Genomic DNA, 70,300 nt, shown 5'->3' with positions numbered 1-70,300 from the left:
TCTCTGTCCCACTAACTGATACAAGCTTAGCTGGTTTTTATTCTAACACAGACACATAAAGTTTTCATATAATACAGTCACTCTTACATAAGCTCTGATTCACCAAAGCATTGGATAATATTTAGACTCTATCAATTATTGAGTAGATGGATTTGTGGGTATGTCAGTCTTCCAAAAAAAAAAAAAAAAAAAATCAAATGATTTAGATAAAAAGGACGACTGGAAACTCTTATTGGTAGACGTACGCATTACCAGAGATAGATATGCAATTTAATTAATCTTTTTTTCTTTTTTCTTTTGCATAATGCTTATATATTAGTATCTACAACTGCTTGAGAAGAATAATGCTGTAGTAAAGGAGATACAAATTTAAAAAGTAAATAATAATAATAATAATAATAAAAAGTGTGAGGTTGGAAGTTCTTATTTGTCATTTTGTCATCATTTAAGTGGCTACCTGTACGAACTCATCTCATATAGTATATTGAATAATTTAATATATGCATACTTACCATATAAAAAGCACTTGCTCGATAGATTATATGTAATCCCACTGTTAAATTTGATAGATTACATATAATCTTATTATTTATTCCTTATAATCGGCTGCTTACGTGTAATTAACTAAACATTTAATATTAAGGATTTATATATATTTTATAACAAAATTATATACATATATACATATATACATTTATACATATATTTACAAGCATATAACATACATATAATTCTATTATCAGACGCAGACAATGCCCAAACAATACATTCCTACCATAATGTGGGCATCCTTTCATATTTTAACAATTTTCTTATTTTAAGGGAGCATATTGTAGCAAAAATAAGTATACATATGTTTACAAATTTTTAAAAGCCGCAAGTTCAAGAGATGTGCCCTTCGAAACTATTATAATACCGTTTGGATTTTGCTAATTCCATGTGTGATTTGTTTTGTATTGCGCTTTTTCAAAAAGATTTAATCGTATGAATCAAAAATATATATACATTAAAAAAATTTCCTCTAAAACCTGAGCACGCATTTGGTTTCCAGGGTATACCCAGTGGTTATGATGGATTACATCTAATCATATTGCTATAGTGTGTTAAATGTATTTTACCTTACATACCTTCGATACCAAACGTACTTGCTAGTCTATAGCAAAACCGATATATTAAGTTGTATACTTTATTTCTGATATATTTTGCCCTTCAAGTTTGCACAAATTAACTACATCCACGACTTTCACTGTCATTTTGAGAGGGAACAAAAAAGGATTTTACTTTTTTCCCTTTTTTTTTTTTTTTTTATCTTTTTCTCCAAAAAGAGCGTTTTACATTAAAAATGTTTTACCTTCGAAGCTGCTGCTAGCTCTTTTTCCGATCTTATAACCATTCAAGCGTTCCCTGATCTCCGTTCAATTTGGGTGTTCGTGGGTTCTTGGCCCATTCAGGCATTCCTGTATTCTGCACCCTTTTGGGCTCTCACAGATCCCTGGCCTGTTTAGTATTTCCAGGCCCCCAACCCATTTGAGCAATCTTGACCACTAATCCAGTTCAGGTATTTTTCAAATTCTAGGCCTGTTCAGGCATTCACCGGTTTCAGGCTCGTTCATGAGAAATCCCAGATCCCAGTCCAGTTCTGGGGATTCGAAATACCCATCCAATTCAAGCGTTCCCTGAACTAGATCCCGTTCAGTTGTTCTTGGATCCTGGACCCCGTTTAGGCGTTATGGGACCCCATCAAGTTTGGTTGTTTCAAATTCAGGTACTGCGTGGGCAATCCTGACTTCCAAACCCCTCTTGACGTTTTCAACTAGAAATTAAAAATTACATAGAAAACTAACAAAATGGACAATGAGAAGGAAAAAATAATAATAATAATAAAAAAAATTCCTTGTGTTCCAGTAAGCCTTGTTAACCAAACAAAGGAAAAAATTTAGTAACGAAAACCTTTTTTTTTTTTTTTTTTTTTTTGGGTCTCCTTGTTCAATTTCTCATCTAACCAAACGTGAGAAAACATTTGTTTTCTTTTCTTTCCTTTTTCCATTCACTCTTTGTTTATCCTTGCATTTCCCTAAAAGAGAAAAACCCTCTGCCGGGTGAAATTCTGAACTTTGTAGCTTTAATGGTTTCAGGTGTAAGAATTGTAAATTGCTATAGGTCCGATATTCCGATGAATGGATGGGGGCCATGTCTGAACCAATTCCTAAAACAAGCTTCTCCATTGGCTTGGCTACCGATTAATTGCTATTGGTGAGCCTTGTAAAAAATTTTTTTTTTTCCTTTTTTTTTGGTAATAGTGAGGCTTTTAATTTTGCATGGTTTGCGGTTCCCAAACGGATAATATTTTATCGTTAAAAGATTCTGTGCAAACCGTTTCTCTTCTTGATGTTCGCATGAGTCACACTAGTGGCAGAATGTGACATTGTAGACTCTGTTAATAAAACAAGATTGAGAAATTACTCGTCTTTCACCTGCAGCTTCTCTCCGCGTAAGACTAATTATGTGGCCCATTCTTTGGCGCGTTTTGCTTTAAATTTAGTGATTAGTTGTACCCCTTATCTTTCGTTAGAAAAACATCATGCTTAGCTTAAGTCCAGGTGACGTTTAGATGCTGATGTATTTTCTCTCTCTCATTAATACAAGTGAACTTTTTTATTTTTTATTTTAAAAAATAAAAAATAAAAAATAAAAAAATAAAAAAAATAAAACAGCATGCAATTTGGTAAGTTTTTAACTTGCAAGCCTTTTGACACTGTTACTGGTACTCCAGGAGACGAGTTTTTTTTTTTTTTTTTTTGAGTGTCGAAATTCAAAGAATCATTATATAAGGAAATGGTGATCGTCCAAGCAGAGATTTTGGAAAAGAGATGTTTGAGAATATCATTTACTCCAAATAACCTTCACTCATATGCTCAATACCATATCCCATGACTCAAATATACAGCCACTAGAAACTTTATTATGATTATATTTTATTTAATTTAAATATTCATAATATTCTACAGAGAGTTTCCTATCCTCCTTGAACTTTAACATAAAAAACACTTTAACTAAACAGTAGTACTGCTCATACAAATTTCTACATAAATAATGACCTCAGAAAAGCATCAAATAGCATAACCCTTTGAAAGATGAAAATCTTCATCATGCAGCATCGTATTCATGGAGGAGTTTCTGATCAAAGTGCCACACACCTGCAATCAACAAAATTCACCCTTAAAAGAGTCAACAAGTTGAAGTACAAGAACCAAGAACAGTGACAGAGTAGCAAGAAGCCTTTAATGGAAAAAAATAAAATGGATTTGGGAGGTGAAATTTGATTGAAATCGGATTCATACCATGGCCTTTACCAACAAGCCTCAATTGAGATACATATTCTGCTATCTTCTTGATTGCCTCCACCTGTTTAAAATAAATGAATTAATTAAAAATAATTATTTATGTACTTCAAAAAGAGTTTTATTGACTTATAAGAACCAATCAATTGTCTTTATAAAATGCTTTTGCTTTGAAAAAAAAAAAAAAAATACTGTGTTTTTATCTTGTTCTTGATCTCTTTCTTTTTATTCGTATTTTTTCAATTTGAAAACATCATTGATAGAATAGAAATGGATAAAACAATAGGGAGCATAAATAGGATGTGCTTTAAGAACGAAGACAAATTAAGGAAAAAAAAAAAAAAACTAATTTGTATATCATTCTGCTTTTCCTATTAAATAAACATGACCTATAGATAAATTGTCTAACAATTTTAATGTATCTTCACAATGAGTCTTTGAGTTCACCTGCTCAGTTAGGAACTCCCTCTCAATAAACTCTGCCAACTGGGGATCACTGTTCCTCTCTGCCACCTGATGTTACTCAAAAATACAGCAAGTATGATTCAAAATGAGTACAATCATAAATTAAGCAACAAATCAAAAAAGGACCATCAAAGAGGCAAACCACCATTAGCTTCACTAATATGGGTTTCCTACATAAAAATAAGATAAAATAAACCCAAACAGAATTCAGAAGGTAATGATGTATTACTCTATGCAAGTTCAGAAGTTTTTTGTTCGTTAACTTTTCCAATGACAATGCTAGTTCCATAGCTGCATCAAGAGATTACTAACGGTTAGTTTGCTTTAAAAGATAGAAGTTTCAGATACTGCTCAAAGCGGGACTACATATAGCTTAAGGTCAATTAAGACCAAAGAAGTTGTTTTTCTTCAAAATGGAAAAGCTGAATTCAGCATAGCAATCATACTACAAAAGCATGAAAATGTTTAATTCAGCTTAACTTCACTGAAATAAACCAGAGGACATGTTTAATATTTAGGAAATAAGATTGCACAGATATTGCCTTTAAAAATAAAAAAATAAAAAAAAATCCTATGGTACATAAAGTTAACAAACTAACCAAATAATGCATCTCCCTTCTCTGCATGCTCGAATTCAGATTGAGGACATACAAGAGGGTGGAGTTTTACTTTTCCTCCGCGAATATTCTATATCATAAAGTGACAACTATATGTTAGAAACCTCCACTTAAAACTCCAAAACGACATCCTTATAAAATTCATGTTTTATGATGAGTAAATCATTTCAATGAAAAAAAAAAAAAAGGAAAAAGGGGTTAAAAGAAATAAATGCCTGATATTTGATAAGCTTTTCAGCATGTTCTCTTTCTTCTTCACTCGACTCCTCAAAGAACCTTATTTCAACAAAACCAACAATTATATTACTGTACCCACCAAAAAAAAAAAAAAACTATGTTGAGGGGGGTCAAAAATTGGGATTCTGGTGGGTTACTTGGCAAGGCCCTTAAGAGCAATGTTGTCTCTGTCAAAGTAAGCAAACAAGGCGTGGTACACATATGACGCGTTGTATTCCACACTGTAACACAATATAGATAAAATATATATATATATGAAATTAGAACAAACAAATTTTGTAATTTCCAAAAAAAAAAAAAAAAGATCTTGATATATATAGAGATCAGAAGCAAACTAAAAACCATATTATAAGAAAATTCAGAAAAAAAAAAAAAAAAAAAGGAAAATTAATGTACAAATAAGTAAAGAAAACTTAGGACCATAACATAGAAACATATACATATATATACGAACACAAACAGAGCAAGTCTAACCGATATAAAGTTTGGAAATACAGACTTAATCTGCTCGTTGACTGCAGCTTCACATTCTTCAGAATAAAACTGGCGAGCGAGTGAAAGATGAGGGTTCACCGGAACAACAAGATCATCTTTCTTGAGCTCTTCAAATGGCCGGAATATCACACTCTCCAGGGACAAAGTCTCTGGTTCTTTGGAAACAGAGGCCAGAAACTTTGTGCTTCTAATTCCCTGTTGGGAAGTCAAACCAAAGAAGGGGAGGCCAAAACCATCCCTTTGCATGGTTGAGAATGAAAACGAAGAATTGGGTTTCACAAACATTTTGCTTCGAACGAAGATTTCTATGGGAAAACACAGAAGAGAAGAGATTGAAGAAACAAGGTAGGCGGTTGAAGAAGCTTGAGAGACAAAAATGGGCATTAAGTCACGGATGAGGATGACTACATAAAGGAAAAATGGAGGAAATCCAGCTGGCTCGTCTTTTAATATGAAGCGTTGGATCAGTGTGGTTTTGAACGGTCAAAATCTGAACACGTGTAGAAGCGTGTGGTGAGCTCGTGGCCTTATCTATTACTATTTTCCTGGAAAGTCTTTGCCAGAAGTTTCGGTTCCACGTTGCAAACTTAGTATCCCAAAATGTTTTGTCTTCCTCCGAATTGTTTTCTCAGTCGCTCGACTATTCAAGCCTTGGCTACTCTCTTGCATCTATTGACAACTGTACAAAAGTTTTATTTTGTGGGTTTTTAATTTTATTAGTCCCTAAATTTTATCTATACATACAAAAATGTTATTCGTATTATTATGGTGGATGAAATTATTCATCATTTTGTGGATGTCAATCATATATGATTATCAAATTGTAAAAATTTTATTGACAATTATGAATGATTGTAGTTATCTATATGTTACACAATTTTGCCCACAATAGTAGTTTATCTATTTATATTTACACTTTAATATTTTGGTTTCTAAACTTTAATTTTTATATTCATTTTCATTATTAAGACTATTTTTAATTTAATTTTGAACATTTTTAAAAATACAATGCACCTAGATCAGAAAACAACTAGATTACATAATCAAATAATTATATGAAACTTTTGTATATTGCATCAAGTGTATTGTATGTTCAAAATTGCTAAAATATTAAAACATAATAATAATAATAATAATTGGAGGGTCATAGCTTACCAGTAGCTGGAAAAAAAAAAATCAAAAACCAAAGTGGAAATATAAACTTACTTCAAGAGTTAACACAGCAAATAAACTTTATTTTATATTTATTTTATTTTTGAGAAGTAAAGATAGAGAAGGCATATTGAGCAAACAGCGAAACTGAAACCTTTTTTTTCTTTTCCTTTTTTTATTTTGGCTGAGGGCTCGAACGCAGCTCAGAGGCTTGGGTTGGTGGTACTCTGACCATCAGAGCTACCACGCGGCCTCCAGCGAAACTGAAGCCTCTCTGTTGTGGATGTGGATTTTGTTATTCAACACAACTTGTGCAAAATACTTTCCCGTATGTAGGCTAGTTTGTCAATCAAGTGCACGTGAAATTGAATTATTACTTTTTATTTTTAAAATTCTATGTGTTAAATTAATTGTATTTAGAGCTAACTCTTGGGGCTTTTTTTTATTTATTTTTTATTTTTTCTTTTCCACTTTCTTTTGTTCCAACATGATGTCAAAATTAAAGCCCATAAACTTAATTCCTCTTAAAAAGCTCCATGAACTATCACAAAATTTTGTTTTTTATCGTTAAAATACACAAACTTTTACATTTGTAATTTTTTTTTAATCCATTTATAGCAATTATTCAATTTTGTGTTATGATTTATAGATATAGATAGAGGTGCATGAGATTTTTGCATTGTTAATTTCATCAAATTTATCAATTCAAGTGTATAAATACATTGAAATTGCATGGGGAGCAATGTAAAATAGGAATAGGTTGAGACATAAAAGTATTTTCAAAGGAACTTTTAAAAATAAAAAGCATTTTTCATATAATAAAAAGCTTCTTTAAATATAAAAAGTAGAACTTTTAAAACTTCTTCAACAATGCTCTTTATATCATTTTTTTTTTATTTTATCAATAAACATTTATTGTTATGTATATTTCCTTCCTTTTTGTTTTTTGCTTTTTGATAATAAATAGTAATTAAAATATATTAATATAATATAATGACTTTGGCATTTGATAAGCATGAAATGATATTAATATAATATTATATATAAAGAATGTGTCTAGCTTTCTAAATTTGAAAAGTCAAACTCATTCTGTATTTTAAAAAGTTAAAATACAGAATAAGTTTGAACTTATTTTTAGAAATTGACTCTTCAAAATAAAAAATTTATGAAGAATAAAGAATCCCTCGATGATGCTCTAAAGTGCAAAAAATGTAATACAGTCTAAGAGTTAAAATACAGAATGAGTTTGACCTTATTTTTAGAAATTGACTCTTCAAAATAAAAAATTTATGAAGAATAAAGAATCCCTCGATGATGCTCTAAAGTGCAAAAAATGTAATACAGTCTAAGAGTGTAAAATTGTATCAACTATAAGTGTTGTAATTAATTAAAACTTATTATTTTATATTTATGGTGAAGGAAATTTGCTCTCAAAACTGTTGTGTGGGAAATCAATAATTTTACCATATTGATATCCCCAAGAAATGTCTTCAATAATTATTATTATTATTATTATTATTATTATTATTATTATTATTATTATTATTATTACTACCAAATTGGTAATAAGAGACGTCTTCAATTATTAAAACGATATTTTTGCTAATCTAAATGCAAGAAAAGGATCGAGCTTTAGTTACCTTGCCCTTTTGGAAAATCACAAAATTAAAGCCTATAGGCTTTTGACTCTTTTTTTTCCCCACTATTTTTTGTTCCAACATGATGTCAAAATTAAAGCCTATAAACTTAATTCCTTTTAAACACTTTGCCCGATGAGCTATCATAAGTTTTGTTTTTGTCATTAAAATACACAAACGTTTACATTTGTAATTTTTTTTATCCATTTAGAGCAATTATTCAATTTTGTGTTATGATTTATAGATAGAGATAGAGGTGCATAAGGTTTTTGCATTGTTAATTTCATCACATTAATCTAATAAAGTGTATAATTACATCGAAATCGCATGGGGGAGCAATGTAAAATAGAAACATGTTGAGATAAAGTGCAACGAATGTGATATGATCCAAGGGTGTAAATTTGGTATCAACCATAACCGTAAGTGTTGTAATTAATAAAAAATTATTATTTTATATTTATGGTGAAGGAATTTGCCCTCAAATCTTTTGTAAGGAAAATCAATAATTTTACCATATTGACATCCCCCAAGAAATGTCTTCGATTATTTTTATTATTATTATTATTGGTAATAAGAGATGTCTTGAATTATTAAAACGATATTTGTTCTAATCTAAATGCAAACAAAAGGATTGAGCTTTCGTTGCCCTTTTGGAAAATCACAAAAATATTAATAATATATATATATATATAGAGAGAGAGAGAGAGAGAGAGAGAAATATAAACGACAAGGACAGCACTTCAAGTACTGAAGTATAAAAGCTACGAAATAGAGTTACTTTTTGTTTTTGTAAGCCGGTGGGTGAATTCCTCAACCTTCGAGGACTGAAAATTTGATACATTGGGCCCAGAAAAAGATAAATATATATATACTATATATGCATCTAAGGTTTAAAAATTCAGCTACCAAAAATAAAATAAAAAGTTAGGTATAAAATACATTTTGAATCACAGCCATTATCATCACCGTAAATTTGCTGGTGGATGTGGACAAACTATTATTAATCAAATAATCTATATGCAAAGATGTCATTTGACAGCCAAAAAGAACAATAATAACAATAAATAAATTAATAAATATCTGTGGAAGATTGTGTCGTTAGAGTGTGTCTTGCGGGTAAAATCCAATCTTCAAACCGTTGATGTCGTTGATAAAGGTGGAGTAACGACAGTGAAGATGATAAGAGGCAAACGGCAAGGTAAAAAGTGCCGTTTCTAAGTCAACAGCAATTGTATTTGTTATTACGAATTTATTTATTTGGAGAGCATATTAAAATGGTGAAGGCTTCTAGAAACACCCCCACCCCCACCCCCAATACATAAAAACTGAAATGTACAATAGAAATTTCATATTGATCAAACATATGTACTCTAAAAAATATATAAGAGATTTATTTAGATTACTCGGTGAACCTTTTAAGACATAAAAACCAAACAATGTTTCATTGTTTTTCCTTATTATTAATTTTTTTATTACTGTTTTCCTGGACAATTAATGTTTTCTAGGGTTTATATATTTTTATTCAAAATTTGACTATAAAAAAAAACACAAAAAAAACTAGAGTAATAAATACCTAATCAATATTGTTCAAATTGTTGTGCTTTACTGCAAGAGATCAAAGCTGCATATTAAAACTATTGAAAACCGAAGTTCTCTGTAATTTGCATCTATTGCAGAGAGAATATAGAGGAAGAGGCCTGTAAGTGCGTTGAGTGAGAAAACAGAGGAAATGAGGACCCTCAGCGGTGTCTCTTGCTGCCACTGCAAGAATATCAGCAAACAGACATTCACTTTAAATAAAAATTATATTTTCGCAATGTTATTCAAATATAAATTAAAATACTGATTTTCAAAATTTTTTTATCTTTTAATTATTAAAATTAATTTATAAAAATTAACAGATATATTTGTTTTAATAGAAATAGAAAATTAAAGAAAAATTAATTATAATTTTTTTAAAATATAAATTTAAATATAATTATAATAAAATTGAATAGATATAAATGAAATTTATCCCCTTTTTTCTATCATTGAATTTAAATTGTAAAGATGAAAACATGGTTGTGAGAAAATACAAATAAAATGCCACGCCACTAGAAAATTTAAAGAAAATCCTCCATATAATCTAAATAGAATACTTCATTTATTGAAATTTCACTTCCATCAGATCCACGGAATGCAATAGTATATCACTTTAAATTCTATGCCTTATACCACCATCTGCTCAAACTTATAGAAAGAATACTCGTAAAATTATTCTCAGGTTACCATCTCGCCCCTTTCTGTTTGACTTTAACGCTTCTTCATCCCACTGCTCAAACTTGTAAAATCCCACACTCGTAAAATCCCACAACAGGTCACCATCTCAAACTTATAGAAAGAACTTCTTTCAACAGGTCAACATCTCAAACTTATCCCACTGCTCCAACTTGTAAAATCCCGCACTCGTAAAAAACAACACTCGTAAAATTCCACAAGAGGCCATCTCAAACTTATAGAAAGAAAAATTCCACAAGAGGTCACCATCTCAAACTTAAAGAAAGAACTGCATTCAACAGGTCACCATCTCAGACTTATCCCCCTGCTCAAACTTGTAAAATCCCACACTCGTAGAATCCCACAAAAGGTCACCATCTCAAACTCATAGGAAGAACTTCTTTCAACAGGTCACCATCTCAGACTTATAGAAAGAACTTCTTTCCATCTCATACCATCTACGTTCATCCCATTTTCTGTTTGATTTTAATTCTTCTTCTTACCACTGCTCAAACTTGTAAAATTCCACAACAGACTTGCAAAATCCCACAACAGCTCACCATCTTCTGCTTGTAAAATCCCACAACAGACTTGTAAAATACCACAAAAGGTCACCATTCCAACTTCTGCTCAAACTTATAGAAAGAACAGGTCAAATCCCACAACAGGTCACCATCTTCTGCTTATAAAATCCTACAACAGACTTGTAAAATCCCACAACAGGTCACCATCTTCTTTCCTTGTAAAATCCCACAACAGGTCACCATATTCTTTCCTTCTTTCCATCTTATACCATCTACTCCTTTGAGCATCTTCTGCTCAAACTTTTAGAAAGAACAGGTCACCATCTTCTTTCAATCTTATACCATCTACTTCTTCTGCTCAAACTTATAGAAAGAACAGCTCACTATCTTCTTTCCATCTTAAACTATATCTTTTACCATCTACTCCTTCATACTACATCTTATACCACCATCTGCTCATTCTCAGATCACCATTTTCTTTCCATCTTAAACTATATCTGGTACCATCTACTCCTTCATACTGCATATTATACCACCATCTGCTCAACCTTATAGAAAAAATACTTGTAAAATTATTCTCAGATTTATTTCGCAGGGAGAGCAAAAGACGTGAATCTTTACAAACTACATCTTATACCACCATCTTCTTTACATCTTAAACTACAACTTATACCACCTTCTTCTTTCCATCTTTCCCATAGCTTTTCATGGCTCAAACTTATGGAAAGAATACTTGTAAAGTTACTATTTCTATTCTCAGATTCATTTCCATCATTTGCGGAATCGTTTTTCTGTACAAGAGCTCTTTTTGCGCTGAGCAGTTGGAGGATGCTCCTAAAGAGGAAGTAGTCCTCATGTTTTTTACTGTTTTTCTTGTTTTTGTTTTTGCATTTGTAATAACTGTAACACCCCGTCCCGAAGTACACCGGAAATTTCTCAAATTTGACCAAGGTTGACCGAGTTTGACCGTCGTTGACCGAGAACGGATCAAATGTTGACTTTTTGCTTGTGATGGAATCTCACATTGGCTGAGGTACCGTTACGAAGTACATGTTGTCACGAGTCCATAGACTAGTAGCACGTCGAAAACAGAGCTACGGTTCGAAAGTTATGAGCAAAACAAGTTGAGTTCCAAACTGTTCAAGGGGTGCCTGAGTTGACTTTTTATTCATGCAAAATTGAGTTTTGACTCATGCATAGTTGTGAAGTACTCGTCGATACGAGTTCATAGACTAGCGGCACGTCCGATTTGGACACGTGGTTTGAAAGTTATGGACCTATAGAGTTTTTCAATTACAGTATTATTTTAATATTATTTTTTAATATGTGAACAGTGTACCACATGTGACTTAATAAAGGGCATGTGTCACAATAGTGAGATGTCACATGTCAACTATGGTTAAATACCATATTATTTTATTATTATTCTATACAATAATATTATTTTAATATTATTTAATTATTTTATTTTATTTTCTTTTTATTTCTTTTTCTTTTTTCTTTTTTCTTTTTTCTTTTTTTTCCTTCCCCCACGTGGGAAAAAGCCCACCCCCCCCCCCCCCGGGGATCCTTTCTCCTTCCTTCTTCTTCTTCTTTCTTTTCCTTTCCTTTTTCTTCCTCTCGAGTCCTTGCCGTTTCTTAAATTCTGGCCATTGGATGGCCACACGCTCCGGCCACCGGTGAAGCCCAGCTGTCGGCGAGCTCAGGCGCCAAGTTTGGCGGCCGGCCAGTCGACGACGCGCCCAGATCGGCGGTTAAAGCCGGCAGCGGCTCATTTTGTTTTTCCGGCAATTCTCGCCGTTTCCGGCCAGCCCTGTCCAAATTGCCATCCCTTTTCCCCTATTTTGGGTCCTCTGAGTTCAAATATGGTCTCCAATTGTTTAAATTCGAAGTGGTTCGTGAGTTATGAGGAGGTGAAATTCGGCCGGTACTTCTCGGGCAAATTCCGACCACCACCGGCGGAATTGGGGTCAATGGAGTCTGGTAATGCGATCCTCGTTCCATAAGCTTCGATTCGGTATATTACTCATCAATTTTGGTTAATGATTGTGTTAAATCCCCCTGGTACCAGATATTATTTATCCGAATAAAATATTAATTTATTTCAGTGGTGTAATATTGTTGTTCTAGGAGCACGTGTGCGTCGTAGAATTGATCCCATGGAGGATCTTGGGTTAATTGCGTGCTCAAGGTGAGTGACCCACCTTCAAATTAATTTCGGGAATTAAATTTGTGAATATTTTGTGTGAATTGAATATTTGAAATTGATATTTTATGTGCCAAATATTGAGTGGATTTATTTGTGGAAATTTGATGCCCAATTGAGTGAATCAAAATATTTATATATTAAGAAATATTTTGATTTAAAGAATTTTATGAAATTGAAATTGAAATTGAAATTATTAATTATCAAATTAATTTGTTCGAATATTTCATAATTGAATATTTCAAAAATATGTTTGTGTGTTCAATATTATGAGAATTTCTATCTAGAATTGTATTGCCAATTTATAATGTTTTTAATATATGTTTTGGTGCCAAAAGAATATATTTGGGAATTTAAAGAAATTGTAGTTTTGATTTATTTTAATTATTGCTATGGTTATTATTCAATTATTGTGCACAATTATATGAATTAATTATATATGGAACTTATATGGTTTTCATATTATTGTTTTAAATTGATTTTTGAGAATTTAAGAAAAATATCGATTTAAATATTATGTTTTAAAAATATTTATGCATTGAAATATTAATGGCTTGATCTTATGCCATTGAAAAAATGGTATATTCAAATTGATGGATTTGAACTGGATGGATTTTAAAGTGATGGATCTATGATGAAGATTAAAGGAAAAATGTGGGAATGTGAGTTTGAAAAAGGGTATAATTCCCATGGTGAATTTTGGAAAATTTGGTATTTTAATGATAAATTTAATAATTGGTGTTAGACACACTCATACAGTACTGGTGTTCTGTACTGTGTATGTGGATGAGCACGTAAGTTTTAATGTCTCCCGTGAATTGTCATTGGACCGATGGTAGGCAAGTTTGATATTGGTCATAAGCTGCCCCCCTCCATGGCCGAGATGACGGTTTAAGCAGCGACGCTGTCGGAACGCCGAAGCGACCGTATGCAAGTTTCTCTCTTTAACTTCTCGTTACACGATGCTCAGGACGCTGAGTATCGTGGGACATTACTGGTATATAGTGTGGTGCGTCAAATAATTATTTTTCTGATATAAATTTCAATTCCTAAAGTTTTAAAGCAGTATTTAAATTAGAATATATTTAATGTTGTTTTTATTATTTATTTAAATTTAAAGCTTTACACAAATTTGATGAAATTGATATCATGATTCTATTACCTATTCTTATTAATGTTAAAAAGTTATTTGCCTTGATTTTATCATTTAAATCGATTGGTATTTTAAAATAAATTCTATTATATTTTTATCATTTGTTTTATATCGATGTTTAAATTGATTTAAAATGTTTCTTTGATTATTTCATTGATTTAATTAATAAATTTTATAATTTATATATTGGGTTTATTTTTGTTCTTATGCCAAATTTCTTTAATATAAGTTTATTTATGATTTTATTTATTGTATCCAATGATGTCTTATTCTATATTTCCATTATAAATTTTGGATCTTTAAATTCTTGTATATTATTTGTTTATGACATTTATTAATCATTTAGTAATTGTTACGAAATTATTTTTATTTCTATTCCTATTTTATTTTCATTATAAATTTTGGATGCTTGATTTATTATATTTTATTTGATATTTAGTTAACTTATTGTTTCCTTGGTTTTCGGGGAACACAAATAATGGGTTTTGCGAAAATGTTTTAAAAGGAGAACTTTTCCAAAGGAGTGAATGGTGAGGGTTTTGAGAGAAAATATTATTTTCAATTAATTATTATTTATGTTTTGAGAGAATATTATTTTCAATTAATTATTATTTATTCTTAATTAATCAAATTTACTATAATTATCATTGCTATTATAATTGTACAGTAGATAGGGTCACTCACTGAGATAATTAGCATCTCATATTTCTAAATTTCGTTCCCCTAGGTACAAGGATTAGGAGACATTGATCGTCCGGGACGAGTCCGACGTTTCAGTTCATTGCCAAAAGTCCAAAAAGCATTTCTTCCATTTTTCCTCTCCATCTTGTATTGCTTCCTTATCTGACATTGAATAAATTTTATATTTACTTGTATAATGTCCTGTATACTGTATTGGACATATTTTATTAAATACTACATTAATTCCCTGTTATTATTTTGAAGTGCTGCAAATTTGTGGAATTAAATTGTAGTAATGTGGGAGAAATAAGGGGATATATATATAGAAGTGTGTTTTCAGTTCAGAAAATTTGTGGTAAGTCCAACCCTTAGGGGAGGTTTTGCCGGATTTTCCATTGGAAGGTCCGGTAGAATTTTCCTGGGATCAGAGCTTGTCTAGGGTTCCGGTAAGGAATTTTGGACGGGTCCTGACATAACTCCTTAGATATGTGTTGGTTCTTGAATGCGTTTGCCGCTCACATTTCTTGCTAAAAGTGGCGGTGAACATTTTTGCTTTGACGTTGGCTTCTCTTGAGATTTGCCTTTCCAAATACCCGAGGTTCAATACCCAGTCAGAGGTCTGGAAATCTTCTATTGAAGGAGGAGAAACCCGACAAAGACAAATATTCAGTATGTGCTCCTTTGGAATGTTCTTTTTTGGCGCTGCTTCTATCAAGGAAAGGTTAAGAAGCTCTGGAGTTTGGCGTTTTCAACCTGCTCCTTGAGCTCACAATCAAGGCCTCTATGGAAATCCTAGGAGAAAACCATGGGCCAAATCTCTGGTACCTGCTTGGTGCTTCCATGTAGTGTGCTGTGCTAGTAGTCATTAGGAGCTATCTGGGCTCTCCCTCTAGAGCGAGAGCCAGAGAAGAAGATGTTGAGGAAGGAGGTGCAATTACTAGATCAACAGCAGATGAAGGTAGTGTTGTGGTTCTCTGACCACTTTAAAGAAGAAATATGAGAAGAAAAATAAAAAGAATTCTATTACTCTCTTGGAAATAGAATACAAAAATAAAAACTTCTCTCGTGGAGAATTCTCAAGTGGAACCTCTCTCTACACTGTCAAATTTTCTCTGGAATTGCTCACTCTTCTCTCAAGCTCTCTCTGGAACTTAAACACTCTCTCTCTCGAAGTTTACTCTCAATACTCCTCATTTGGGATGATATTGAGCTTGCTCTCTTGGCTTGGCTTGCACGCAACGGGATGGAGCCTATTTATAGGCTTACAAATTCGATGCATGTCCTCCATTTTCAACTTCTTCTGACAGGTGCCCACAATTATTGAGCAAACCATTTTCGATGTTAATTACAGCAACCATTGTCAACAATGGTGGCTGAGCAGTCTTCACACTGTCGGTGCAGTGGTGGTGCCGTTGGACTTCACAATTCTCTCCCTTCAGCCGCATTTAAAAACTGATGATCATCTGCCATCCATTCCAGCTATGTCTCTGCACAGCTTTAGCTTCTCTTAAGCAACAACTTTTGTTAACATGTCTGCTGGATTCTCTTTTGTGTGGATTTTCATCAGTTTCAGAACTGTTGATCTATTACTTCGAGTATCCAATGATAGCGGATGTCAATGTACTTTGTACGGGAATGATACATTGAGTTTTTGCTCAAATCCATGGCACTTTGGTTATCACAATGTATCTTGTAGTCTTCTTGCTTGATGCCAAATTCTGTGAAAAAACACTTTAACTACAACATTTCCTTACCCGCTTCCGCTGGGGTAATGTACTCTACTTCAGTAGTGGATAAAGCAACACACTTCTACAATCGTGACTGCCACGACACAGCTCCCCCCGCAAAAGTGTAGAGATAACCTGATGTAGACTTTCTATTATTAGGGTCTCTGGCCATATCTGCATCTATATAGCCTTCTAAGATTGGATCACCTCCCCCGTAGCACAAGCACAACTTTGATGTACCTTTAAGATACCTGAGAATCCATTTGACTGCTTCCCAGTGTTTCTTTCCAGAATTTGTAAGAAATCTGCTCACAACACCTACTGCGTGAGCAATGTCTGGTCTGGTACACACCATTGCATACATCAGACTTCCTACCACTGAAGAATATGGTACTGAAGCCATCTCCTCTATCTCTTCTTTGGATGAGGGGCACAATCTCATGCTCAACTTGAAATGATTTGCAAGTGGAATGCTGACCGGTTTGGCCTTATCCATGTTGAATCTCTTTATCACCCGTTCAACATACTTCTCTTAAGATAGCTATAACTTCTATTTTTCCTGTCTCATATTATTATCATTCCCAAAATTTGTTGAGCTGGTCCTAAGTCTTTCATATCAAATGACTTAGACATTCTTTCTTCAGCTAACTAATCTTCATTGCATCTTGTCCAACGATCAACATGTCGTCCACATATAGCAAAAGTGCCATGAAGTTTCCACCTGAAAGTTTTTGAATATAAACACACTGGTCTGCTGCAGTCCTTTTATAGCCTTGACTCACCATAAACGAGTCAAACTTCTTGTACCATTGTCTTGGTGCTTGCTTGAGGCCATACAACCTCTTCTTTAGCTTGCATATGAGGTTTTCTTTCCCTAAAACCTCAAATTCTTCTGGCTGCTCCATGTAGATTTCCTCATGTAAATCACCGTGAAGAAATGCTGTCTTCACATCCATCTGTTCAAGCTCTAGGTTTAGACTTGCTACTAAACCAAAAATGACTCGAATTGAAGTCATTTTTACCACTGGTGAAAAAATCTCATCAAAGTCAATTCCTTTCTTCTGAAGAAATCCTTTTACCACCAATCGAGCTTTGTGTTTCACCACCTTTTCGCTGCCATCTTTCTTGAGCTTGAACACCCATTTATTCTTTAGTGCCTTCTTTTCTGTTAGAAGCTCAACCAACTCATAAGTATAATTTTTCTGCAAGGATTCCATCTCATCTTGCATTGCTTGCAGCCACTTCCTTCTCTTGATGAGAAATAGCTTCCTGGAAACTCTCTGGCTCCCCATCTTCAGTAAGCAGAATATACTCAGATTCTGGAAATCTCTTTGATGGAATTCGGCCTCGCTCAGATCTCCGAATTTGTAAACCACTGGTTTCAGGAGGTGTACCATCATCTGACCGCTGTGATGGCCCTGCAGCTGCTTGAGAGGATTGAGTCTCCCCCTGCTCAATATCCCCTTCTTCCTCTTGGTCTGCTTCTGGTATATCTTCATGCACCTCATTATCTTCTGTGGCTATTTCTGCTGCTGCTGGATTAGGATTAAAATTCTCAGCACTAGAACTACAATTAGGAGACATTCTGGGCTTTTCAATGTCTTCCATTGTCTGGTTTTCATGGAATACTACATCCCTGCTTCTAATAACCTTCTTTGTTTTCGGATCCCATAACTTGTATCCGAATTCTTCATCTCCATATCCTATAAAGATGCATGGAGTAGATCTTGCATCGAGCTTCTGTCTGAGCTCCTTGGATACATGTACATAAGCTAAACAACCAAACACTCTTAAATGATAGTAGGAGGGAATCTTACCCGACTATATTTTCTCCGGAATTTCAAAATTCAACGGTACTGACGGTGATCTGTTGATTAAATAGCAGGCAGCATGAACAGCTTCTCCCCAGAATGGCTTTGGCAGCTTAGCCATACTGATCATACTTCTGACCTTTTCCATAATGGTTCGGTTCATTCTTTCATTTATTCCATTATGTTGTGGGGTGCGAGGGACCGTCTTCTCATATCGAATGCCGTATCTTCTGAGTAGGCATCGAACTCCTTGGAAGTATACTCGCATCTATTATCTGAGCGGAGACATTTTAGCTTCTTTCCTGCTTCACACTCTACCATGGTATGAAACAGTTCGAAAGTAATCCAATACCTGGTCCTTTGTCTTCAAGAAATATACCCATACCTTCCGAGAAGCATCATCAATGAAGGTCAGGAAATACTTGTTGCCACCTAATGATTCCACCTCCATGGGACCACAAACATCAGAGTGCACCAGACTAAGCAACTCTAATATTCTCGATGCAGAGGAACTGAAGGAGACTCTATGTTGCTTACCAAACAAGCAGTGATTACAAAGATCTAGCGTAGCATCCTTTCAAACAGTGATAAGCTTCTTCCTTGCTAAAGTGGACAATCCTTTTTCATTCATGTGACAGAGTCTCTGGTGCCACAGATTTTCAGACGCCTCTCCTTCTGCAATATTGAGGCTATCTGCACATATCTTCACATGAGTTCTGTACAATGTTCCACAAATATGTCCTCCGGCAACAACTATGGCACCTTTCGTCATTTTCCATGTACCTTTGCTGAAGTAGTTGTCATAGCCTTGCTTGTCTAAGGCTGCTCTCGAAAGTAGATTAAGCCGAAGATCTGGAACATGATGGACATCCTTCAAAGTGATTGTAAAGAAACATTTGTTTTTACCTGAATATCACCAGTTCCCATAATTTTTGCAAAACTGGAATTTCCCATCTTTACCGTACCAAAGTCTCCTGCTTTGTACGTTTTGAAGAAATCTCTGTGTGGAGTGACATGGTAGGATGCTGCAGTATCGACTACCCACTCAACATCTTAGGTTGATATATGAAGGCATGTCTCTTTTTCGGTGGAGCAGAGCGCCACTTCTCCTGTAACAGTGACTAGTGTCTCTCCATCCTTCTTCGGCTGATTACCTTGGAGTCTCTACTCTCTCTACAACTTTCTGTAGTTCTTCTTCATGTGACCCTCCAGGCCACAATGATAGCACTTATATGATGATTTTCTGTCGTCTGTATATCTGCCTCTGCTGTAACACCCCGTCCCGAACCATGTCGGAATTTTTGCACGTTGATCGAGGTTGACCGTTGACCGTTGACCAAAGGGGTCAAAAGTTGACCTTTTGACTCGATTGGAATTCTAGGTTGACTGAGGTACCGTTACGAAGTATACGTTGGCACGAGTTCGTAGACTGGTAGCACGTTGAAAACGGAGCTACGGTTTGAAAGTTATGAGCAAAACAAGTTGAGGTCCAAACTGTCCAAGGGGTGCCGGAGTTGACTTTTTATTCATGCAAGGTTGAGCTTTGACTCATGCATGGTTGTGAAGTGCTCGTCAATACGAGTCCGTAGACTAGCGGCACGTTCGATTTGGACATGTGGTTTGAAAGTTATGGACCTGTAGAGTTTTTCAAATACCGTATTATTTTAATATTATTTTTAAACGCGTAACGATGTGCCACGTGTGACTTAATGAAGGTGACCATGTGTCACCATGTTGAGAAGCCACATGTCAACCATGTGTAAAATCAAATTATTTTTATTATTATTTCAAATAATAATATTATTATTTAATTATTTAATCATTTTTATTTTTCCTTTTTCCTTTTTCTTTTTCTTTTTCTTTCTTTTCCCCACGTGAGAAAACACCTTTTTTTTTTCTTTCTTTTCCTTTTCTTTTCTTTTTTCCCTTCTTCTTCCCTGAGCCATCAACAAAACACGCAGACTTTTTTTCTCCCACCGGCCGTCCCTCTATCTCACCGTGTTTTCTTTTTCCGGCCACCAGAACCACGCACGGGCCGGCCACCGTCCAAGCCCACACGCCGGCGAGCTCACCAGCCAAATTTGGCTGCCGGCCGGCCGGCGACGCGCCCAGATCGGGCCGGCGAAGTCGAGGCGGCCGATTATGTTTTTCCGGCGATTTCGCCGTATTCCGGCCAGCCCAGTCCGAATTAAACCTCCTCTCCCCCTATTTTGGGTCCTCTGAGTCCAAATATGGCCTCCAATTTCAAAAAATTCGAAGCGGTTTGCGAGATACGAGGAATTGAAAACCGACCGAAGCTTTCCGGCCAAATTCCGGCCACCTCCGGCGGAATTGGGGTCGATGGAGACCGAATTTGTAATCCTCATCGCTCAAGCTTCGATTCGGTATATTATTCGCCTATTTTGGTTAACGTTTGTGTTTGACCCCCCGGGTACCGGGTATTATTTACCCGATTAAAATATTAATTTATTTGACTGTCTGTGAATTTTGTTCTAGGAGCACCGGTGAGTCATGAAATTGATCCCATGGTGGATCATGATTTAATTGCGTGCTCCAGGTGAGTGACCCACCTTCAAAAATTATTTTGGGCAATTAATTATGTTTAATTGGTATTTAAATTATGCTCATGTGGTGTGATTTAATTATGAATTATATTGTGGTTTAATTTATTATGCATGAGCAAGGTGTATTTCGGTAGTATTTGTACGTGGTTTTCAGTATTAATTTTTCGGACATAATTGGGTTAAATATTTTATGAAAAAATTCGTTTAAGTTGGTGGTTTAATTTTATAAATTATGCCCGCGGTATTTTTATGGTTGCATCTCGTACTTCGAGAAAATTGTGGTTTGCTGGTTATCAATGTTTCGTATCGGTTTATTTAATAAAAATGTGTGGGATGGTAAGTGTGAGAATTTAATGTATTTCCCACGGTAAATTTTGGAAAACGGTACGGTTGGTTAATAATGTTTATTTTTAGACGCACTCATACAGTATTGGTGTTCTGGTGCATGGTGTATGGACACGTGGTAGCGCGCGGTTATTATGTGGTTTAGCGCGTGGTTATTACTTCACCCGTGAGTTGCCATTGGACCGTGGGCAAGCAAGTTTGTTGTTGTGCAGCCGCCCCCCTCCTTGGCCGGGTTAATGGTTTTAGCAGCGGTACTGTCGGGACGCCGAAGTGCCGTTGCAGGTTTCTCTCTTTAACCCCCCGCCAGTCGGTGCTCGGGACGCTGGGTATCGGAGGGTATCACCGGTATATGGTGTGGTGCGTCGGTGTAAATTGCAAATAATGTTTTAAACCCCAAAGGTGTTCAAAATTATTTACTATAATTTATTACATTTTAATTATATATTGGGGTATGTATTTATTTAATTGTTGTTTATTAAATGGTTTAACCCCTTGGTTTTCGGGAGGTATGTACACTGGGTTTTGCGAAAAGGTTTTAAAAAGGGAACATTTCAAACGGAGCGATTGGTAAGGGTTTTGAGGGAAATTATTATTTTCCAACAGTTATTATTATTTATTTATTTATTGTTGGTATTTATTCAATTCCCTTAATTGTTATTATTATTATTATTTTATTATCATTAAAAAGTGTTTAGTAGTTAGGGTCACTCACTGAGATGATTAGCATCTCACACTCTTAAATTTCGTTCCCTTAGGTGCAAGTGGTGGTAGACGTTCTTCCGGAGCGAACCAAGTTTTCCGCTGCTGTCGTGTTTCGAGAAGTATCTTTGTACTCTTTCATTTTAGTGTATTATTTATTTCAGCCTTGTTGTATTTCTGTTGTTTAGCACTTCTTAAAGCTCTGTATACTATTGGGATACTTATGTTTTATTTATGCACTAGACTGTTGTTGTTTTTTTTTAGAAGTGCTGAAATTTGTGGAACAACTTGTAGTTTGTGGGAGGAATAAGGGGATGAGTATAGAAGTGTGTTTTCAGTGCAGGTAATTTGTGGTAAGTCAATCCCTTAGGGGAGGCTCTGCCGGATTTTCCATTGGAGGGTCCGGTAGGGTTTCCCTGGGATCAGGGCTTGTCTAGGGTTCCGGGGAAAGGAATTCTGGACGGGTCCTGACATCTACTCTTGCTCCTGCCTCTCCCCCTATCTCGACCATCTCTTTGCTGTCTTCCTCTCTCTGTGATGAGGGCATGTGACTGATCCATGCCAATGTCCTTTCTCCTGGCCTCTTCATTAAATAGGGCATCTTTAACCATAGACATAGTAAGTTTGCCATTTGGGGCCGAATTGCTGAGAGAGACTACCAATATCTCCCAACTGTTTGGAAGAGAGCTTAGAAGTAGGAAGGCCTGGTCCTCATCCCCTAGTTGGTAATCCACAGCAAATAGTTGATTTACCAAGCTCTGAAACTCACTGGTATGCTCGGCTACAGAACTTCCACTCTGTAATTTTTGATTTACCAATCGCTTAAGCAACAGGGCTTTGTTTCGAGCAGTCTTAGCCTAGTACATGTCCTCCAATTTTGTCCAAAGGGCATATGCATCTGTTTCCTTTGCTACATGATGGAAGACACTGTGGTCGATCCATTGCCTGATCTGACCAATCGTTTTCTTGTTTAATTTCTTCCATTCTACTTCTTTGCTGGGATCGGGGTTTTCTCCTTTAGCTTCTATAGGATCAAACAGATCCTTACAATTGAGGAGATCTTCCATTCGAGGTCTCCAAAATGTATAATTTGTGGCAGTGAGCTTAACCATAGCTTCCGAAAATGATTCTTCCATTGACATTATGGCTTGACCGAAAATGGAGCCGAATTTGGCAAAATGAAGTTAACCGTTGTGTCCAGAACGGCCAAAAATGGTGGACTTGACTCTTCCAGGGTCAAAATATAATTACTAGAATTTTGGGGCAAAAATATAATTTCACAAAAATTATGGGTCAACCTGTAAATACAGAAACTACATGGGTCAATCTGTAATTTCCAATAATTCAGGGGCTGTTCTGTAATTTCAAAAACTTCTGATGACGTGGCAGATTGTGTTGACGTGTCAACACGTGGCAGATGATGTGGCGATTGCCTGACTGACAACGTGTCGGGTCGCGTGGCAGATGACGTGGCTGAGTGCGATGATGTGTCTGTTGACGTGGTCGTCTTCAACCTCCAGATGGCGCGTGGTGCGCGTGAGGCGCGTCATCTTCTGCAGCAAAATTTCAAATGGCGCGTGTGGGCGCGTTATGCTCTGCGTTTCTCTCCGACGAACTTGGTTGTTCTCGTCTCGTCAAGTACTTTCACCTGGTATTGTCAAATTAATTATTTGAGCAACTTTTTGAAACACCAATTTGAAGAACAGAGGCTCTGTTTCTTCAAATTTTGAACCCAAGCTTTCGACCTGGAGCTCTGATACCACTTGTTGTGGTTCTCTGACCACTTTAGAGAAGAAATATGAGAAGAAAAATAAAAAGAATTCTATTACTCTCTTGGAAATAGAATACAAAAATAAAAACTTCTCCCGTAGAGAATTCTCACGTGGAACCTCTCTCTACACTGTCAAATTCTCTTTGGAATTACTCACTCTTCTCTTAAGCTCTCTCTGGAACTTAAACACTCTCTCTCTCGGAGTTTACTCTCAATACTCCTCACTTGGGATGATATTGAGCTTGCTCCCTTGGCTTGGCTTGCATGCAACGAGATGGAGCCTATTTATAGGCTTACAAATTCGGAGCATGTCCTCCATTTCAACTTCTTCTGACAGGTGCCCACAATTGTTGAACAAACCATTTTCGGTGTTAATTGCAGCAACCATTGTCAACAATGGTGGCTGAGCAGTCTTCACACTGTCGGTGCAGTGGTGGTGCGGTTGGACTTCACAGGTAGGCATGGGTCTGGAACCGAAGGAAGAGAAGTAGAAAACAGTGGACGTATTTAGAGTAAGGTGTATTTCTCACCCTCCCTATCTCTCTGCATCTAAATTCATATCTTCCATAATTTCAAAGTGAGGACCCTTTAATGGCAACTTTTCATGCACTTTATATTAGACCATAAATTATCACAGGTACAGGGCATGGTCGTTTCTGTACTTGATTGCCTAAATCAATTTCGTCACTAACTACTTCGTACTTTGCCAGATATGATGATCTCAAGTTTTCTGGAAAGCTATCGGATAGCAGATTTGGTCTTGGACATTTTGATTTACACTGTGATATTAGACGCGGGAATTGATATCTGTATGAAATAGAAATCAAATGCTTTCCAACTGTATATTATATGTTAGATTTCATCATGAAATGATAAAGATATGAGTGTGGTTTATGAAACGGACTTTGGTTATGAAAAAATGGGTTTCAATGGAAAATTTTAATAATTCTCATATAAATTTTCACATGTATATTCTTTTATGCTTCTATAACAATTTCGTGATTAAATACGTCGTTTTCTGCAAGATATGATGATATCGAATTTTCTGGAAAGCTTAACAAACAGCAAATTTGGCGATCGATATTTTCATTTACACTGAATTATTAGATGTGGAAATTGATATATCATTGAAGTAGAAATCGAGAGCTTTTTAACAGTATATATTCCATGTTAAATTTCGTCAAAAAATGATGCACATATATGAGTGTCAAAAGTAGGGTTCATGAAATGTGGTTTTAGAGTGAATTGTACGCGCCGTCTGAGAATCTGGGTGGTCGGAGGATTGAAATCCGGGATCGAGCCGTCGAAGAGAAGTAGATAGGGATATTGTTGATTACATTATAATAAGAAATCTAGAAGACGATGCTAAGTAACGGATGTATATAATTTTATTTTATTTTCCCCTTTTCTGCAGCATCATTTTTTTTTTCTGGCGAATAGATGTTCTAATTAATTGGTAAACCCTTTTTTATGCTCAACCATTTTATGTCCAAAATCATTAATTTCTTTATCCACAAAACTCAATTGTGGGATACCAAGTGATCTCTTGCATGAATTTTTTTTTTTTTTTTTTTGGGGATAAAATTGAGTAAGGCAATGAATTTTTATTTCTCAAAACTAGAAAAGGAAATTACGGAAAAAATAAAAAATATACATTTCAATTTTCTAGTAATTACAAAATTGAAAGTATATTAGAAGCTAAAAATTAAAAATTAACAAAAGGATATAAAAGACGCCTAATGTTCGAGTCATTGTTCTCCCGCAAACGACAAAGATACGTAATGTTTAAGTTAATTATTAAATATATTCTGCCTGTGGGGTCCGCCAGTCCTAGTCCCAGCCGGTTGTTGTTTTTCCTGGCTCAGATATCTCTTTCTTTTCGCTTTTTGCTGAAATCCTGTCTCAGATATCCTTTTTGCTGAATAAAAAAACATGCCTCCGGTTAATATCAGTTAATATCATAGGCATTATGCTGTAAACATTCATTTATATTTTTTTCCACATTTTTCCCACGCGTCCACCTGCATTTTTATTTTTCTTTGGTAAATATCTATATGTATATAAATAAAGAACCACCACACGGAAAAATCTTACTGCAATTTATTCAAGCATATAAATATATATAGTGGCAGATCTAGAAAATATTTTCAGGGACGGCATGAGGTAATTTTTTTCATTACAAAAAGCTGAAATCTTAAGCATCAAAGATAAAATATATGTTCTTATGCATATAGTACTTCTTCCAACAATGATTTTGAGGTTAAATTCTTTTTTAATATAAAAAATGATAAAATATAAAAATTAAAAATAACTAACAATTTTTTTATCCAATGTAATAGAAATCGAATGCTTTCCAACATTATATTATATGTTAGATTTCGTCAAAAAATGATAAAGATATGAGATTAATGGTGTAAGAGTATATTATACCGTATCTATTTCACATGTATATTCTTCTCACTTTTTTTAATTGTATTAATAGTTGTGGATATTTGTCTTCCCAATTTATTTATTTATTTATTTATTTTTTTGCTAACACATGCTCACGTGACTTGTAGACCCACACAGGGAGGTAAATGCATGCAATTTTTTCTGCTAGGTGTTTGAATCCAAGTACGCACAAGATGACAAAGCAATTTTTTTCCTGTGAACTTCCACTAATGGGACCGTTCCATTCCTGTTTTGACCTTTGTAACATCCCCAAATCCTGACCCTTTTTTCTTTTTTGGGGGGTGGGATTTAGAGTCTTTGAGTAAGAAGTTGTGGTCCTTTCGGATGGTACTTTTTATTTTTTATTTTTATTCATAAATCACTCAATAAAATCTATTAGGTTGAGCTACAATCGATTCCATTCCTGTTTTCGGTGGAATAAATTCAAGTATCGCAACAAGATGACAATGCAACTTTATATATATATATATATATATGAGTGTGTGTGTGTGTGCGCGCGCTCGAACAAATTGCAGTAAAAATTTTCATGGATTGGTTTTTGGTGGAATAAATCCAAGTATCCCAACAAGATTACAAAGCAATATTTTCTGCTAGGTGTTTGAATCAAGTACGCAACAAGATGACAAAGCAACTTTTTTTCTGTCTAGGTCAATTTGCTGGCCAAAAAGGAAACAAAAAAAAAAAAAAAAAAAAAAGGCAGAAAAATGAGTGCATACACATGCATGGATGAAATACAAATGAATGTGCGCACGGTGTGTGATATTTTTAAGAAGAAATTTGGTCCAAGCTTACCTAGCCCATTTTTTTTACACATATATGGAACAAAATATATTTTAATAACCAGTTACCATAACGGCCAATTTAAAAGAACAGAAAAATGTTGATCGAAAAAAATATGAGTATGCATGTATTTATATACGTTGAACACGTTCATTTGTATTTCTTCCAAGCGTCTACATGCATTTTTATTTTTCTTTGGCAAATATCTCTATGTATATAAATATAGAACCACCACCAGGAAAAATCTTACTGCAACTTATTCAAGCCAATATATAGTGGTAGATCTAGAAAATATTTTCAGGGACGGCATTAGGTAATTTTTTTAATTAAAGAAAGCGGAAATCTTAAACATCAATGATAAAATATAAGTTCTTATGCATGTACTATTTCTTCCAACAATGATTTTGAGTTTAAATTTTCTTTTCTAATATAAAAATAATAAAATATAAAAATAACTTAAAGTAACTAACAAATTTTTTTATCCAATGTATTTAAATTTTATCCACAATGAAATTTCATATTGATTTTCTCTTGAAGTATATCTCCAAAATGCTTTAAATTTAATTAGCATATATTTTCAACGAAAATAATTATAGTAATTTACTAATTTTATATATGATATTACATAAGTTATAAATTAAAAATAATGCTTATAATTTCACTAAACAATAAATTAAAGAGATAATTCTACACTCATCAAATTCGCCAATTAAAATTTTAGTAATTGATGAATTGATATTATTTCATTGGATTGTTTTATTAAAAAAGAAGAAGAAAGGAATATGTGCAATAGGACCGTACCTAAGTCTGGCTATATATATATATATATACATACATATAGAATATATATAATTCGAGTATATATATATACATACATGCATATAGAATATATATAATTCTATTATCATACGTGGACACATTACGGTGGACAATGCCCAATAAATACACTACTACCATAATGTGGGCATGTTGGCATGTTGTAGCAAATTTTCTTATTTTGAAAGAGCATATTGTAGCAAAATTAAGTATACCTATATTTATAAAGTTTTAAAAGCTGCAATGTTCAAGAGATGTGCCCTTCGAAACTATTAATACCGTTTGGATTTTGCAAATTTCACATGTGATTTGTTTTGTATTGAGTTTTTCTAGTAGGATTTAACTGTATGAATCAAATATATCTATATATATATATATACACATATACATATTAAAAAAATTTCCTATAAAACCTGAGCACGACTTCGGTATCGAGGGTATATTAAATGGATTACATCGGATAACATCTAATCATATTGCTATGGTTTGTTAAATGTATTTTACCTGACATACCTACGATACCAAACGTACTTGCATTTATAGCAAAAATGAAATATTAAGTTGTATAATTTATATCTGATATATTTTGCCCTTTAAGTTTGTACAAATTAACTACATCTACTACTTTCACTGTCATTTTGAGAAGAAAACAAAGTATTTTACCTTTTTTTTTTTTTTTTTTCAAAAAAAGTGTATTTTAAATTAAAAATGCTTTACCTTCAAACCTAGTGGTGGTTGATTTTTAGGATTTTCATCAGCCTGCGTGGTAGTGCTCTGATTCGCAGGTAATTTTGGCTGATTGAGGCACTTCATTCTTTGTTTTTTTTTTTCTCTTTTTTTTTTTTTTTTTGGGTCAAACACTCTATTTTCTTTGTTTTCATTCTTTATTTTTTTGGTACACCTCTGCATATCATCCTATTATCATTCATCTTTTTTTTTTTTTTAAATTTGTTTCCCTTTTTATTCTAAATCTTTGTTCTTGCCTTCAATTGCATTTTGGCCTTTTACCTTATTTCAAATTTGGCTTATTATGCAGATAGGAAGAGAGGTCTTTTATATTTATTTTTTTATTTTGTGTGTGTATGTACACGCGATGCCCTCACCACTATGGGCACCAGTACTTAACTTGGAAGGTCCAAGATCCTCTTCCAATGGAGCCGCTATTGGTAAAGGCAGCGCCTTCTGTCTTTTACTCATGCACCGGGATAATCTCTTTTTTTATTATCTTGCATTGTTGTTTTTGGATTTAAAAATGAAAATTTTGGTATTGTTGATTATTTTGTGGCTTTGAGTTTTGAACATATGTAGAATCAAATCTAATGGTGAGCCGCCAACCTCCAATATGGTTATGATCGTTTTACAGATTGATGTATGTGAATGTTATGCTAATTTTATTAGTTTGTAAAAGTCTGCTCTAATAGACAAAATATTTATTACTATTTAACTTGTACAAGAAAGTCTCCCCACCAGCAACTGGGATCCACATTTTTTTGTCCGTTCTAATAATTTTTAGTCTAAAAAAAGAGAAAAGGTTTATAAATGTGAAGGGCACATATATATATATATATATATATATACACACACACGCACGCACACAAATCCATTAAGCTAAACTTGTCTGATAAGAAAAGAAAAAGAAAAAAGTAAAAAAAAAAAAAAAAAAAAACAATTGGGTTAGAGAACCACCATAAGGATGGGTAGCCTTAACCAAACATGTATGGTCAGATAAGGCCCTAAGGCTGCTCCCGTCTCTGCCATGGAAGATGCCAGCCGTCCACATCTATTTCTATTTCACCCAGCTAACCCTTCTTTCCTTCTCTTCGTCTTCTTCTTCTTTATTGGATATATATATATATATATATATATTGGCTGGATGTTCACGAACTCCAGCACATTTTTTATTTTTTTATTTATTTTTTGTTTTTATTTATTTTTTTTTTCATTTTCTCATTTTATTTCTCACTTTCTCTTTTTAGCCCAAAGAAACACTTTTATTTCTTTAACCTTTTCTTCTTTATTTTTTTTTTCTGCTGACTAATTATATTTTTATTTATTTTTTCCCAAATTTATTTGTAGCAATTGATTTTTTTTCTAAATTTTAATTTTATATCAAAAGGTATCAATAACAAGCTATTGTTATTTTCTCATGTATGAAGTTTTTGTTCTAATGACGAAGTGGATAGCTTCATTATCCATGAGAACATGAAATCCATGAGAACATGAATTCAAATACACGGAATATTGAAGGATTTTGAATAGATTATAAGTTAGATAATTTATTCATTTAAAAAAAAAAGTCTTCATTCTAATATATTACCCAAGTTTTAAAATAGTTTATGTTATAAATATTGCATTTACAAAATATTTTTTGTTGTACTAAAATTTTAAAATATAGTATTTGATTAAATATTATTTGTTTGTTTTCTTCATATAATTTAATTTTGGATAATTTATTTAATATAGTAAAAAAAAAATGCATACATAATAATACCGATTCGCTTAGTTTGATTTTTTGAACAATAAAAAAATACTACAATAGAGTGATATCCTTTACCAAAATGTTATATAATATTAACACAATACATTACCGTTCAATTCAGTACAACAGATTTAATTTAATATAGTATAGTCCTGCAATACCAAATAAGCTCTTTTTGCGAACTTGTTTGACCATTTTCATATCCCCGGGCCGAAATTGTTCTGGCGTTTGTGGGTCCCATACAACCATTCGAGCGTTACCTGATCTCGGTTCAATTTGGGTGTTCCTGGGTTCTTGGCCCATTCAGGAGTTCCAGTATTCTATGCTCGTTTGGTCTCTCACAGATCCCTGGCCTGTTTCGATATTCCCATGTCCCCAACCCATTTGAGCAATCCTGGACCTTAATCCAGCTCAGGCAATCTCAAATCCTAAGCCCGTTTTGTGGTACCTAATTCCAGGCCAGTTCAGGCATTTCCCTGTATCAGGCTCGTTCATGTAAAATTCCAGATCCCAGTCCAGTTCTGGCGATTCCAAATCCACATCCAGTTTAAGCGGTCCCTGAACTAGATCCCGCCCAGCTGTTCTTGGATCCAGGTCCCCGTTTAGGCATTCTGGGCCCCGATCAAGTTCGTTTGTTTCAAATTCAGGTACTGTGTGGCTGAATTCCAAACCCCTCTTAACGTTTTTAAATCCCAAACCCATCTGGGCATATCCCGCATCATAAACCTATTCAGGCGTTCCTAAGTCTCGACCAGGAACATTAGAAATTAAAAGCTATATAGAAAACTAACAAACTGGACAATGAGAGAGAGAAAAAAAAAAAAAAAAAAAATTCCTTGTGTTTCTGTCAGCCTCAACAACCAAACAAAAGAAAAAATTTAGTAACAAAAACCATTTTTTCCCTGTTCATTTCCTCATCTAACCAAACATAAGAAAACTTTTTTTTTTTTTTCCTTTTCTTTTTCCATTCACTCTTCTTTTTATCCCTGCGTTTCCCTAATACCAGTCCAAAAAAGAAAAACCCCCTGCCGGGTGAAATTTTGAACTTTGTAGCTTAATGGTTTCAGGTGTCAGAATTGTAATTGCTATACATCCGATACTCCGATGAATGGATGGTGGGCATGTCTGAACCAATTCCTAAAGCAAGCTTTTCCATTGGCTACGGATTAATTGCTATTGGTGAGGCTTGTAACATTTTTTTTTTTTTTTTTGGGGGATAATAGTGAGGCTTTTAATTTTGCATGGTTTGTGGTTTTCAAACGGATAATATTTTATCAAAAAAGATTCTGTGCAAGCGGTTTCTCTGCTTCATGTTCGCATGAGTCACACTAGTGGCAGAATAATGAAACAAGACTGAGAAATCACTCGTCTTTCACCTGCAGCTTCTCTCGGCGTAAGGCTAATTTTGTGGCCCATTCTTAGGTGCGTTTTGCTTTAAATAGTGAGTACTTGTACCCCTTATATTTGGTTAGAAGAACATCATGCTTGGCTCAAGTCCAAGTGACGTTTAGATGCTGATGTATTTTTTCTCTCTCATTAATACAAGTGAACTTTTTTATTTTTTGAAAAAAAATAATAATAAAACTATGCAAATTTAGTAAGTTTTTAAAGTGCAAGAATTTTGACACTGTTGCTAGTACTCTAGGAGAAGAGTTTCTTGTTTTTTCTTTTTCGTTTTTTTAGTTTGAAATTCGAAGAATCATTGTATAAGAAAAGAGTGATCGTCCAAGAAGAAAAGAGTGATCGTCCAAGCAGAGACTGTGGAAAAGAGTTGTTTGAGAATATCATTTACTCCAAAAAAACCTTCACTTATATGCTCAAGACCACTGTCCCATGATTCAAATATACACCCAAAAGAAACTTTATTATGATTATATTTTTTTTTAATTTAAATATTCATAATATTCTACAGAGACAGTTTCCTAACCTCCATGAATTTCAACATAAAAAACACTTTAACTGCACGGTAGTACTGCTAATACAAATTTCTACATATATATTGACGTTAGAAAAGCATGAAATAGCATACGCTTTGAAAGATGAAAATCTTCATCATGCAGCATTTTCTTCCTGGAGGAGCTTCTGATCAAAGTGCCACACTCCTGCAATCAACAAAATTCACCCTTAAGAGTCAACAAGTTGAAGTGCGAGAACGAAGAACAGGTACAGAATAGCAAGAAGCCTTCAATGGTAAAAATCAAATGAATTTGAGAGCTGAAATTTGATTGAAATCTGATTCATACCATGGCCTTTTCCAACGAGCCTCAATTGAGATACATATTCCGCTATCTTCTTGATTGCCTCAACCTGCTCAAAAAAATTTTCAAAAATTAAAAAAAAAAAAAAAAAAGGGAATTATTTTGTACTTCAAAAAGGGTTTTCCTGTCAAATTTCACTATTGACTTAGAAGAAGCAATCCAATTGTCTTTATAAAATGCATTTTCTTAAAAAAACAAAAAAAAAAAATGTTGTATTTTTTATCTTGTTCTTGTTCTTGTTCTCTTTGTTTTTATTCGTATTTGTTCAATTTGAAAACATCACTGATAGAATAAAAATGGATAAAACAATAGGGGGCATAAATAGGATGTGCTTTAGAAACTAAGACAAATTAAGGGAAAAAAAAAAAAAAAAAAAAAAACTGATTTGTGTGTCATTCTGCTTTTCCTATTAAATAAACATGACCTATAGGCAAATTGTCTAACAATTCTAATGGTTCTTCAAACAAGTCTTTGAGTTCACCTGCTCAGTTAGGAACTCGCTCTCAATAAAGTCTGCCAATTGGGGATCACTGTTCCTCTCTGCCACCTGATGTTACTCAAAAATACAGCAAGTATTATTCAAAATGAGTACAATCATAAATTAAGCAACAAATCAAAAAAGGACCATCAAAGAGTCAAACCACCATTAGCTTCACTAATATGGGTTTCCTACATTCAAAAATAAATAAATAAATAAAAGGTACTCAAAACGGAATTCAGAAGGTAAAGATGTATTACGCTATGCAAGTTCAGTAGTTTTTCGTTCGTTAACTTCTCCAGTGACAATGCTAGCTCCATAGCTGCATCAAGAAACTAATAGTTAGTTTGCTTTAAAAGATAGAAGTTTTAGATACTGCTCAAAGCAGGACAGTATATAACTTAAGGTTAATTAAGCCCAAAGAAGCTGTTTTTCTTCAAAAATGGAAAAGCTGAATTCGGCATCGTAATGATACTACAAAAGCATGAAAATATATAATTCAGCTTAACTTCACTGAAATAAACCGAGGACATGCGTAATATTTAGGAAAAAAGACTGCACAGATATTGCCTTGAATAAATAAATAAATAAATCCTAAGGCACACAAAGTTAACACACTAACCAAATAATGCATCCCCCTTCTCTGCATGCTCGAATTCAGATTGAGGACTTATAAGAGGGTGGAGTTTTACTTTTCCTCCGCGAATATTCTATATCACAAAGTAACAACTATATATTAGAAATCTCCACTTAAAACTCCAAAACGACTTAACTTATAAAATTCATGTTTTATGATGAGTATTTCATTTCAATGAAAAAAAAAAAAAAAGGGTTAAAAGAAATAAAATGCCTGATATTTGATAAGCTTTTCAGCATGTTCTCTTTCTTCTTCACTCGACTCCTTAAAGAACCTGATTTCAACAATACCAACAATTATGTTACTGTACCGCCAAAAAAAAAATAACCATGTTGAGGAGGTGAAAAATTGGGGTTCTGGTGGGTTACTTGGCAAGGCCCTTAAGAGCAATGTTGTCTCTGTCAAAGTATGCAAACAAGGCGTGGTACACATATGACACGTTATATTCCACACTGTAACACAAGAAAGGTAAAAAAGAAATTAGAACAACAAATTTTGTAATTTCCAAAAAAAAAAAACAAAAAAAACAAACCATATTATAAGATCTTGATATATATATATATATATATATAGAGACATCAGAAGCAAACTAAAAACCATATTATGAGAAAATTCAGGAAAAAAAAAAATGGGGACCATAACATAGAAACATATACATATATGTAACACAAACACAAACAGAGCAAGTCTAACTGATATAAAGAATGGAAATACAGACTTAATCTGCTCGTTGACTGCGGCTTCACAGTCTTCAGAATAAAACTGGCGAGCGAGTGAAAGATGAGGGTTCACCGGAACAACAAGATCGTCTTTCTTGAGCTCTTCAAATGGCCGGAATATTACACTCTCCAGTGACAAGGTCTCTGGTTCCTTGGAAGCAGAGGCCAGAAACTTTGTGCTTCTAGTTCCCTGTTGGGAAGTCAAGCCAAAGAAGGGGATGCCAAAACCATCCCTTTGCATGGTTGAGAATGAAAACGAAGAATTGGGTTTCACAAACATTTTGCTTCAAACGAAGATTTCTGTGGGAAAACGCAGAAGAGAATAGATTTGAAGAAACAAGGTAAGCGATGGAAAAAGTTTGAGAGACAAAAATGGGCATGAAGTTATGGATGACCATATAAAGGAAAAAGGAAGAAATCCAGCTGGGTCGTCTTTTAATAAGAAGCGTTGGATCAGTGTAGTTTTGAACGGTCGAAATCGGAACACGTGTATAAGCGTGTGGTGAGCTCGTGGGCTTATCTATTACTATTTTCCTGAAAAGTCTTTGCCAGAAGTTTCGGTTCCACGTTGCAATCTTAGTGTCCCAAAATGTTTGTCTTCCTCCAAAATTATTTTCTCAATCGCTCGACTATTGAAATCATTGCCTACTCTCTTGTATCTATTGACAATTGTATAAAAGTTTTATTTTATTGGTTTTGAACTCTATTGGTCCCTAAATTTTATCTATACAAAATGCTATGGTGTATAAAATTGTTTCTCATTTGGTGGGTGAGTATAATTGTGAAATCGTAAAAATCATATAAGTTTGAGAATTGTAAATGATAGCACAATTTTGCCCATAATAGTAATTTAATCTATTTATATTTACACTTCAACAGTTTGGTTTTTAAACTTTTAATTTTTAATTTTTGTTATTTTTGGAACATACAATGCACCTAAACCGAAAAACAACTGCTTTACAAAATCAAATAATTCTATAAAACTTTTGTATAGTACAGGTGTATTATTGTAGGATCAAAGTTGCTAAAAGGTTAAAATAATAATAATAATAATAATAATAATAATTGGAGGGTCAAAGTGCACCAATAGCTGAAAAAAAAAAAATCAAAAACCAAAGTGGAAACATAGACTAAGTACAATAGTTAACAGAGTAAATAAACTTTATTTTATATTTATTTTATTTTTGAGCAGTAAAGATAGAGAAGGCATATTTTTATTTTTATTTTTTTTTATTATTATTTTTTTTTTTTTGAAAAGAGAAGGCATATTGAACAAACAACGAAACTGAAACCTTTACGTGTTGTGGATGTGGGTTTCGTTATTCAACCCAACTTGCGCAAAACGCCTTGCCGTATGATAGACTAGTTTGCCAATCAAGTGCACGCGAAATTGAATTAGCTTTTATTTTTAAAATTCTCTTTTTATTTTTAAAATTCTCTGTATTAAATTAATTGTATTTTAGATCAAACTCTTGACTTTTTTTTCCCCCACTATCTTTTGTTCCAACATGATATCAAAATTAAAGCCTATAAACTTAATTCCTTTTAAACACTTTGCTCGATGAGCTATCATAAATTTTGTTTTTGTCATTAAAAAACACAAACTTTTACATTTGTATTTTTTTTTTAATTCATTTAGAGCAATTATTCAATTTTGTGTTATGATTTATAGATAGAGATAGAGGTGCATGAGGTTTTTGCATTGTTAATTTCATCACATTTATCTAATAAAGTATATAATTACATCAAAATCGCATGGAGAAACAATGTAAAATAGAAATAATTGAGATAAAGTGCAAAGAATGTAATATGGTCCAAGGGTGTAAAAGTGGTATCAACCATAACCATAAGTGTTGTAATTAATAAAAAAATATTATTTTATATTTATGGTGAAGGAATTTACTCTGAAAACTTTTGTATGGAAAATCAATAATTTTACTATATTGATATCCCCAAAAGATGTCTTTTTACCAAGAGATGTCTTGAATTATTAAAACGATATTTGTTCTAATCTAAATGCAAACAAAAGGATTGAGCTTTTGTTGCCCTTTTGGAAAATCACAAAAATATTAATAATATATATATATATATATATAGAGAGAGAGAGAGAGAGAAATATAAATTAAACGACAAGGACAGCACTTCAACTGAAGTATAAAAGCTACGAAATAGAGTTACTTTTTGTTTTTGTAAGCCGGTGGGTGAATTCCTCAATCTTCGAGGACTGAAAATTTGATACATTGGGCCCAGAAAAAGATAAATATATATACTATATATGCATCTAAGGTTTAAAAATTCAGCTACCAAAAAATAAAATAAAAAGTTAGGTATAAAATACATTTTGAATCACAGCCATTATCATCACCGTAAATTTCCTGGTGGATGTGGACAAACTATTATTAATCAAATAATCTATATGCAAAAATGTCGTTTGACAGCCAAAAAGAACAATAATAACAATAAATAAATTAATAAATATCTGTGGAAGATTGTGTCGTTAGAGTGTGTCTTGTGGGTAAAATCCAATCTTCAAACCGTTGATGTCGTTGATGAAGGTGGAGTAACGACAGTGAAGATGATAAGAGGCAAACGGCAAGGTAAAAAGTGCCGTTTCTAAGTCAACAGCAATTGTATTTGTTATTACGAATTTGTTTATTTGGAGAGCATATTAAAATGGTGAAGGCTTCTAGAAACATGCATGTAAAACCAATTTCAATAATCTAAATTCAAAACCCTCACCCCCAATACATAAAAACTGAAATGTACAATAGAAATTTCATATTGATCAAACATATGTACTCTAAAAAATATATAAGAGATTTATTTAGATTACTCGGTGAACCTTTTAAGACATAAAAACCAAACAATGTTTCATTGTTTTTCCTTATTATTAATTTTTTTATTACTGTTTTCCTGGACAATTAATGTTTTCTAGGGTTTATATATTTTTATTCAAAATTTGACTATAAAAAAAAAAAAAAAAGTTGATGAGTTAGTATGATAATGTACGCAAGGAATCTAATTGATGTTTTGAAGATGAGTGAGTATGTTTGAAATTGAGGTTAATTGTGTGATACTGAATGAAGGTGAAGAGGAGGGACCCTTGAAAGTTAAAAGAGTATCTTGACTACCGGAATAAGGACAGAGAAAGGACGTTATTCTAAAAATTAGAGTGAAGCCAGCTTTTTAAAAAATAAATAAATAAAAGCCTAATTGGGCCGCTTGGATTCTGGACGTACCCGCCTCTACTCCGATATTCATTCTATGATATTTATTTTTCATTGATTAAATTGTGAAAGCGATTGTCGTTGATGCAGACTTTCACGGCGACCCAGCCATACTGGATACCACTCGTCTCATACCCACATGTGTCCTCAAGCTAATGGTTTTATTTTTATTTATTTTATTTTTTATTTATTATTTGTGAAGCAGCTGATGGTTCACTTGTTGTTTTTCAGTGTAATAGGTGATGGTGTTTTCTCCTTCGGAAATTAATTAAGTTCAATGGCATTTTGGTATTTTTGATTTATAAAAATTAGCAATTTAGATTTTTAAATTTTTAAAAAAATTGTTATTTGAGCCTTTGATTTTTGGAATAATTACAATAACAATACTTCTTAATTTAAAACTTTTACATGAACACCATTGTATTTCCTCTCTAATTCCATTTTTATTGCAATTTATCATTTTTCACTTTCAAATGGATAATTAAAGTCGACATTGTCTAATCAAAGGACAAAAACACCCTTTGAAGTAAAATTTATTATTCAACTTAAAAATTAGTAAGTCTCCAAGGAAACCTTCATAAACCCTACAATCAACAGTCGAATAGACTACGACCCCAAAACCAAAAAAAAAAAAAAAATTGTCGAGCAGGGAAACACCATTAGAGGTCCATGGGTTTTTCTTATTTTTGGATAATGGAAAATAACTATTTCATCAACTTAAAAAAAATTAATCTGAGATTTATAACTAAACTTTGAAGTTTAAAAAAAAAATAACAATTTTTAAGAGAATATTTGGTCACCACGTTTGCAACCACCATTCTATCTGTGCTACGCAACACATGAGTGCAAGGACATGATAGAATGAGAATAGTTGGAGAAGCCCCAAAAAATGCCCCAAGAATTCAAAGTCGGAGTTTTATCCGAGTCTTCACCGCACATATGTGCATAAAAACAAGTCTATGCACTTTAGTGACTTGATGTAAACGAAACATATACGAAGAGTTGGAAGAAGATATACGTGTATGAGAGTTTTTTTTTTTTTTTAATTGTTTTACTGGAGTTTTTCCAATTTTTAAATGGAATTGTTTTCTTTTATGAACAAGGGTGCTTTGATCTTCTCATTTTTTAAGTTTGCGTTTTACTACCTATTCAAAGTTAATAAAAGATAAACTACAAGCAAAATATAATCAGAAGGTAAGTTTGTGCAAAAAACTAAAATACATAAGTCATCCTGCAAAAATTTTAAATTAGAAGGTATGTTGTTATTATCCCTTATTTTTAAATTGGTCTATCTTTAATTTTGGGCAAATAAATTCAACATTCTAATTTTCTTTTTCACAGACCTTTCTGTACGTTTTTCTTATGAATCTATTACTAATTTATTTATCAAAAATTGAAAATTTAGCTAATATATAATAAATTGAAAAGTTAAATCGTAAAAGTCAATAATATTAAAATGTAATTAATCCCAAAAAGTTATATAAAAAAAATTTCATTTAAAACATTACAATTTAATCCTAATTACAATTAAATCTTACATTTTTGAAATATCTTAACTTAGACCTCATATGTCAAATGAATCTATTTGAAGAGCTTTATAGTGATTTTCCAAAAATATGAGACGTAAGTATGGAAATTTGTCCAATTTATATTATTCAAAGTAGTTTCAATTGCATTTTACTCTTCTCGGTTGATAAAGATAAAGAAGGTCAAGCCTTTATTTTTCGCACAAAGTGAAATATGATTCAGTAAAAACGAAGAAAATCGAAAGTACAAGATTTATGAGCTGTTTTTTTCTATCACGTAAATGAATAGTAGGATCACACTGCTGACTGCTCTGAATTCTGATTCTGTGAAGTAATATGCATATAAATGCAACCGCTGCAACATGCTCAGAGTGAAAATACATGACGACGACCCAGAATGTATTTAAGTGACCGTTTCTTTCAAGATTGGAACGTTTTGTTTTCCGGTACCACATCCATTATATACATGTTGTCATTTTGAAATCTCTTTTGGATTGTCTTCCCTCTCTTTCCTGCTAAAACTAATTTAGTTAAAATCAAGGAAAAAACAATGAAAAGCTCCTCCAATATCTTACATATCCATATCTTCCTCTCAAATTGTGATTCTTTCTTTTCTTATAAATATTCAAATTTCAGTCTCTTTCGCTCTCAATCCACACCCACACCACAACAATTCTCTTTATATCATCCCAAAACCACAAAAATTCATATATGGCCACACGCCACAACCCAGTTCCCATTCAAATTCTCAATCCGATAGCGATATCCACACCCCCTCAATTATTCACTCCCTCTTTTTAAATCCTGCAATCCCACTTCCACTCTCCTCCACCACCCACCACCATGGCAGCTGATGCTTCCCCTTCGTTCATCTCACAATCCCCCGAATTCCACCCGGAGATCTCTGTTTCCCCGCTCACCCACGACGGCCTCAAGTTCTGGCAATTCATGATTGCCGGATCAATTGCCGGCTCCGTCGAGCACATGGCCATGTTTCCCGTCGACACTCTCAAAACCAGGATGCAAGTCCTTGGTGGTGGTGGTGGTGTTGGGTCTTGCTCTGTTCAGTCCATCAACGTCCGGCGAGCTCTTGGCTCCATTTTGAAGCTGGAAGGTCCTGCTGGACTCTATAGGGGAATAGGGGCAATGGGTCTCGGTGCAGGACCTGCCCACGCCGTCTACTTCTCGGTCTATGAATGGTTCAAGGAAGTTTTCTCCGGTGGAAATTCGAACAATTCAGCAGCACATGCAGTCTCTGGAGTTTTTGCGACGGTTGCGAGTGATGCTGTGATCACTCCCTTGGATATGGTGAAGCAGAGGTTGCAGTTGAAGAGCAGTCCTTATAAGGGTATTGGGGATTGCGTGAAAAGGGTGTTGATGGAGGAGGGAATTGGAGCCTTCTATGCTTCGTATAGAACTACCATCCTCATGAATGCTCCATTCACGGCCGTTCATTTCGCTACCTATGAGGCTGCTAAGAGAGGTTTAATGGAGGTTTCGCCGGAGAGCGCGAACGATGAGAGGTTGATAGTTCATGCTACAGCCGGAGCAGCTGCCGGAGCTCTGGCTGCTGCCCTGACCACCCCACTTGATGTTGTGAAAACTCAGCTGCAATGCCAGGTAACAACTTTATATGGTTGCTGTTGATGTATTTTGTTCGTTGGAATTCATTGCTTAAGCATGAAGGAAGAACAGAAAGCATGGAAAAGGACAAGTTAAAAAGGTCAAAGTATGAGCCACTACTGTCCCTTTTTCCACCACAGCCTAAATGGAAAACATCATCCTTTTCAACGGTTTGAAAAATCGCCTTGGTTACTTTACTGTTTATATAAATTGTCTAACGGTAACAAATTGATATAGTATAAAACTACAACGTAGGCCTCCTATAGTTATGAAGAACATCAAGATAAGTTGATGAAATTAGCATTTTGAACTTGTGTTATACTAATTTGTGTCATCTGAAATAGTTTTGGGCCTATTTGTTTTGTACCACTATGTTGTTTCTCATGGTCTTAATCTAATTCACCAGGGAGTCTGTGGCTGTGATAGATTTTCTAGTTGCTCAATTCGGGATGTCATTCGAACCATAGTGACAAAAGATGGATATCAAGGCTTAATGAGAGGTTGGATCCCCAGAATGCTTTTCCATGCACCTGCAGCTGCAATTTGCTGGTCCACCTATGAAGCTTCAAAAACCTTCTTTCAACAACTTGATGGCAGCAAAGATCAGTAAAGTGATCGAATAATTGTTTTCGTCTCTAAAACACCAAAATCAAAGTGAATAAGTCGAAGACAAAGCTCCAGCATAACAATGGTTCTCGAGTTTTACTTCTGTCAGCAGTAATGGTGCAAGCTTGTTTGCCCAGGAGGACGGAAGGATGGGATAGATTCATGCTTCTGAAAAATGTGCTCCGTCACTTCACACTTTCGGGTTAATGTTCAGCCATTTTCAAAGTGGAACATCTGAAGCAATCCCCTTTGTCCAAATTTTCAATCATATTTGTATCTTTAGCAGTTTATAATATGTACAGAAAAATGGTTCTACTGCTTTAATTTGTAATAAAATATAACACTATTGAGAAAGCGTAGTTTACTACATTCATAACCATTTAAACATGCACAAAAAGAACATTTGATTCAACAGGTGTTTTCTACATATAAGTAATCAATCAAGGAGGACAAGACATCAGACAATATATTTTTCTGTTGTAGCTTACAAGCATATCATATCTGACAAACATCCTTCTAAAACTTGTCAACGCCAATACCATCTCTAAGGACCTCATAAGCCTCTCTACTCCTGGCTTTCTTGATTCCAGCTGTAAAAATAACCTTCGATCCTTCAGATGATATGTTGGTAACTTTTACCCATATCATCACCTTCGTCTTCATTCCTTCTATGTCAGATAGCTTTCCCTTCTCCAGATATCCAGTTACCACAGTAGAAAACCGCACGACAGATGAATCCTTATAGCCAACTTCACATACTTCATGTATGAAGACAGTAAGCTTTCTTGTCTCCTCATTAAACTCATAATTCGTAGCATCACGAGGGAATATTCCAACTGGCAAGTCATATTCCTTCAACAGCTCTGGCAATGGCTTTTGCATTTTTCCTGAGAAAATAATACTTCATTGACATATATTGCTAGAGAAATATATCAAGGAAACAGATTGCACACATAGTTTTGAAAAATTGGAGATAACTTATTTTTTCTTAATTTAATAATTGTCAACTTTATAGATCGATGCCCAGAAAACAGAATACATGCATATCTCTAAGAAGAAAACTTCAAGGAATCAGCTACTCTAAACCCATCAAGGTTGCAGTTGTAAAGACAATCATAATGTGGCAATTCCAAAGAAAGATGATTAAAGCACCACCCTTCCCTATTACTAACTTCAATTACCTTGCCATTGCATTGGTTATGTTAATGCAAGATCCAATAGTACAACCACTTCTCAAACAGTTACAATTTGTTTTTTGGCAGCTTCACATTACAAATAAAACCACAAGACAAGACCTATTAAGTATACTGCCAAAAAATTAGTAGCAAGAACCAGATGCAACTTTCCTACCAACCTGTTGCAACAATTTCAACATACTAACTTCCTAAATTAGAAACTTACTTGAAACATAGGATATTGGGGCCTGAAAGGGTCATGGGAATAAAGCTGCATTCTTTTGAGCAAAAGTTGCATCATGGAGCAAGTAACAAAAGATAACAATTTTTATACTCATACACCCTACAAATTAGGAAAATATCTTTAACCAAAGGCAACAATGCCCCCACAAATTAATCATATAATTAGCATATAAGAGCTTTTTAAACATGCATACTACTAAAACAAAAGGAATTATATAAATTGGAAACTAACCTTTTAGTTTATTCACCATCCATTTGGCTCCTCCTTCAATACTGCTTGACAGTGACTGGTTATTAAGGACAAAAGGTCAATACAAAACCATGTTAAAGAGATCAAGCAACAGAATAGAGAGCAAAGGCAGGAGAAATTTATGAAGGACATACGTTTACACAATTCTGTGATATTAAGTCTAGCTTAACTGAATCTTCTTCAAAAGTTTATAAGAAAACACTTAATTTTCAGACCTTACAAAAGCAAACTAAGTAAACTACTGCTTGACAGTGACTGGTTATTAAGGACAAGAGGTCAATACAAAACCATGTTAAAGAAATCAAGCAACAGAATAGAGAGCAAAGGCAGGAGAAATTTATGAAGGACATACGTTTACACAATTCTGTGATATTAAATCTAGCTTAACTGAATCTTCTTCAAAAGTTTATAAGAAAACACTTAATTTTCAGACGTTACAAAAGCAAACTAAGTAAACTACTGCTTGACAGTGACTGGTTATTAAGGACAAGAGGTCAATACAAAACCATGTTAAAGAAATCAAGCAACAGAATAGAGAGCAAAGGCAGGAGAAATTTATGAAGGACATACGTTTACACAATTCTGTGATATTAAATCTAGCTTAACTGAATCTTCTTCAAAAGTTTATAAGAAAACACTTAATTTTTAGACCTTACAAAAGCAAACTAAGTAAACTACTGACTGATTTATTTACATAATACAAACATTAGGACATGATACTCAAAATCCCAATTAAAGCCCAAAAAAATGGATAATAATAATAATTCACAGATAGCCACTAAAATGTCAATTATCAAGCATCTGTTTTGCACCAGTTGACCAGAAACCACCTTCATACTTATCCTGCGAAGAACCAGAAACCAACAGCACTTCGATGAATTTGTCTTAATCTGGTAATTGTGGAAATCAAAATAGGGGTCTGTAGATATTGAGCTGACATCCCAAATTTATAAACATTCCTAATCTGTTTCGATTTTAGTGTAATTTAATAGCACTGATTCACGAATTACGCTATTCTAAGCAACCTCCCTAATTTGCATATGCAAAAAAATAAAAATAAAAAATAAAAAATAAAAAACCCTAATTGAAGGAATCTACAGCTTGCACATAAACGAATCTCCAATTGTGAGACGGAAACGAAACGTCAAGATTCCAAATCCAATGAATTTAACACTAGAAAGCTTAAAAAAAAAAAAATTAAAAACTAGAATTAAAGTCCGATAAGAGAGAGAGAGAGAGGAAAAGAGCTTACATTGATGTCATCGCCAACGGAGTTCATCTCCTTGTTGGCCCTCTGGCTGAACCAATAGGAACCCACTTTGTTCAATATCTGATCCATATTCCTATTCTCTCCTTCTTCTTCTTCCAATGCCCAATTTCTCTGAGAGATGGACAGGGAAAAAAAACCCTCTCTCCCCTCCGCTGCACAAATTGGTCACCGATCGATTCGATTTTGATTTTCTTCGTGTTTAAGGGACAAAGATGGAAATATATTAGTCGGGACCGGTTTCCTCGTAAATTCGACTGATAGATCGTCATAGTCATAGGCATAACTAAATTGTTTGCCGCTGTACATTCGCCATGTCAGCATTTACTTTTTTTTTTTTTCCTTGTAAAATATTTGTAAAGCAATATTTATTTTGGGGTACATTGCAAAATAGAATAATCAGCTCTAGTTTTTTAATTTTTAAATTTTAAATCTTTTCTATTTCAACAATTACAGATTATTTAGTACTGGTGTGAAATATTTTGACAAATTTATCTCTATTTTTTCTTTTGTTTTATAAAATTTTAGACAAAAATAATCTTTCTCTTTACATCTTAGTTAAATAATAATTCTTAATTCTTGATTTTAATGGTTCGAAAGCACGTTTTTCAGATTTACCCAAAAAAAAAAAAAAGCACGTTTTTCACATGTTAAAAAGATTGGACTATGATCATATATATACACAAATTATATGAACAAAGCATGAAATAATGAAGGTTCAAGTCCTACCGTTGTTTGTATAAAAAGCTTGATCATATTTATAGAACTATAAACATAAATGTATATTAGTTAATGTAGATGAGTTTATCATTCTGGATTACATATATACATTAATTTCTACCTTTTCAATCCATTTTTTTATTAAAAAAAAAAAAGCTGCCAAAAATAATGAAATGGACATTTAAACCATGGATCAACTTTATCTATTGAAACAACATCTGGTCAAATACAACTTATAATAGCATTGTAAATCTTCTTTTTAATTAATTTTAACGTGGGTTGTATAACCAAAAAAACTGTCACAGTTATACCAAAAGGAAGGTTGTATGTAGCAAAATAAGTGAACAAAGAAATGAACTATTAATGTTGGGACGTCGTTGTTAGTCCTCCGCTACATATAGAAAAAGGTTCAAATCTTAAAAAATCCACATATTGTTTGATAATGATAGCTGATCTTTTTCTGTCTTTCTCTTCTTTTTTTTTTTTTTTTTTTTTTTGGGGGGGGGGGTGAAAAATAGTTGATCTTTTGTAGACACATATATAAAGTATACAATCCATGACGGCATGCAATATATACATAAGTGAATGATGGCCTTTCCCCGAGTTAAAAGGTCAGTGGCTAGCTCATAGACGTCCATAGCAGCAAAAGGCAAAAAATATAGATTTTGTGACAATCAGCAGAATCCAGAACACCACAGAAACCTTGCATCATGCACGGAGTACTAGAGAGGATTATTCGCAGGAGATATAGAACTAATTTCTTGCACTTAGTTTCTTAGAACCTAGACTACTTCTGTAGTTCTGTGTACCTAGTCCACTAATATTGTAGGAATGTGATGATTAATTATTACTATTTAATTAAAATAATATTGGATTTTGGAGCTAATGTCAATAAAGTTCATTAACACTACTCACCCTACACAAATCCTAGTTGTATTTGTTTAGATTTTTTTTTTTTTTTCCTTTTGATAGACCAATCTATCTTATTTGACATTTATTTATTAGTTTTTCCTGTATATCTTTTTCCCTATTTGTCTACTTTGCGGGCTTTTTTTTATCTACTTTATAGGTTTTCTATATATTAAGAGTATTTGAACCTATAGTGAAAAATACTTTCTATTATTGTTTCACAAAACATATGTTTAGATAACAATAAATTATTAATAATATGTCTAAAGTATGATAAACAAGAAATGTTACTTTTGTATAATTATACAATGTTTTAGTTACTATGTTTAATGATTTTTACACTAGCTATATTGAATTGATCTTCAATTTAGTTTCTATCTTTTTTTATAATTTATCCTCGTTTGTTGTTTTTGCTTTATTAGTAATTCTTAATGGTTATTACATGGGTGTCGGTTAAGATTTAACATTGAGTTTGAGGTCTGTCAAAAGGTCATAGGTGGAATATTCATATCTTAAAGACGCACCATCACACATCTGCAACAAGTCGGTTTGTTTGTAAATGTTATAAATATAATAGTTTCAACCTACAAAGAATGTACTATATATAATTTCTCCAAAAAATAATTATAAAAGTAGATACCAATTGATTTCTACCAAAAACTTGAATTAGTCATGTTCTTTTTTGGCGAAATGAATTGGTCATGTTCTTTGTAAACCTGATAGTGCATATCTTAAATGTCAACTTGCATGTCAAGTAGAACGCGACCAGTAACAACAACCAAATTTCCTTTTTTTTTTTTTTTTTTTTTAAATCCAATTTGAGAGGGTTCAGAGAGAATCAATCTAGAAGAAAAAAAGAGAGTTTGATCAGAAGATTGTCATTTGTCTTTTCTTCTTTTTTATTTTCCGTTTCAAATAAAATAAAACAAAACAAACAAAACAAAAAAGACCCCAAGTGGATGAAAGCTCGAAATATTCGAGGGGAAAAAATAAAATGGATAACATCAAGGAAGGAGGTTATGCATGGTCATGATCTTGATGGCTGAATCAAGAACGTCCATATCAAATCAATCCTAACAAGAAATAGCCCCCAACAATCCCTCCCTCAGCCAAAGGTGTAGGGCCCATAACCATGTACACATAAATGTTGTGTATCATAGTCATGTGCAATAGAGGGTCAAAGTTAAGTTCTGGGTCTCCCTGATCTGATCGGTCAGAGCACACACCTCATTCACGTTAAAGCTAACAAAAAAGTGATAAAGAAGAAAATGGATATCCAAACACCAGCTGCTCTGGCACGGTATGGAATGGTAAAACTTCATAAACTCATATTTAATTAAATTTTTGTTTGTTATAAAAAGAAATTTGGTCCAAGCTTTCTTAGCCTTTTTTTTTTTTTTTTTTTTTTTGCCCATTCAACAAGGCTATTTTTTAGAACCTGCCATAGGGCAACTTGATAATCCATTTTCTCAATTTCCTTGTGAATATATGAACCCTTTTCTTGTTTTGTCGCCAAATGATACCCAAAGCTAAACCGATACATTGGGGCAGATGCAAAGGGATCATGTGTTAAAATGACTATAAAATCTCTATGACTCTCAACTTTCAACTATTCATAGTTCACACATGTACCGCATGCGTAGCTTCCTTTTTCCCCTATCTAGCTATCATCATCAAGAAGAACGTTGAAACTGTAGTTTTCCCATGTATATATATATATATATATACATATATATTTCAATTATTTTTTTGTAAAATATTTGCAACTTGGGTATCAGAGGAAATTTTCTTCACGCTAGTCACCGTTGTATAGTTGTTATCGGATGGACCACATAAATGATTCTCGAATGTAATTTACCAAATTTATATATAAAAATAGTTTTCAAATTCAGATCTATATCATCTCTACATCATTTAATTAGGAAAAAGTATGCAGTGTACTCCAGAATTTTGTTTATATGTTCCCAAACAGAAAGTCCATATTGAAACCTATACTTTTTATTTTTATGTTAAATTGTTACTGTAATAACATTAATACTACATATATTGTTTATAAAATTTATTTACCAAATCATTTATCATGGTTAGGATTAAAAAAAAAAAAAAAAAAAAAAAGAGAAAATTTTAGTTTGTAGTAGGAATAGAGGAGTACAAAACAGTCAATTTCAAGTCACGCGGGGTGGTCATGCAGATTCTAGACAAACAACATGTCATAATATATATTGGACCAACGTTAATGTTTACAAGTAAAAATTAGATCCATATATATATATATATATGTACGTATATGGAATAGCCAATGGGGTACTTAGAAATCAAATAAGAACATGTGATTTTGGTCCCTCTTCCATTGTTCCAATTTTCCAAATCAACGAAAATCTCTCCATTTCCACAAGAGTAACCAGCCACCTATCGAATTGACCCCACAAGATTTCTCTGTGTTTTTAGCGACAATTTGCAGGGTCAACTCGTGATCTAATTTGCCAAGGGTATTTTAGTAACTTCGCACTCACCAACTTGGCACTAATTTATCACCCACATGAACTTTCATCAACCTTTTTTTTTATTTATTTCTGCTGTTTTTTTCTTTTTCTATAATTTCAGATTATTCAAACCCGATCCCATCTCTCTCTCTCTCTCTCTCTCTCTCTCTCTGTGTGCATAAATTCAGTCACAGAAAGAGAGAAGAAAAATAAGAACAACAACTCCCGGACCAGACCCAAAGCCACCTCCGAGCAGTTGGAAAGTGACTAACCCAACCCAACCTTCTCTTTTTTGTTGATATATATATATATATATAGATACAAACTCAACACTAACTTAAACCCCAATTCTCAAAACCCCCTTTCTTTCTCTCTTTTTTCTTCAAAATTACAAAAAAATCATAAAATTTTTGCATCTTAAAAATGCCACCGAACCCGCCAAGATCCTCGGTTTTGGTACATCGAATCAACAGCACCACCACAACAACAACAACAAGCACCACCTCTAGCACCACAGGTTCCAACACGGTCATGCAGTGCCAGAAGGAGCTAAGAAAGAGAAGCCCACTGCCCGAGGCGGTGGCTCGCCATCACACGCACGACGTGGGACCCAACCAGTGCTACTCAGCTGTGATCCAGGAGATCGCCGCTCCGGTCTCCACAGTCTGGTCGGTGGTCCGGCGGTTCGACAATCCGCAGGCGTACAAACACTTCGTCAAGAGCTGCAACGTCATAGTCGGCGACGGCGATGTGGGTACCCTCCGTGAGGTCCACGTCATCTCGGGTTTGCCGGCTAACAGCAGCACGGAGAGGCTCGAGATCCTAGACGACGAGCGTCACGTTATCAGCTTCAGTATGGTCGGTGGGGACCACCGTCTGTCCAACTACCGCTCCGTCACTACCCTCCACGCGTCTCCTTCTGGGAACGGCACCGTCGTTGTGGAATCGTATGTGGTGGATGTACCGCCGGGGAACAGCAAGGACGACACGTGTATGTTCGTGGACACCATTGTTGGGTGCAATTTACAGTCGCTTGCTCAGATCGCCGAGAATCAAGCCAGACGCATTGGCAATAAATCATCCAAATGAGTACTTTCCCATATTCTCCATTTTCATCTAATTTTCCCCCAAAAAAAAAAAAAAAAAAGAATTTTCTAGTTTCTCTTGAAGAAAAACGACAGAGCCAGATTTGAATTTCCATGGTACTTCATTGTTTTTATATTTTTTTGTTTTTGTTTTTATTTTTATTGTTGTAATTAAATTATAATATAAGAATTTTCCGACATGCATATTATATGGTCTCAATTCTCAACATTTAACATTATAATTATGGACATGATTATTTATTTGTTCATGTACACTGAATTACATCACAACCGACAAGTCGTTTTTGTCATTAGAAAGTAAAAGAAGAGAAGGAGAAAGTGAATAATGTCGTATGGATTGGCACGTGAAAATGGGCAGGTCGTCGTCCAGAAGTTAAGGCGTCTGTGACGATGGTATTGCCTTTGCCAATGCCACCGCTTTTTGTTGTGTTTTGTTTCTCCTTCTTCTCCTATTTCTTTTTCATTTTTTTTTAATATTTAAAGGTTTCGTCGCCTCTTTCTCTTCTTTAAAATCCAATTAGATTAAACGGAATAGTAAATATGGAATCAAAAATACGAGTACTAAAGGCAAAGCTAGCTTCAATATAAAATGACAACCGTGAATTAGGTTTTGATTGGACACCAAGTAAATAATATAGAAAATTCACTTGTTGTTTTATTTCATAATATATGTATATATATATATATATATATTTCTGGACAAGTTCTTTTATAATATTTTAAGAAAAGTATACTCTCCTTTGGCATTGGAACATGAACATCCTGCGAAGCTATACAAATATAATTTTTAATTATGAACCTTCATGGGAATAAAACAGCTATGGGAGTTTACATTTCCCATGGAAAATTATACGTAGTAAAGCCGCACTTTAATTCTAATTCATCTTTTCAAAAAGAGATTAAAGAACAAATAAAGGAGAAAAGAATAATGAATTCTCACATGTTTGGATAAAAACATGAAATTTTAGTTCTATTATATTGATCCCGTTAATTAGTACTTCCAAATAAACAATAATACTTTTTAAGATTTTGTTACCACTCATCGAAATCCACATTTCAAACGTATTCTAGTATAAAATAATATGATAAGTATGTGTTAGATAGATTGGTAAATACTGTACATATCCTTAAATTGAGGCATAGATGTACATACAGTGAAGTGATCTGCAAGGGAGGTATATATAATGTTTAAATTAAATAACTATTGCATGTTGGAATATAAAAATAGTGTCTAATAAAATAATATTATATACTTGGTGGAAAACATCCGAACATGGGGTTAGTAACTCATCAAACTCTCAGAAATAATTATGCTTTTATGTTGCACGCTCTCAATCTCTTGCGCATTACATCCATCTATTCTGTGTAGTAGTGATGTTTTAAAATAATCTAGCCCAAAGTATAAATGCAGGACGCTTAGAGTAATTTAATTTCTATATATCACTCTAGTTTTCATATTATATAAAAATTCTAACACGTAGATATTTGCTCTATAGGTCCAATCACAAAAATGCCAATGTTTTTCATGAAAACATAGACAAAGGCTTCTTTTTTTTTTTCCCTCCCCATTTTAAGGTTTAACTTCGGAGATTCTGAATCCCAAAGGGTTGAAAAACAAAAATAAATGAATAAATGCAATTTGGTATTTGAAATAATAAAAGGAAATTGAGTAGGTGAGATAATGAATATGGAAAATATATATTTGGAGAATAGAGAGATGCATGGGGTTGGGGGTGGGGGTGGTGGTGGGGAGGGGTTGAGAACATGTTGCATTAAAAAAGTGAAAAAACGTGATGGGAATGGACAAGTTGCAAGTTGAGAGGCCCTGAGGGTCGGTTTTGATAAAAACAAGTTAGGTGTTAGAAAAAGGTGCAAAAAAATATTTGCAAGTTGCTAATTGTTTTGTTTTTTTGTGCCTATCAATTTTTTTGATGGCAAAAGAAAATTTTGCAACTTGCCGTCTCTCTCTCTCTCTCTATTGGTTGAATTGGGGGGAGTTTTGAATAAGACCCTTTATTTTATTTATTTTTTTTGCAAGTTGGCAAACAAGTGGGGGAGAAAGAGGCATGCTTTTAATGATCCTTTCTTTCAAAACTTTCCTTGCATTTCTCACTTTTCCATGAATTCACGCCACCCATTTTCGATTTTCAATTTTCAAGTTTCATCCCCCTCTCTTTCTTATTGTATTATAGATTTCTTTCTTTTTCTTTCAAATTTTTTTACTTTCAATATTTTACCAAACCAAGTTTTATTATTACTGTTTGATTCTACTGTGGGAATCTAATGAACCGAGATGGGAGGAAAATAAAGGACGAAGAGAAAGATAAAGAGGGGAATGGTGCATGAAAAGTAAATTCCTTTTTTGACATGAGGGAAATTGATAGTTGGAGGGCTATGGAATGTTGGAAACAAATTGATCATATAAATGAAAAAAAAAGTATAATTCGTTAAATAAACTAGTTGCCAAATTATTATTTTTAAATAAAATTAATTTTGGTAGGGTCGCAAAGACAAATGTGTCGATCTGATTTTTTTTTTTTTTTTCTTTTCATAAACGGTACTTATTGAAAGTTAGCACCCACCATAACTATTTATCCTTTTTCTTTTTTGCAATAATAATTATTTATCCTTATATATTTAATCCAATTTTAAAGGAATAATATATATTTCAAAAAAATTTAAGAAAGAATAGTTTAGTAAAAACACGAAACACTAATAAAAAAAAGTGAGCATTAGCCAAGGATTGGTTTGCCACTATAGATTACTGTGACTAAAACTATTTTTAGCCAAAACACCAAGGTCTTAACACAAGAATTAGTTTTAAATACAAAAGATACTATAGCTAAAAGTGCTTTTAGCCAGACAATTTTGTAACAAAAACTAATTCCACAGAAGAGACCACAACACCACAAGGGCTTTTATTACGACTAAAAGCATTTAGATACAAATTATAACCTTTTAGCTACAATTACCACTGTGGCTAATATATTTTTTTAGTAGTAAATGATAATTTTAGAAAATTTGGTTATCACTAAAACATTTAGTGACAATTTTATTTTATTTTATTTTTCTATTTTTGGGCAAACAAAGGGGATGATATCTTCTCCCCCCAGTAAATAAGGATTCTAATTTTATTCTTTCATTCTGAAATTAATTTTCTTAGTCAGATTTCTTCTGAATTTCTACAAACAAATTCAAATGAATTTCTTTTATACATGCATTAAATTCACTTTTGACTGGATCCATACGCTTTTTTCTGTATCCTTAATAAATATCTTGAATTTAGATAGCAAGTGATTGATCAAGACACAAACTAAAAAGGGGCAAGTGATTGATCAACATACAAATAAAAAAGGGGAGATGCATATAGAAGGCCAATAAGGAAATATTTTTAGAGATTAAAAAAAGTGAAAAAAATAAATAAATAAAAAATGGAATGTCAGCAACATTGCTTTTGGAAGCGAATCACGAAGAGGGAAATAAAACGACATGGGATGGCTGCAAACTGTCATGTTGGCCAACAAACGGTATATTCTTCTACCAGTTTACATTTACGTGCAATAGTATAAATATGAGTGGGTCTTCAGGTTCAATTAAAGTCTTCTATATATTTAATTTTCCAGAACTTTCTTTTCAGTTTATAATAAAAGACCGCATCGATAACCAATAAGTTCTGTTACCTACATGATTTATCGCATTACCATATATTTCATTATAAATTATTTTTTCTTTCTTCTATATATTTAATTTTCCAAAATATTTTTCAGTAGTTTATAATAAAAGACTGCGACAATAATTAATAAATTTTGTTACCTACATGACTTATCACATTACCATTTATTCAATTATAAATTGAAATATATAGTTTTCAAAAGAATAATATTAGAAATTAAAGTACTCTATTTGTATATATAACTAGGGAATCCTAATTTAGTTAAATCGGAATATTTATATAATAAATATTTAACTATTAAATAAAATGAAAATTTGAAATTTAAAACCTTTACGGAAAGTGGGCTATCTTTAGTAGTTTCTTACATAATCATTTCTTGTTAAAGTTCGGAAATCCCCGGTGTATATACATATACATATATATATATATATACACATGTATGTATATGGAGTTGAGAAAAATAAGGCAAAGCAGATGATAGTGGACGCCATGGTGTATATGTTAGGGGTTATTGAGGTTTCTTTACGACAACGAAGAAGGATGTGGAAATGTCAACCACCCTAACCTTTAGATCAAGTACTTTAATATCATTTATTCTTTCCGATCCAATTACTTTATTATTTATGCTGGGATATAAACCCAACAAAAATATTTCACTTGGTCTCTGCTAAAGTCGATCAATTACTATAATAACCATTTCCACATGTTCATCATCTAACATATATAGTTCTTTTGCATTTACCAAAAAATAAATGAATAAATAAATAAACTTTGGCATACATATATAACTATCAAAAAGATTGTTCTTCTCATTCAAATTAATTCGGCATCTTCCTCCAAAAATAAAAAACTTCTGTATCGACAAAAATATCTCTCTTATTATAAATCCCTGAAGTTATTTATACACATAATAATTAATATTCAGCGCATATATATGAAACTTTTTCACATGAAAAAAAGTTAGGAGGCAAACTGAATATAATAAATAGAGATTGCTTAGTGGCAGTTAATCTTAACGACCAATATTTGACAACTTAGATATATTTTTGGATAACATTTCATAGTTGTAATGTCTTGAGCAAGGGAAAACAGCACTTCAACAAAAAATATATAGCACTTCTATAACTCCTACCCATATCATATCATCCATAACTTGAAATAGCCGACCAATGTATTACAATTTACTGCACAAACAATTAATCAAATTGGTAATATATGGTCCACAGAAAAAACGATTGCGGTCAATTTTCAAAGCCAATTTAAGAAGAACATACGATTAAACCAAATAATATCCCATCTATTGCTTTCAGCAAACCAAACCCCCCAAATTGGTCCTTGTAATCCAGTTAAAGCAATGTCAGAAAATGACTCTTTCACCAACTACTCAGAAAGCTAGCTTCAACAGGGAGATAACAGAAGCCAAATATTCCCACATATATATATATATATATACATACATATATACAAAACCCAAACACACATAGACTTCCAATGGACCAAATGCCTAAGAAAAACCCAATACTTGCTGCAACATGGGGTATCAGAAACAGCTTTCGATCCATCCTTGCCCTTCTTGTCGCCGCCATTGTCGTCAGAGCTGTTTATCTGACCCAAAATGGTGCACAATTCTTGGAAGATCTTTCTTCAACAATGGGTGGTTCGAAGGACTCCATTCATAAGTGCAATTTGTTTTCTGGCCAATGGGTTTTTGACAACCATTCTTACCCTCTTTACAAAGAAAAGGAATGCACTTTCATGTCGGACCAATTGGCTTGTGAGAAATTTGGTAGGAAGGATTTTGGGTATCGAAATTGGAGGTGGCAACCACATCAATGTGACCTCCCTAGGTATGTACGCTAGCTTTGATTATTTATATTTGTTTTTTTCATGGATTTTTGCTTCTTCTTCTTTTTTTTCTGATATATATTTTTTCTTTTTGATTTTGGAATTTTGGGTTGGTGGTGAAGATATAAAAGAATTGTGGTTTATTTGGATGTGTTTTTTTTGAGCTTTGTTGTGGAACGTGTTTGGTGTTGATCAATAAGCTAGGTTCAATGCCACAGCGTTGCTTGAGAGGCTAAGGAACAAGAGGCTTATGTTTGTAGGGGACTCGTTGAATAGAGGCCAATGGGTTTCAATGGTTTGCTTGCTTGACTCGGTCATCCTTTCTGGTTTCAAATCCATGCACTCCAATGGCTCTTTGAACACCTTCAAGGCCCATGTAAGTCGCTTTTCACTCTTTTTATGCTGTTTAATAAAGCTTAAAATGCTTGTGAACTATTGCAAACCCCAACCCTTTTGAGCTTTAGTTTGGGTTTCCAATTTTAGTGGGTTATTGAAAAATGGGCTAGGTCTAAAATTAGAGCCTTGGTTTGAGTTTGGCCCACAAGAGCACGAGATTTTTTCTTTCTAAAACATGTAGTAAGAAGAACTTCGTCAACCTCTCCTGAAAGTTTTCGTCTAAAAATTGCAAAAAAGTTATAGGCTGAATTCTCTAATAGCTTTAAATTTTACTTATTACTTACTTTCTTATTCCTAACCACAATTTGTTTTAATTCATGAAATTAGACCCTTTTTGTTAAAGAGAACCACTTCGTCAAACATTAGCTATGGAGGTTAATGAATGATATTTTCTTCTAAGAAACTAGAAACTTAAATAGGTTGTTTAGTTGATCGGTTTTACCTTTAAAAACACTACTATTTGGTATAGTTTAATTACTTAATAAAGTTTTAGAACAAGGCTAATAATGGTTGATGGAAATCCAATGAAAGGAATACAATGCTTCAATTGAGTTCTATTGGGCACCATTACTGGTGGAATCAAACAATGATAATCCAGTGAGCCACCGTTTGCCAGAACGGGTAGTAAGAGTACAAGCAATTGAAAAACATGCCAGGCATTGGACTGATGCAGACATACTTGTTTTTAATTCCTATCTTTGGTGGAAAAGACCCAAAATGAATGTCTTGTAAGTATAATATTTTTTACATTAAAATATAGTCTTTGATTAATTTTATGATTCTGAAACATACAACTTCCTCAAGTAGTTGCAACTACCAATTTTGACTTTGTGGACAATTATTGAAGGTGGGGATCTTTTGAAAGCTCCGATGGAATTTACAAAGACGTTGAGATGCTTAGGGTGTATGAGATGGCTCTCAAGACATGGTCAGATTGGTTGGAATTTCATGTTAATAGAAACAAGACCCAGTTGTTTTTTGTTAGCATGTCACCCACCCATCAAACGTATGATTCTTTCCTCTCTCTCTCTATATATATATATATATATATAACAGCTAGACTCACATTGTGTTGGTTTTACAATTTGATCTTCATTTATCAGTTTTTAGATTATTTCAAAGGCAAAATAAAATTTATATGAATTAAATTAATATGATATGAGTATAATTGTGTATATATATATATATTTATACAAATTTTGTTTAGTGAATTATTTTAAAAGTATGCAACATGAGCAGATCAAACTCAGATTGTGATATTAACAAATAATAATAATAATAATAAATTAAAAAAATTTTTAGAGGAAGCAAACATGATATGCCATGTGTATTGCAGAGCTGAAGAATGGGGTGGTAGTGGTGAAAATTGTTACACAGAAACAGAGCCAATTATAGAAGAGGGCTATTGGGGAAATGGATCAGAACCCAAAATGATGCGTTTAGTGGAGAAAGTGTTGGATGAATTGAACACAAGGGGCCTAAATGTACAAATGCTAAACATCACACAACTCTCAGAGTACAGAAAAGAAGGCCATCCATCAATCTATAGGAAGCAGTGGGAACCACTAACCAATGAGCAATTATCAAATCCAAGCAGCTATGCAGATTGCATCCATTGGTGTCTCCCTGGGGTTCCTGATGTGTGGAATGAGTTGCTCTATGCTCATATTTTCCATCGATGACAATTCCTTAATTGGAAATCAACCAATGTTTAAAAAGAAGGAATTGAAAGACTAACCCATTTTATAAGATGGATAAGTTGTTAAATGCACCTAATTAGGAGATTCATAATCTAAAATCTATTGATCATAAGTGTCAGATTGGTTAAAAAAAATAATAAAGTACTGTCTAAGATTTTTAGTTAAAGTTTTCCTGAAATTAACGATATGATATGCAGATAGCCTACATGAATTATATATGCTTAAATTAAATGTCATTTACGATTGCAAAACAAATTGATAAATGATAATGACCCATAATATTGAACTAAATATTATTGGTTTTAAAAAATTGCACATCCATCAACTTAACGGCCTAGATGATAAAGTATCAATTTAGTCTTTTAGGAAAAAAATTAAAAAAAAATGGATAGTAAGGAAAAGAGAAGATTTTTTTTTTCCCTATTTGGCAATCTTCATGTGCCCTAAATAAGGAAATTTTAAGCTGATAAATTAGGAAAGGATATTTTAGCTTCACACTTTATCAAATCTGAATTTGATTGCGGACAAAAAATAAAAAAATAAAAAAAAATCCTTGCATACAACGGTTTTACCACTTCATTTTTTACTATTTCTATTTAATCATGTATTATGTAAAATTAATTATCTACGATCATAAAATACATCATACAATAATAAAACAAAATTTAATAAATTTAATAAAATATTTATTAAATATCCATTTATAGACAGCTATACCATATCACATCAATAATTGCATATAAATTGTTGTCCATAAGAAATAACAAAGTTCAATTCAATTTAACCAAAAGTTACCTTATAACATTTACCCAAAAAAATTTCCAAAAAAAAAATTGATAAGAGATAGATCAACAGCTGCAGTTAATTGCAATCACCGGTCAAAGCCGATACTGTCTGAAGACCAATCAAATCGTAAGACTAAGTAGGCCCCATTTCAAACCCCAGCTTTCTCTACATTAAAGTTACAGCCAACCTGCCTAATAAAATTAATTATCCAGCTAATCATGGCCATCCATTGCTTCATAATAATAAGACAATTAGAATTTTCGAATAAGTTAATAGTAGCGGATGCATCAGACTCCATGGTACTCACCGTACGAGATCACTTTTCAAATAATCAATAATACTTGAGACTTGCTGCAATAAAAGACCACTAAAACCTGTCCTAATGCATGATGTCTCGCTTGAATAATCTAAAGCCACTTACATTTCGATGGTTTTTAGTTTCTTAATGACCCACAAATCTCACAGAGCAAGCAAAAATTCATGATCTTCCATGATGCAGAGGTGGAACAGTCAAAGGAAGAAAACCCATTTTCCTTTATTAACATTGTTCTTCATCCTCTTCATAGTGGTTACAATCCTTCACCATGAACGTAGCATTTTGCAAATTCAGGAAGACAACTCAGGTCATGCTCATGACCATCAACGAACTCCAATCACTTATGTAAAGCCTAATCTTCTAAACCATGGGAATCGAGCTACCGGTATAACTCCAACTTACTAGGGATTTTTCTTTTTTTTTTTTTATCGGCTATTCTGCCTCTTGAATCTTTTCTTTATTAAGAGTTTTTTTCATCTTGTTTATTGGGTTTTCATAGCTTTTCGTTTGATTTGCGGCGATGGGTTTGATTCTGTTTTATGAATTTTCAGAGGTTTTGGATAGATTCAGTAGATGCAACTCCACTAGAGAGTACAGTGGCCGGAAGATTGCGTGGGCTGACGGTGAACCTAACTCCGGTAACCGGAAAGAGCGTTCGGAAAGCTGTGACGTGTTTTCCGGCAGATGGGTTTTCGATAACACTTCATATCCGCTGTACAAGGAGCCAGAGTGTCCGTACATGTCGGACCAGCTGGCTTGTCACAAGCATGGGAGGTCTGATTTGGGTTACCAATATTGGAGATGGCAGCCCAATGATTGCAATCTAAAGAGGTAGATCTTTCTTTCTTTCTTATGGTTGTTTCTACTCTTAAGCATTTTCTTGTCGGTGTAATTGCTTTCATGGCTGTTTTGGCTATACCTAAACAGAAACCCCCAATTCCTAATTCACTGTTTGATTTTTTTTTATTTTTTATTTTTTTAATTTTTTTCCCTTGTATAAGTTGAGTTGGCATAAAAGCAGATTCTAAATGCCCTACAAAATCTGTTTTAATTAAAGTTAAGTTACTTTACCCTGCATAGTTGGAATATGTTTTAAGGTTTGTTAGATTTCCATTGTACAATCAAAGTCTACAATAAAAGAATGGTATAGAATTTATTTGATGTTTGAGTTACCTTTTTGTTTGATGCTGAGTTCATGAGTTGCCGTTTTCCCTTGTATAGATGGAATGTGCATGAAATGTGGGAGAAATTGAGAGGGAAACGGCTAATGTTTGTAGGGGATTCATTAAATAGAGGGCAATGGATATCAATGGTATGTTTGCTACAGTCAGTGATCCCTGCTGATAAAAGATCCATGTCTCCAAATGCTCATCTTACTATTTTCAGAGCGGAGGTAAGTCAAATTTAGAGTCTAAGAGATTATTGCTAAACTATGGAACTTGACTCAGCGTTTGTTCGGACCAAGATAGGATTGTAGTTGGATAATAAATTATATAGCATTAAGTTCATATATGATCCAGGGAAAATCATCTGCCTTACAAATCTTCAAACAATTTCTCAAGGATGCAAGCATAATAAGTATTGAATCATAAATAGGACATAAATGGATATGGAAGATGTGGTTTCCGGTAGGCTATAGCCAAATGCAGGACAACACTAGCTGAAAGATAGATTAATATGAATATCTCTTAGCATTGTTCTTCATATGTTATGTATGTCATTCGCAGGAGTACAATGCAACCGTGGAATTTCTCTGGGCTCCACTTCTTGTGGAATCTAATTCTGATGACCCTGTGAATCACAGGTTAGATGAACGGATAATCCGTCCAGATTCAGTACTTAAGCATGCCTCAAAATGGGAGCATGCTGATATACTGGTTTTCAACACATACCTGTGGTGGAGGCAAGGTCCAGTTAAGCTGTTGTAAGAATAATTATAGTAACTATTCAGGTTTCAGTTTAGAAAAAAATGAGTTATTTGAGTAATTGAATGCACGGGCACATATTAATTAGATCTCCAACTCCTGCAGATGGAGTGCTGAAGAAAATAGCATTTGCGAAGAATTAGATGGTCTTGGGGCCATGGAGTTGGCCATGGAAGCTTGGGCAGATTGGGTGGCTAAAATGAATTCTCTCAAGAAGCGGGTCTTTTTTGCCACTATGTCACCTACACATCTTTGGTGAGTGTTCGAACCTTCTACTGATAGTGTTTTTTTAAGCCATTACTTTGATAAAAATTTTCTATGTTGTTATTTGAGTTTGAAATAAATTTATCTTATAATGAGGTCAATTAGGCATTTTCTATGATTAACTTTTAGAAATGTATCCACTTGCACTAATACCGAGATCTCTGTACAAGATGAGTAGAGCTTGAATTGGAGTTTTCTATTTAAGCCTAGTCTATTGTATGCTTTATTGCATTTGAAGCCAGATATTGGTTGAAATGCTCTTGGTTGGCAAAGGAAACATTAGGATGGAAATTTAGTGTACTCGTGTCCTCGAAAATCAGAAATTTTGCTAAATGGATCGATGACTACCACTCATTCAAAAATTTCATGTCTAGTATATAAAACATAATTTTCTTTTTGAAGCAATGGGAAAAACTTTTTCACCTCCTTGTCATGAAATTCCAATAATAGCTGCATTGATTGAGTATACCAGCTATTCCTATGGTCTTGTAGTATGGTTTTTATGTAGCATGCGATTGTTGTTTTATGTAATAATCCGATTGCAACTAACTGACTTCCCAACATTTTGTTTATGGGAATTCAGGAGCCGAGAGTGGAAAACTGGAAGCGAAGGGAATTGTTATAACCAGAAAATGCCAATCGATAGAGAGGGCTACTGGGGAAGTGGTTCGGACCTGCCTACCATGCGCATGGTGGAGAATGTCCTGAGCAAGTTGGGTTCAAAGGTTTCAGTTATAAATATTACTCAGCTTTCAGAGTATCGGAAAGATGGTCATCCTTCTATCTACCGGAAGTTTTGGGAGCCACTGAAGCCTGAACAGTTGTCAAAACCTACAACTTATTCTGATTGTATACATTGGTGTTTGCCTGGTGTGCCTGATGTGTGGAACGAGTTGCTTTTCCATTTTTTGTAAAAACATTTGTCAAGCATATTCTTTTAAAGGCTCTTTATATGGTTTTAAAGCATTTCTTGTTTAGATAAATGAAAACGGAAACTAAAAATATTTAGGCTACGAGCATAAATTAAATCCTCCGTCTGTTGAAACTAAATCTAAAGATTTAGATTTATCGGCAATTTCCCACATAAAAAGTTTGAATGGTTAATTTCCTATGCATAAAGAATAGGCAATGCTGACTAGGCACCCTTGGGTCAAATATCCAAATTCTGTTAGGTTGGACTGATCAGGGACTGTCGATGAAAAAGACTGAAAAACAAAAACAAAATATTAAGAAATAAAATAATCTCTTGGTTGTGCTTCTAAATAGTTTACAACCGATGATGATTCTATTTGTTATGTGCAGTCTGGTATTGACATTAAAGATAAAACGAGAATTTTTTTTTTTTTTTTGTTCGATTTAATAAGATTGATATATAATACATGCCTTCAATTAAGAAAAATATTTCTAATAGAAACTTGTCTAATAAAAAACTAAATTTAATCTTTGATAATGCTAATACAATTTAACAATCTACTATATAATTACAGTAATTTTAATCTTCTTCCCAAGTACAATTACTATTATAATTCAACAAATTGTACTAATTATCTAACAAAATGAAGTATAAATATAGAATATTTTAATATTTTTCAATAATTAAAATTTATCTTAAATGTAATCTATATTTTTTACATTTAAATATATAATTCACGTAGCAAAAACTGTTTGAATGCAAGTGTCAGGCTAGTACTTTTTCAATTTGATTTTCACAACAGCAATATTCATCATTTTCAGACATGGAAGAGATTATGGTGCAGAACTCTTTATTTGAAGCATTTTTTGAACTCATCCGACCATAAACAGTGCCATCATCTCCCACTATCCAACCAGCTTCTTTACAAACAGCCTTCAATACATCATTGAAATCGGCATATTGAGGAAGATCATAGTTTCCATGCGCTCGAAGACCCGCAAATATCTTTTGAGTAACTGCTCTCCTATGCCTCTCCCTCTCTTTGTTATTGTGTCTTTCAGTTTCAGTAGGATAGCGGAACTTGGTAACGAGACGGCCATCTTTGGTGGTTCTTTGAACTTTCCACGGCCCTCTTGTTTTCTTAATGCATCCCCTTATAACAGTTTTCTCCCCCGCCATATTTTCTCAGATCTTCTAAGAACTCTCCATCATGTTCCCTGAAATACTTATAGATTAAAGGAAGGAATCTTTGAATCATGTACGGATGGTCAAGATAGCTTCAAACAATAAAAGGTAGGGCCTATACATAAGACTGTAGAACCTTCTCTCAAACTTTTAATGGAATTTGGGTTGCCCATAAGAGCATGCCTCTTGATGATGATGGGATGAGTGAATGGTTTGATTATAATCCACCTACTGAAAGTATAATGGGCTTATGATAAGGACGATTTCACTGTAAATAATCTGAAATTTACGCACCAATAATAGGGAATGAATCAAAGGATAGACGGTTAAGGAAATGGAATAATATTGATGATTTTGCATGCAGCCATTGCAGAGAATAAAAGCACTTTTCCGTTTTTCTTGTTTTTAGAAACCATTTTTGTTTGATACTTTGCTATACTGAAGGACACCGAAAAGCATTATGTGGAAAAAAGTTAGTCTCAAAAATAGCAATTTTCAGATAGAACCAGGAAAGGAATGCATGTTGAAAGGAATATTGGTACTTGAAGAGATTCTAATGGTACAGGGAGCATATTTGTTCGCTTGCTTTGCTCCTTGTTTTTATTCAATGAAATTTTCGAGTTTATAATTGAACAATAATTTAATAATTTAATAGATGCTCAAAAGACGTTTATTTGTTTATTAAGTTTTAAAAAGTTAAAATTTTTCCTTTGTTACAAGTAATTTTACTCTATAATTTTTATTTTTTTTTCCATGACTCAGACAATTAAATAAAAAATTGAAGAAAATCAATCAGTTCGTGCATGTATTAATTTGGGTTTGAGTTCCAATAGAAGGTCCACCTTTTTATGAAGTGAGATATTGCCTTCAAATTTATGCTAATTTACGGTTCGCCATTTTACATGCCTTGAGTCGTAAAAGAAGCGTCTCACCTTTTTTTTTTCTTTTTTTATTTTTTTAGGTAATTGTACAAGCGTCTCGCTTGTTTCTATTTACTTTTATCTATATTATTTTCACATTTTTGTTTTATCTCGCAAAATTTAACAATAAAACATTGAAATATCAAATATGAATAAAAAAAATTGGAAAAAAAACAAAATTCGGAACTTTGTTTTTTTTCTTTTCTTTCTTCCCCAGTAGAACTTAACGCTATTAGAACTATACGAATCAATTTAAAATGTTCAAAAGTGTATGCACAAATTACATTCTACCCTAAAATTTGCACAATTTTTCTTTTTTGTTTTGGAATGAAAATTTACACGTAAACTTAAAAAATCGTTCAATAAGAACAATAAATATAAACTTCTTTCTATTTGTACAGATGGTATTACTTGACGACCAGCAAAAACTTTGCATGACTGGACGTTTCTACCAAATCCAGACGTCCAGCAAATTCACCACCAGCCCTTTTCCTGCACTAGGAAGAAAGTGTACGGAAGAACCAAAATTGCCCAAAGAGCAATAACCAAAGCTGTTATTTGTTGGAGTTGCTTATCAGAAAAAATAATTCTATCTTAGCCAGTTCCAGGTCTATAAATCAAAAGCAACAAATTCATGGCCCGAGTCTTAACTGAATATGCTTTTACAAATTTCTTTCCTAAAGAACTTTTCCCAATTCAATGCTGGGGAAAAAAATGCCCCTGCAATAAAAGCAAAAATAAATAACTACATAATTAAAAAATTCAGGTATAAATAGGATTATTCATAACAAGGAACAAAGTATCTTACCATAAGATGATGAAACTTCTTTAGCATTCTTGATTACAAACTCATGACATCCATCCTGAACTCAATAACTGGGCCAAGAAGAAGTATAATTTTATGAAAGCAAAAAATAATATTCTGAACCGTGCGAGGAAGTTTATCTTGTTACTAACCATATTAATCATCAAATTATGATTTCAAATTAACTAGAACCGCAAATATTACTCTTTATCCTAATATCAGTCAGGAACATCTATAAGTATTAATGAAACTGAAGAAAAATAAAATCAAGAGGAAATATTCTGAGAAATACAAGAGAATAAGAGACAAGGAGATTCACCAGTCAATTGGCATCACGATTCACCTTTAGCCTTTACAGTCACCAATAATAAATAAAACCTTCTGCCTAAGTTTATCAGTAGTCTGCAAAAGTACACAGCAAAAGGTGTTAATTGTCAAAGCATGGAAACACTTCTAACGTGAAAGAAAAGTTCTAAAATGCAGACCAAGGTAGAGATCTTTGCCCATCTTTCAGCAGAGGCAGCTGCATCTTTGAGGTGAGAGCAATGTGGAGTGTTAAAACTCAAAAAATAGGAAGAATTTTCTGAAGCTTCAGCTACCCAGAGATTATTCATTTGGTCTTTTGCTCTTTTTACGATATTACAAAAACCAGCCTGCAAAGAATATAGCAGGTTGCGTTGAAAAATTTTAATAAGAAAAAGAATAGAAATTATATTACATAACGTTTTAATAAAACGCAAGTTGCATTGGGAGGAACAAAAGGGATGTATCGGGTGTGGCAGCAGAAAACTATCATGCATTTAGCTTATTCCAACCATATGAACAAGAAGCTACGACAGGATAAGCTCATGTCTTTGCCTATTTTTTGTGTCACAAATAACCACAAGCGGGTGGGTTGCCTACAAATCTAAATTTAAGATCAACAACTTACTATTGAAGATTGCAGATGATTACCTCACCTGAACCACAACTTAAAATCAAACTCTTTACTTTCTTGAGATGCCATCAAGTGATTACACGAAACACAGTAACACATTAAGAAAGAAAGATGACCTCCATAACCTCCCGTAAGTTGGTAGTCCTTTCCAAGATACTATCTAGGTTTACTAGCTTTTTGCCTCTTTATACCAAATCATATGATATCCAAAAGCAGTATCACTCTGAAGTTGACAACCAAAAGATAACATGTACTCACCGTTGATCCAGCAAGATTACAGTTGATTGGTGAAAACAAATCATCATCATCAGTATAAGGTGAGCAGAAGCAGATGGCAAGCAAAGAATTAGAAAATTCTTCCGATTTTAATTCAGATATGGAGCCATCTGTCACAAACACCCACTGTTTCTTTACATGAGCAGCTCTGTAGACCTCCCCCACAAAGACAACAAATGCAGCTATATCAAACTCACTGAAAATTTCAAAGAAAATATGTAAAAATAAACAAGATTAGAGACAATATAGAAGTAAATACAAACGAGTTTAGAAACAATGTTTTTGACAAAATCATCAATAAAACAGTGAGGTATAACATTCACCTGGAAAGAGAGACTTCACCCAAATTTGACAGTTGCACTGACTTACGAGGTCTGAAAAATGGTCTGCAAAGGACAACTACAAAATTTAACTTGAGTTGCTCTGTTAAGGAAAATAGAAAATTACTACTCACTTGAAATGTTCTATTGCTTGTGGAGATAAAGGATGCCAGACTGTGGATCCTCTTGTTTGCAGGTAAATGGTATCACCTTCAGTATTTATTGGTAGAAGTCCCGAAATATCATATGCCTTACCCTCAGCCAGCTCAGTTTGCTGCCATATTAGGAAGATATAACTTAAAGTACTCCTAAACTGTTCACAATTAGCAAATAGAAAATAAACATGCAAAGGACTAGAGTTCCTTTACTTATCCTGGCAGCCAACATTTTTTTTGGTAAATCTGGCAGTCAATGCGTAATTAAGGACATTGTGCATGTAACATGCAAGAACCGGATATGGAAGTGAGGAACTAACAAAAAGACACGCATGAAGCTACCTGCTTCTCTGTGGGGTTCCAGATTGTTATCAAGCCTTCTTTAGGTATGTCCTTTCCTTGATAGAGTTTACTCGTTAGTCCAACCACTCTTACCCTCATAAATGAGTTGACTTCTCTCTTACCTAAGCCAGCATCTGTTAATGCTTTCTCAACTGATTTCTCTATGTCAGACTGCTTTATTGCCTAAGGTCAGACCTGCCATGGTTAATAATCTCTTTCTACATGAAACCTCATTAGTCAAGCGGAGAGTTTGAAACACACCTCTATTTTCGCTTGATACGATGCAAAAGAACTCAATTGCTCTGGGCTCATCTCTGCCATTAAAACTTCAGGTTCAGAGGCTGTCTCTAGTATCTTCAAAATTTTTGCCCCTTCTTCACTGTCACTATCATTATGGGTATTTGGATGTTTTATCCCTCTTTGAAACTCAGAAACAATGCCCTCTATAATAATAGAGCGTCTGCAGGCAAATATAAAGTCACATATCACTTGATATTTAAGTTTTCAATATATATATATATATATGATGAATCCAGTATTATTGATATGCAAAATATGTTACTAATATAAGGTGTTGAATAACAAACAAAATGGTCAAGAAATTCAAAATTTTAATATTGCTAGAAATTTGAGAGAATAAACAGAAATTAGGAGAAAAGCATAAATAGAATAAAACTAAAAATGCATATTTAATCAATTATCCAATGTTATAATTAAAGTGTATATATATAATGCAATGAAAGATTTTTATTTTTATTTGATGATGAAAAATGCAACTAAAATTGTTCAAAATTATCTCAAATAAAAATTAACCAACTTATAATTGGCTTCCATGATTAAAGAGTCACCTTTGGCTGTATGATTGCACCGCCTTAGTTTCCATTCTCTCTGATCTCACAATTGATCTTCCATTACTTAACCTGGATGGTTGGTAGAAGAATAACTTTTTCATCACAAAAGGAATAGAATATGCTTTATCCGAACATATATATACATGTAATAAATTATAAAGTAAAAGTATGAGACAAACATTTCTGAAATTACCTTTCCTTGTAGAGAACGGGGTATATTCGTGTGATTCCAACTAATGTCCGAGGAACTGGTCCCCCATTGCCCTTTATGCTTTTAAATGCTAAAGGAGCACCAACACCCTTACCTATTATAATGGAATAAGGACCATCCATAAGAAGGCAAGAATATGAGGTTTCAAAAGAACTGAAGGTCACATAAGATGAGAAAATAAACTAAAGTATTAATTGATACTTACAAAATCCCAGTCGATCAGCCCAATGAGCTCTGTATGTTCCATTTATGTGCAGCAGTAAATTAACTGTTCTTGGAACCTAAGTTGTAACAGAAAACTGAGAAATCCCTCTAATAACAGCAAGTAAAACTTTTATAACTTGATTTCATCCAAAAATTCTAAAGCTGGTCAGAAGAACCTCAAGTGGTGAAACGGGCCCAACCCAGCCAAACAATCCTGCTCCCCAAATCTACATAAAACATAGTATACCATTAACAAAAGGCAATTCTAAATGAAATTCTCTGATCAAGGAACAAACAATAAAACTAATTAATGAAAACACCTTACCCGAAGTTTCTGTCCAACAAACATTTTTCCAGAAGCAAGCTGCTTTGACAGCAGTGCATCCAAAACAGCATTTACTGAATACCTGTAACAAAACATATTTTTAGATGCTAGAGATCTTCAAAGGTGGTCTAAGTATGTAAGAGTGTATGTTTGCATTTCCATACCACCCATCCGTTAGTTCAACTTTTGTAGCACCATTAGTTTCAGCCTGATCTAGATCTGTAGTGCTATCCTCAATCTGTGGTTCACAATTTGAACAAACTGCAGAAATGCATAGGACCAACATTGTGGAAGGTGAAGCATCCCCTTCAAGAATTCTTTTAATTGCCGAACGGTGACCATGGTTCACTTCTCTTTCATATCTACACACGCATTTGACATGTTTCTCACCAATTTCTCCAAACCCAATGGTAAAACATAAAATAATACAACAACTAGGATACCTATACTTCAATTCCTCAAGCACATTGGAAATTGTCAAAAATTTTCCAGCGCATTTAGTTGGATAGCATCTCTCATAACATGCCAGTTTCCAGATGATCCACTTGTAGTGATTCATTACCCACCTAGAATACAAGTACAGCATATAATATTAAACAAAAAATTAGTGAGATAATATCAAACAATCTAAACAATTAACCATTCAAAAGTACTCTACTGATCAATATATGGAGTTTTAAAGTGTGCCAAGTCTACAAATCCAAAGGTGTTGTGGATCCCAACAATCTTATTTCATTCGATTATAGGAGAAAACTTGATGCTAGCAATCACCTTCAATATTTCACTAAATTTAAAGTAGCCATTTTTTTCCAAAGTTTTGCATACATCGACATACAAGGACCAATATAACTCCAACAAGGTGAAGGGGAAAGAAAAATCTACTCTTTGGAAGCAAATTGTGAGGAAGCTCCAGCTTGACCGAGCATGTGGAAAAATGCTTCTGCTCCTATGCAACTTACGCCAGAGGAATCAGGAAATGTATACTTTTCTGCATTATCTGATCTGATCCATCTGACCTGATCTGAGAAACATGCCAACTATATTCGTTTGATTACAAAAAGTGTATCAGTATCAATAGCAAATATTATCTTTTGAGAACAACTAACATCATCATGAGCCTAAATACCATGTTATTTTCTGATGGAGGCACTCCAAAATATTCCTTGATGTACTTTCTTTTAACCTGGAAAGGATATCGAATGGAAACCCTTCCTTTGCAACAGGAATGTTTAGAGGACAAAGTAGAAAGACCTGATAGAACATGTACCATGTATGAGGAGCATAAATGTCGGTCACCATAGGAAAATTAATTCACATAAAATCTTAAATGAAATTTACCCTTAGGAACAAAAGGGATATTCTTATTGACAGGAGTGGTGAATTTAGAGCTACGAGGCCTCTTGAATGGAGAGACAGAAGTTCTTCCGATTCTCTTCTTTTCATTAGTTGGTTGTTTAATGCCCATACTCTTTGTGCCAATTGTATTTGATATATCAACCAAATGCCCTCCTCGTGACATTCCAACTGGATTCTTCCTTAAAGCAATATCATTTGCCAAAGAGATATCTACTACTGTATTGGACACCGAGGATCCATTACTTAGGGGCTTCTGCAAACAAGTTGTGTTGCTGTTTGGCCAGCAAATATTATCATCACTAACAGCATCAAATTGGTTTATCAAGTTGGCCCCTAAATTTTTAGTTCCTGAATTGAGTGCCAGCTGTAATTGATTAGAAGTTGAGCGAAAAGGAGATACAAAGCTTTTAGATGCATGCTTGCTCTTAGCCATTTCCTGATTAGATAAGCTAGAGCAAGAATCATTTTCCCCATTCAACAAACTCCCATTAAAACTTCTCCCATTTGGAAATGCAAAAACTGAATCATTTGTATCCCCTTCACTCAAGAAAGTTCCCAACTCTGGGTCACCAAGAAGACTCCTTGCACGTTGCAGTGCATCGCTGGAGACAGATAATGATCTTCCACCTGCGGTATGGAACTTGATTGGTGGCGGTTTGGGAGCCGAATTCTGCATTGTGGATTGCATAAAATGAGGTTTTGCCCCATTTTTAAATCTACTTTGCCCAAAATCAGTCTTATGAATCAGTGAAGATCTTGAAACTGATACATCAACATTAGGAGGACCATTATCTGCCTCCAAACCCAACAAGGTCTTTGCTCTGGCAAGACCATCTGAAGATATATTGACTAATTTCCCTGAGCCCGTCTGGAAAAGCGAATTAGAGAAACCACATTCATCAGCTCTAGCTTCCACATGGCCCGTCTGGAAAATTGAACTAGAGAAACCAAATTCATCATCTCCAGCTTGCACATGGCCTGTCTGGAAAAATGAATTAGAGAAACCATTTTCATTGTCTTTAGCTTGTATTTCACCTGCGCAATATAATAAGGTCAAACAAATGGTAACAATTAAGTTGGCCTTCCAAGATCATAAATCTGCAAATATACTCTTACATTAAGTGTAACAACAATCTCTCTCACACTAAACCCATTTTTTTA

General features: G+C 33.7%; 8 protein-coding genes and 1 non-coding gene across 11 annotated transcripts in view; 4 read left to right on the top strand and 5 right to left on the bottom strand.

Moving 5' to 3' along the window:
* Positions 1-2,942: 2,942 nt before the first annotated feature.
* LOC107431051 (ferritin-3, chloroplastic) lies at positions 2,943-5,550 on the bottom strand. Its single transcript, XM_016041924.4, has 8 exons — positions 5,160-5,550; positions 4,798-4,881; positions 4,639-4,699; positions 4,406-4,493; positions 4,036-4,097; positions 3,789-3,854; positions 3,342-3,405; positions 2,943-3,197 (listed from the first exon to the last, which is right to left on the bottom strand). The coding sequence occupies exons 1-8, from the start codon at positions 5,537-5,539 to the stop codon at positions 3,148-3,150; spliced, it is 855 nt and encodes a 284-aa protein (XP_015897410.3). The 5' UTR covers positions 5,540-5,550; the 3' UTR covers positions 2,943-3,147.
* Positions 5,551-29,390: 23,840 nt separating this feature from the next.
* On the bottom strand, positions 29,391-29,525 carry LOC112493485 (U6atac minor spliceosomal RNA). Its single transcript, XR_003057967.3, has one exon. It is a non-coding gene; the product is annotated as a U6atac minor spliceosomal RNA (small nuclear RNA).
* Positions 29,526-32,052: 2,527 nt separating this feature from the next.
* LOC107431035 (ferritin-3, chloroplastic) lies at positions 32,053-34,682 on the bottom strand. The gene is made up of 8 exons (XM_048463964.2): positions 34,299-34,682; positions 33,949-34,032; positions 33,794-33,854; positions 33,566-33,653; positions 33,204-33,265; positions 32,947-33,012; positions 32,451-32,514; positions 32,053-32,309 (listed from the first exon to the last, which is right to left on the bottom strand). The coding sequence occupies exons 1-8, from the start codon at positions 34,577-34,579 to the stop codon at positions 32,260-32,262; spliced, it is 756 nt and encodes a 251-aa protein (XP_048319921.2). The 5' UTR covers positions 34,580-34,682; the 3' UTR covers positions 32,053-32,259.
* Positions 34,683-39,449: 4,767 nt separating this feature from the next.
* Positions 39,450-41,635, top strand: LOC107431089 (uncharacterized). Its single transcript, XM_016041971.4, has 2 exons — positions 39,450-40,672; positions 41,082-41,635. The coding sequence occupies exons 1-2, from the start codon at positions 39,896-39,898 to the stop codon at positions 41,283-41,285; spliced, it is 981 nt and encodes a 326-aa protein (XP_015897457.3). The 5' UTR covers positions 39,450-39,895; the 3' UTR covers positions 41,286-41,635.
* On the bottom strand, positions 41,628-44,398 carry LOC107431090 (uncharacterized protein At5g01610). Its single transcript, XM_048463965.2, has 3 exons — positions 44,202-44,398; positions 42,932-42,986; positions 41,628-42,168 (listed from the first exon to the last, which is right to left on the bottom strand). Exons 1-3 carry the CDS (start codon positions 44,286-44,288, stop codon positions 41,798-41,800), a joined length of 513 nt encoding a protein of 170 aa, XP_048319922.1. The 5' UTR covers positions 44,289-44,398; the 3' UTR covers positions 41,628-41,797.
* A 4,039-nt stretch (positions 44,399-48,437) lies between these two features.
* LOC107431055 (abscisic acid receptor PYL4) lies at positions 48,438-49,617 on the top strand. The gene has a single exon (XM_016041929.4). It carries the CDS (start codon positions 48,752-48,754, stop codon positions 49,415-49,417), a length of 666 nt encoding a protein of 221 aa, XP_015897415.1. The 5' UTR covers positions 48,438-48,751; the 3' UTR covers positions 49,418-49,617.
* A 4,944-nt stretch (positions 49,618-54,561) lies between these two features.
* LOC107431064 (protein trichome birefringence-like 34) lies at positions 54,562-57,214 on the top strand. The gene is made up of 5 exons (XM_016041936.4): positions 54,562-54,954; positions 55,157-55,328; positions 55,880-56,076; positions 56,196-56,354; positions 56,685-57,214. Exons 1-5 carry the CDS (start codon positions 54,599-54,601, stop codon positions 57,028-57,030), a joined length of 1,230 nt encoding a protein of 409 aa, XP_015897422.2. The 5' UTR covers positions 54,562-54,598; the 3' UTR covers positions 57,031-57,214.
* A 979-nt stretch (positions 57,215-58,193) lies between these two features.
* LOC107431052 (protein trichome birefringence-like 35) lies at positions 58,194-61,305 on the top strand. 2 transcript variants are annotated; one of them, XM_016041925.4, is made up of 6 exons: positions 58,196-58,535; positions 58,702-58,981; positions 59,372-59,543; positions 59,878-60,074; positions 60,181-60,330; positions 60,923-61,305. In XM_016041925.4, exons 1-6 carry the CDS (start codon positions 58,325-58,327, stop codon positions 61,251-61,253), a joined length of 1,341 nt encoding a protein of 446 aa, XP_015897411.3. In that variant the 5' UTR covers positions 58,196-58,324; the 3' UTR covers positions 61,254-61,305. The 2 variants fall into 2 exon arrangements, with proteins under 2 accessions (XP_024934774.2, XP_015897411.3); XM_025079006.3 differs by lacking the exon at positions 59,372-59,543 and having other exon boundaries at positions 58,194-58,535; positions 59,955-60,074.
* Positions 61,306-63,704: 2,399 nt separating this feature from the next.
* Positions 63,705-70,300, bottom strand: part of LOC107431037 (protein BREAST CANCER SUSCEPTIBILITY 2 homolog B) — a 7,412-nt gene continuing 816 nt past the window's right edge. The window contains exons 3-21 of one of the 2 annotated variants that reach the window (XM_025078995.3): positions 69,122-70,174; positions 68,910-69,034; positions 68,666-68,820; positions 68,227-68,349; positions 67,948-68,145; positions 67,784-67,865; positions 67,635-67,685; positions 67,460-67,535; positions 67,237-67,348; positions 67,041-67,112; positions 66,454-66,652; positions 66,193-66,375; positions 65,830-65,969; positions 65,699-65,761; positions 65,358-65,571; positions 64,648-64,815; positions 64,482-64,564; positions 64,166-64,233; positions 63,705-64,077 (exon numbers count right to left, since the gene is read on the bottom strand). In XM_025078995.3, coding sequence (XP_024934763.3) covers positions 64,508-64,564; positions 64,648-64,815; positions 65,358-65,571; positions 65,699-65,761; positions 65,830-65,969; positions 66,193-66,375; positions 66,454-66,652; positions 67,041-67,112; positions 67,237-67,348; positions 67,460-67,535; positions 67,635-67,685; positions 67,784-67,865; positions 67,948-68,145; positions 68,227-68,349; positions 68,666-68,820; positions 68,910-69,034; positions 69,122-70,174 — 3,071 coding nt within the window. In that variant the 3' untranslated portion in view covers positions 63,705-64,077; positions 64,166-64,233; positions 64,482-64,507. Of the gene's footprint in view, positions 64,078-64,165; positions 64,234-64,481; positions 64,565-64,647; positions 64,816-65,357; positions 65,572-65,698; positions 65,775-65,829; positions 65,970-66,192; positions 66,376-66,453; positions 66,653-67,040; positions 67,113-67,236; positions 67,349-67,459; positions 67,536-67,634; positions 67,686-67,783; positions 67,866-67,947; positions 68,146-68,226; positions 68,350-68,665; positions 68,821-68,909; positions 69,035-69,121; positions 70,175-70,300 lie in introns of those variants that run through there. The other variant, XM_025078996.3, reaches the window with a different exon arrangement.

Source organism: Ziziphus jujuba, chromosome 6 (assembly GCF_031755915.1).
Source record: "Ziziphus jujuba cultivar Dongzao chromosome 6, ASM3175591v1".
NCBI classification, from domain to species: Eukaryota; Viridiplantae; Streptophyta; class Magnoliopsida; order Rosales; family Rhamnaceae; genus Ziziphus; species Ziziphus jujuba.
This window is presented reverse-complemented; position numbering and strand designations above follow the sequence as displayed.

Excerpts from the sequence above, each read along its gene's own strand:
- LOC107431051 (XM_016041924.4), bottom strand. The coding sequence starts at position 5,539 with ATGCCCATTTTTGTCTCTCAAGCTTCTTCAACCGCCTACCTTGTTTCT. Across the intron at positions 4,098-4,405 it reads GAAGGGAGATGCATTATTTG|CTATGGAACTAGCATTGTCA; the intron begins GTTAGTTTGTTA and ends CTCTTGATGCAG. Across the intron at positions 3,406-3,788 it reads GGGAGTTCCTAACTGAGCAG|GTGGAGGCAATCAAGAAGAT; the intron begins GTGAACTCAAAG and ends TATTTTAAACAG.
- LOC107431035 (XM_048463964.2), bottom strand. The coding sequence starts at position 34,579 with ATGTTTGTGAAACCCAATTCTTCGTTTTCATTCTCAACCATGCAAAGG. Across the intron at positions 33,855-33,948 it reads GCTCTTAAGGGCCTTGCCAA|GTTCTTTAAGGAGTCGAGTG; the intron begins GTAACCCACCAG and ends TGTTGAAATCAG. Across the intron at positions 33,266-33,565 it reads GAAGGGGGATGCATTATTTG|CTATGGAGCTAGCATTGTCA; the intron begins GTTAGTGTGTTA and ends TTCTTGATGCAG.
- LOC107431089 (XM_016041971.4), top strand. The coding sequence starts at position 39,896 with ATGGCAGCTGATGCTTCCCCTTCGTTCATCTCACAATCCCCCGAATTC. Across the intron at positions 40,673-41,081 it reads AAACTCAGCTGCAATGCCAG|GGAGTCTGTGGCTGTGATAG; the intron begins GTAACAACTTTA and ends CTAATTCACCAG.
- LOC107431090 (XM_048463965.2), bottom strand. The coding sequence starts at position 44,288 with ATGGATCAGATATTGAACAAAGTGGGTTCCTATTGGTTCAGCCAGAGG. Across the intron at positions 42,987-44,201 it reads CCGTTGGCGATGACATCAAT|TCACTGTCAAGCAGTATTGA; the intron begins GTAAGCTCTTTT and ends CTTAATAACCAG. Across the intron at positions 42,169-42,931 it reads GATGGTGAATAAACTAAAAG|GAAAAATGCAAAAGCCATTG; the intron begins GTTAGTTTCCAA and ends TTATTTTCTCAG.
- LOC107431055 (XM_016041929.4), top strand. The coding sequence starts at position 48,752 with ATGCCACCGAACCCGCCAAGATCCTCGGTTTTGGTACATCGAATCAAC.
- LOC107431064 (XM_016041936.4), top strand. The coding sequence starts at position 54,599 with ATGGACCAAATGCCTAAGAAAAACCCAATACTTGCTGCAACATGGGGT. Across the intron at positions 55,329-55,879 it reads TGAACACCTTCAAGGCCCAT|GAATACAATGCTTCAATTGA; the intron begins GTAAGTCGCTTT and ends ATCCAATGAAAG. Across the intron at positions 56,077-56,195 it reads AGACCCAAAATGAATGTCTT|GTGGGGATCTTTTGAAAGCT; the intron begins GTAAGTATAATA and ends CAATTATTGAAG.
- LOC107431052 (XM_016041925.4), top strand. The coding sequence starts at position 58,325 with ATGATGCAGAGGTGGAACAGTCAAAGGAAGAAAACCCATTTTCCTTTA. Across the intron at positions 58,536-58,701 it reads CCATGGGAATCGAGCTACCG|AGGTTTTGGATAGATTCAGT; the intron begins GTATAACTCCAA and ends ATGAATTTTCAG. Across the intron at positions 60,331-60,922 it reads ATGTCACCTACACATCTTTG|GAGCCGAGAGTGGAAAACTG; the intron begins GTGAGTGTTCGA and ends ATGGGAATTCAG.